This window comes from Anastrepha ludens, chromosome X (genome assembly GCF_028408465.1).
Source record: "Anastrepha ludens isolate Willacy chromosome X, idAnaLude1.1, whole genome shotgun sequence".
Classification (NCBI taxonomy): Eukaryota; Metazoa; Arthropoda; class Insecta; order Diptera; family Tephritidae; genus Anastrepha; species Anastrepha ludens.
In genome coordinates, this window is record NC_071503.1 from 43,032,520 (window position 1) to 43,104,608 (window position 72,089).

General features: G+C 39.0%; 2 protein-coding genes across 2 annotated transcripts; one reads left to right on the top strand and one right to left on the bottom strand.

Annotated features, from left to right (window-relative positions):
- Nucleotides 1–21,392: 21,392 nt before the first annotated feature.
- LOC128869993 (uncharacterized) lies at nucleotides 21,393–22,142 on the bottom strand. Its single transcript, XM_054112586.1, has one exon. The coding sequence runs from the start codon at nucleotides 22,140–22,142 to the stop codon at nucleotides 21,393–21,395; it is 750 nt and encodes a 249-aa protein (XP_053968561.1).
- Nucleotides 22,143–44,739: 22,597 nt separating this feature from the next.
- Nucleotides 44,740–49,914, top strand: LOC128869994 (uncharacterized). The gene has a single exon (XM_054112588.1). It carries the CDS (start codon nucleotides 44,740–44,742, stop codon nucleotides 49,912–49,914), a length of 5,175 nt encoding a protein of 1,724 aa, XP_053968563.1.
- The last annotated feature ends 22,175 nt before the right edge of the window (nucleotides 49,915–72,089 follow it).

Sequence of the window (72,089 nt, forward strand, 5' to 3'; positions counted from 1 at the left end):
AGTCCTTCTATGCTTTGCGGTACCATTGATGGGCATGTTCCTAGGGTAACCCCGATACAATCTACATACTTTTCCCAGTCTGTTTTCCTGATATTTCTACCAGGCTTAGGTTTCGGTAGAGTTTTACTAACCTCGAAAGAGATATATCTATGGTCAAAGAAGGAATGTTCTTCCAAAACTTTCCAGTTCCTAATTCTGTTAATAACGGAATCAAAAGCAAAAGTAGCGTCTAACACTTCCTGTCTATTACTAATGACAAAAGTAGGTTTATTACCTTTATTGCAAATGTGTAGTTTAGTACCTATCAGATAATCAAAGAGACACTCACCTCTAGCGTTGGTATCAGTACTGCCCCATATCTAGTGATGCGCATTTACATCCGCACCAATAATTAGCTTTGCGCCAAGCTTCTGCGCCTGCGCTACCAGATCTTTGAATATTAATCTCGGTAGCTCCTCATGGTCATGTGCGAGGTAGCAGGAAGATAGCCACATCCGTTCATTTCCCGACTCCAGGCTAATGGTCAGTTGATCGGTGTTGCTGTAATTAGAGAGCATGAAAGCACTTATCCCTTTTCTTATTAGTACGCACGCTCTAGGGTTACCTTTGTTGCGAGCATACATCAGTTTATATTTTCGAGTCCTTAGTCCGCACACAAGTCCATGTGATACCCATGGTTCTTGAATCAGGACAATATGATGTCCACCTTTGGCCAGGTGGATTATGAGGTTGGCGGACGCAACCTTTGAGTGGTGAAGGTTAATTTGGAAAACCCGTAACATCATGGTTACTGGGCTTCCTCTCCACTACCGTTTTGTTGGGATCATCTGAGTCTGACGCCAGTAACTCCTCCTCATCAGTGAGAGTAGTATCAAGTACTCTATCTAACAAGGAAGAGATACTGCCGTCAGCAGATGCCTTTCTTAGCGCTGTAGCAGTATTAGGATCGGAGCCAGATTCCGCCGTGGGGGCTATCTCAGCTCCAACCGGGTCCTTTAAATTAGACGTCTTGTCTTTGTTATAGAACCTCAGTGTTATGGACGAAAACCCATAGCTTACCACACCGTCAGATCGCGCCAGTGCGTCCACGGAGTCCTTGCAGACTACGAAAGTAGCGCTTCGGTACTCACCTTTGGGATCGTCCAGCTTTGTGACCTTCCACGACGATGTAGGAAGCTCCGGATTACATACTCGAAGCATTTTAAAGATCCTCTGAGGGTCCGATGGCTTCGCTGGTAACCAGGCCCTAGCTCTTGGTAAACTGGGGATGTCGTCCCTCGAAATTACCTCGAGTTTAGACCCAGGCCATACTTCGCCGATCCTTGAAATCGCTACTTTATATAGATCAGTTGATCTCTGATCGGCACAGGCGATAAGTTTCACGTGGCTCTGATGCCATCCACTATCGCGACAAAAAGGAGCTGGACCAGGATTCTCCTTCAGAATTTGGAAGAAAACGCTTGAGAGCCTGGCTTCCACTTTCTTCCAGTTGTCAGGCGAAATAGTGCCGTCAGGGTTGCTTTTGTCAACCACGGCCCATAGTTGTTGGCCTCTGACAGCTTCACTGTATGTAGTTGTAGAAGTCTTGGTGTTTCGGGGCTTCTTCAACGTGCTGGGGTTGCTGGGTGGGTCGTCCGACAACTGACGTTTTGGGTTCGGTCCAGAATCCCGAGGGGACTCCTCCGTTACCCTTGTCGCCCCGCTAAAAGAGTGCTTCTGCTTGTCAGACCACTCCCCCTCTGGAATCGTTTTTAGGCGCTCCAGTAGCCAGAAGGCAGCACGTCTCTCCTTGTAGCCATGCCGTGCAGGCGCTGCTACTGCGGAGGTATCAGTCGTTTCAGACTCAGTTTTACCACCTTTACCAGGGCTAGTCCCGGTATTGGTGGTACAGGAAGTTGACTTCTTGGCGAGAGGTTTGTCGTAAGTACCGCCACTTCTGCTGTTGCTGGGCTAGCCGTGAAGGGCTTGGATGTACAGACACTTCCACTAGGCTTGAGTATCCCAGCTTCCGCCGTACTAGAAAACATCTGGTTTAATCCAGATTTGGGGGTGGAAGCTATAGCTTCATTTGCATTTAAGGACTGCTTGTCCATAGAGATTTTTGGTTTGAAGGACTCCATCTGTTTCGTACGATCACCGTCCACCGTGGCAGACATGGTGATCTTATTAAGAGGAAGGGGAAACATAATGGTCGACCGTGGCAGCGCCCCATACCACGGCCAGGTCATGGTTATACCCCGAGGTGACCCGGTATCGAGGTAGCACCGTAGAAATACAGTCGGACAGAAAACCCCCTGACTGCAAACCACCCAATAGGCACGGGTCGCATGACACCTTGGTTTAGGGGGGGTCGAGGAGAAGAAATGATGGAATGATGGGAGTTTAGGATTGACAGGGGATCTTCGTTGGTACGGTGATCCTCATATGGTGATTGGATGGCCACCAGTTTTGCCGTAAAGCGGATGGATGGCTAGCCAATCCTCATATGAAGCTTCCCTCTTAGTTCGTGTTGGGTTGGTCCCCATGATATGGAGGTCAAACCACCACTTAAGCCTCATCCCCGCGGCAAGGAGACCAACATGATGAGGAAATTTCGACGTTATTCGACGTTATATAAATACGGAGAGCAAAATTTAGTCATACCTTTTTTTTAGTATTTATAGTCATCGAAAAAATTTGAAACATATATAATATAAATGGATAGCTTATGTTGAAACTTTTTACATGATATATGTGAATAGATGTAGTAAAATTAAATGTGAAATGGTCCTCGACCAAAAAGCGTTTTTTAGACTAATTTGAGGTCGCTGAAACCAAACATGAATTTTATTTTTTTTTCAAAGAACGGTTTCCGATATATTCCCAAAAAAACCGTTTTTTGGGCAATAGTGCAGTTATTACCTACAGTGCGCGCCATTTCTTTGAAGAGCATAAATTTCGAAAGGCACACATATAGCCTACATGGTAATATATAATTGGTGACAATGGAAGTCGTAGTTTTCGCAAAACAGCTGTTGAAAGTAAAAAAACAGGCATTTTTGACGTTTTTTACTAAATTATCAAAGTTTATTAACTTTTTTCTGGAACAAAAAATTTTTTTATGTCGACATAAGATACGTTTTCGGAAAGACAATTTTCTCACCTACATTTGAAGCCTAAGTTGGTTTGAATCGACGAAAAATTGTAGAAGTTATGACCCATAAAGTTAACATGTGTGATTTTGCAGCTTTTGACTTGGCTATGTTTGAGGTCGAAAATACGCTTTTACTCTCAAACTTCTTCTTTTATGTTGCACGGAATCTTCACGAAGTTGCATCCAACAGTAGTCGCTCATCATTCCTTGATCCCAAAAGCCCTCATAACGCTTTTCAATCGTAGCAATATCTTGATGAAATCGCTCGCCTTGTTCATCACTTTCAGCCCCCAAATTCGGAGGAAAAAATCCAAATGACTGTGAAGTAGGTGCATTTTTAATGACATGCGAGCACCTGTTAATAAAAACAAAGTTAGTTGTAAATTTTCCAATAATTTTCCAATCAATTTATATGATAAATATATTTTGGAGTATGTACGTTTTACTATACTAACCAATAGTTTTAAAGTATTTCATCATTGTATGAATCAATTGACGGTCGTTGTTGCTCCTGTTGTTTCCCAAGATCCATGAACAACTTTTTGGAAAGCTTTCCAAGCTTTAGCTTCGGAACTGTCAAGGCATTGTTGAAATTCTGTATCCGTAAACAATTTCTTTATCTGTGGACCGACGAATATACCCGCTTTGATTTTCTCTGTTGACAGTCTTGGGAACTTGGTTTTCAAGTATTTAAGGGGTGTGTTTTCCGGTTTTTTTGCCAAAGCTTTCACAAAATTTTTCATTAGCCCTCTGTCGTCGTGCACAAATTTATACTTGCAGAAATATGGCACCACCGAAAAATATACACAGACGTACAATGGTCATACCTAGCTCTTATTTATATATATATGTGACAAAATTGTCTTTCAGAAAACCTATCTTATGTCGATATAAAAAAATTTTTTGTTCCAGAAAAAAGTTAATAAACTTTGATAATTTAGTAAAAAACGTCAAAAATGCCTTTTTCAACTTTCAACAGCTGTTTTGCGAAAACTACGACTTCCATTGACACGAATTATATAATATATTGCTATGTAGGTTATATGTGTGCCTTTCGAAATTTATGCACTTCAAAGAAATGGCGTGCACGCAATTGCAGGTAATAACTGCACTATTGTCCAAAAAACAGGTTTTTTGGGAATATCTCGGAAACCGTTCTTTGAAAAAAAATAAAATTCAGTTTTGGTTTCAGCGACCTCAAATTACTTATAAAAACGCTGTTTGGTCGAGGACCATTTCTGGTGTAAACTAGTGTAATTAATCCATGACCATCATAATTTCTGAATCAAATTTATAATAGTATTGATTCACAATATATAAGTTTCCAGTTATGTCATCAACTTTTATATCATGATACATATATATAATATCATGATACATATTGTAACATGATGTATCATAATACAGGTAAAATAGTGTGATTAATTTTATCTGCACCTCTTCACTTATGTATCTATTTTAATACATTGTGCAAATCGTCTGCACATATGCTTTCCATTATGATATGTTTGAACTTTTTTCTGACTATAAATACTAAACAAAGGTACGACAAAATTTTGCTCTCCGTATTAATATATAGATGCTGTATTTGCATCAATCCATATGCTACCGAATTATTCTCATAGTTCGCAAAAATGAGCCAGGCAACATGTTTCAGTGCAAAGGTGATGCCAGTTCGGGCACCCCTCATACAAAATGATTTTTGTTCGTGATTGTGACTCTATGTTATTACTTACTCAACGCTTTAATCATTGTGACTATGTTATTACTTACTCAATTCTTTAATCATAACTAATTTTGTATCATGGTATCATGTGGACTCGATATGGCATGTTGTGGTGCAAATACAGCATATGTTTTAGAGATCAGTTGATATGTGTGAGTTCGATATGTGAGTTTAATATATACATAAGTATGTTGAAATTTTTTTGGAACGCCCCTGTTTCTGCAAAGTTTTATTGCTTCATTGAGTTACTCTATGATTGCTTTTACAAGATCCGTAGATGCTTGGCACCAGATTCAAATTCTGACACCGGCATCTTCGTACATTCACTTTTAATTTTATATTTTGACTAGCGGACCCTCTGCCTGCTTCGCTATGCATATCAAAATTAGAAATGAATAATGAACACTGGATTTAAATTCACTCTATGTGTATTTATTCTTTTTTTACAATATAAAACTAATGTTAATTTTAAACTTAAACTAACGCAAAGTCTTTTCGTAAACTACATTTTTTGTTTTGCCCTGAGTTGTGGTATACATAAACAGAATTGATGGCTTTCCTACACGTGAACATGATACATACTCGTATAATTGTCCGTGGGAGAAGCATGGATATTCTAAGTCAATTCCGCATAATTCCAGCGATTGTCCTTGTGCTTTGTTTATTGTGTTTGTTTTAATCTATCTTGCTCAATACGTTGTATACGTTCTTCAGGTGAATGGCCTGAACGTAATCTGGCCATACGTTCCCTTTGATTTTGGTTTTGAATTTCTCGCTCTTCTTGTGATTGATTTTGCCTTTCATTTGATCTATTTTGCGTTCTACGCGACCGACGACCAATATCATTTCTTCGCGGGCGTGGCATTTCTAAAATAAAGCGATGAAAATGTAAGTAATATAATTTTCTTTTTTCTATTGTTGAAATTAAATTTCTAATTCTTTTGGCCGCCTAAGTTGATTTCAAATAAGTTAAAACAAAATAATTGAAAAGTAATGAATTTAATCAAAAAAACATGAAAAACTCACAATGTGCATTAAGCTAAATACACACCAGGCAACCGTTGCAGCAACACGGCCATGTTGAAGCAACCGTTGCCTCGTGTGTAGCTGCAACCGTTGCTTCGTATGTATCATTGTTTACTGCTTTTACTCGTTCAGTTCGTTGAAAACAAGCGAAGAAGAAGGTTCGTGCGGAGTAAAATAAAGTGAAAAAGGAAAAAATGGCAATTGAAAATAATGAAAATTATGTTAATTTTATTAACGAATATAAAAATTTGTGAGAGCTGTGGGATATATGTAAGTAGTGAAAAATATAAAAATGAAAATTTTAGAAAAAAAGCATACGAACAATTAAAAAATGAATACAATAAAATTGATAAAAATGCTACAGTGAATACGGTAAAAAAAAAATCATTTTCCTTCAATTCTTTCAGCAGCCTCTCGTTCGAAAATTCGATTTTTTTAAAAGCCAATTTTTGGACCAAGTTTTCTTTCTCTTCTTTTGTTGCATCTCTTCTTCCTCATTTTCGTACAAAAGTGCGTCAATATAAGAGAAGTAATTTTACGTATTTCGTCGATCATTTAAAAAATTTAATTTTACGTGTCTTCCGCTTGTACCTTTCCTGCACCACAGTTATACACAATACTGAGATTGAAGCAACGGTCGCAACGTGTTTCTTAAACAAAGGCAACACGTTGCCTCGTGTATATCTAGCTTTACAATCGCCAACAACAACAACGAAACCACCGTTTTTTTATTTTCACTGATTATTAAAATTTTACGCACAATATATTTTATTTTATAACTTTTTTCCCAAAAAAAAAAGCAAGAATGAAAAACGCACTTTAAAATTTTTAACCACTCACCAAATGGTTTTGATACAGCTGATTATGTTGACCTCAGTATATCCAGTAAACAAACTGTGGTGAAAGCTTAAATAACAATACAATTGCTAAATAAACAAAAAGATAATGCAGCGCTAGCAACGGAGGCTTTCAGTTGGCTGGTGAAGAATTCCTGGTTTATATATGTACGTCGTAGAAGATCAGAGTCCTTCAGAAATTTATAGATTTTCGAAATGTTGGAATCGGAAGGGTTAATTAATAGCGATAGTGCATCATGACCCTCAAAATTCTGCTGTCTTTGTCTATCTAGTCCAGGGCAAAAGGCTAACAAGTGCAGGATACTGACTGGAGTATTACAAAATGGACACAGGCTTGGTTGCCTCTCTTGCAGTAGATATGCATTGGCGATTACATTGTGACCAATGCGTAGGCGAGTATATGGCGTAGTATAGTTAGATGGGAGGGATGATAGATAAGTTGGTTTAGTACGATTAGGATTAATCCTGGAGTAATGGTGGCTATAGTGAAACCAGTCAGCTACTAGTTTGGTTTGCCTATGCTGTTTTATAAGTCGATAAACATCATTTTTACATAAAAGGTTTGATGTGATCGTAGGAGTAATGCTCATATCCTTGGCAGTATTATCAGCGATTGTATTGCCGTTGATGCATGAATGCCCTGGTACCCACATGATTTTGATATTATGAGGGTAAGAAATCAGGATATTTCTTATGGTTCCAATAATGTGGTTGGAGTTATTATAGTTCTTTTAGGCCTGAAAACAGGACATACTGCATGGCGTAGAGAACTGCTGTTGCTTCTGCGGTGAAAATTGAACAAAACGGAAGTAGTAGTCCATATAGGCTCTCCATTCTCTTTCACGACAGCAAAGGAAGTGTAATTCGCTTTGGAACCATCGGTGAAGATTAGCTGCCAACTAGTGCTTTTAAAGCGAGATGAAATTTCTAAAAAATGTGCGCAATACTCTGCCGATGGCGTAGTAGATTTTTGTATGTAACTTAAGTCGTTTATAAAAGATTATTTTTTTAGCACCCATGGCGGGTGATGGCCATGTGTCGTCGATAATAGTCTTAAGGGCAGTCCATTGTCTTTTGCAAAAGAGGCGCATTTGGAAATTGATGAAGCTATCTTAGGAGTCCGTGCACGCACGGCTGCCGAGTGAAAGCATTTTTGTAGCAAAGCATTAGAAGTGAGAGCAAGCTTAGGATAAAGTGTCCTTATATTGTCCTCCACATTGTCGATTAGTGATGGTAGACGTGATTCTGCCAAGATGTTTTTTATTGGCGAAGTAGGAAATGCACGTAAAGATCGTCGGACAGCAGTATGGTAAGGAGACGCTAGGAGCTTGATGTTATTTTTAGCATGTTGGCCATATATTTCTACGCCATAGTTGATAGAGGATAAGAGGAGCGCCTTTGTAACGTTGACCAGTAATTCAGAGTTGATAAGCGAGCGTTTGCAAGATAAATATTTCACAATGTTTAACTTAAGAAATAGTTTATCTTAAACGTATTTACAGTGATGTTGAAAGGAATACTTAGAATCTAATACTATACCTAGAAACTTATGACTATCTGTACAAGTAATATTTGTATTGTTAAATGTAAACGTAGGTATATTACAGTTTTGTTTCTTACAAATATGTAGTAGTTTAGTTTTATTTGGAGAGATTGAAACGCCTGAAGAAAGGGACCATGAGGAAATGCGGGATAGGATGTCTGTGAAGGTAGCCATAACGACATTTAGGTTAGGAATTTTAGAAAATAGAAGCACATCATCTGCATACATTTGGTGGGAAATGTTAGGGAAATGGGAAAAAATTGTACTAAGCTCATCAAAAGCTATAGTGAAGAGGATAACGGATAGGGGTGAACCTTGCGGGGTGCCATTGTCTAGGGGAAACATAGGGGATCGGACGTTGGATATAAGAACACTAAACTTACGAGAGGATAGGAAAGATTTAATAAAATTGTAGATTCTTGGCCCAACTTTCCACTTGCCGAGCTGCCTTAAAACGACCTGTATACCTATGCGATCAAAAGCCTTGGCAAAATCCAATGAGAGGAGCGAAATATGATTTCTCCTTGACAGAGCTTCGGAAACGAAGTGATCCAGATATAATAGAGCATCAACCGTACCATGTCCCTTCTTGAAGGCAACTTGATTGTGGTGGATGAGCTTATTTGCCTGCACATACCATGATAGTCTAGTAGCAATGATTTTTTCCATTAATTTCCCTAAGCAGGGAAGAAGAGATATAGGACGGTAGCTGTTTACCTCGCATTGTGGTTTGCCAGGCTTTAGGATAGGTACGACGGGACTAGTCTTCCAAAGGATGGGATAATTACCGGTTGAGAAGATGTTGTTGTAATGATTGAGGAGGCGAAATAAAAGAGACAAAGAGAGATGTTTTATAATGGGATAGGATATTTTATCAAATCCAGGGTTTCTACCTTTAACAGCTAAGAGAGCGAAATGGAGTTCCAGTAGAGATAAATCAGCATCCAATTCCTTAGAAGAAGAAGATAATCTTGAAGGAATGGGACGATTAGATTGGAGTTGGGAAAGTTTGCAAGCGGAAAATTCGGGAGGAAAGTTGGAATCAGAAGAGGCATTAGAGAAGTGGACGGCTAACTCTAAGGCTATATCATGGGGATATAGTAGATTGCCTTGGGATGACTTAAGGGAAGTAATAGAAGAGTGGGAGGGAAAACCAGTAAGTTTTTTTATGTCAGCCCATATCCTTTTTGAGTCGGATGAAGAAGAAATACTGCTGGTAAATTTTTGGAAGCAGCGGATCTTAGACTTTTTGGCACTGCGCCGAAAAAGGGCATTGCATTTTTTATACTAGATAAGGTTTGATTGGGTCCGACTGCGCTTGAAATCATGCCAGGCGTTCTGCTTCTTAGTTCTTAATGTTGAAAGATCGCTGTTCCACCACAAAGGAACAGGCTTGATCGGCTTTGTTGTAGAAAGTGGGATGGATTGATTTGCTGAGGAACGGATTATTTTTTAGATGTTAGAAGTTTCTTGGTTGATGTTAGATGAAATAGGAAAAGAACAAGAGAGAGTTTCGCAAGCAGACTCAAATTTGGACCAGTCCGCTCGGTCAGTTTTGAAATAGATTCTGGGTTTGAAAAGGGTTTGGGGGCGGGATAATTGGATTTTAGAGAGGATAGGGAAATGATCACTACCATGAAGATCGTCAATACAAATCCATGATGCTCTGGAAGAGAGTGATGCAGAACAAAGGGTAAGGTCAATATGTGTAAAGGATAAATGAGTAGAAAAGTGGGTGGGAGGTCCATCATTTAGGATAACGACGTTAGAAACTAGAATTGAATCTTCAATTGTTCGACCTTTTGAGTTGGAGGAAACAGACCCCCAGAGAGGGCTCCAAGCATTAAAATCTCCCGCTACAATAAAGGGGTGGGTAGAGGAAGGAATTAAGTTGTTAAAATCTGTTGCGCAAATCGATTGATTAGGAGGGGAATAACCGCACACTAGTGTGATTTTGTTGGAAGTTTGTAGTTCAATGGCTAGAGAAGCAATATTGGATTGGGGGAGAGAGGATAGGTGAGGTAGGTTTCTTTTGACAAGGATGCCAATGCCCTGTTTGTTAGACGTAATATGTGGATGATTATAAAAACGACCAACATAAGCTTTTGGGAAATGAGGAGTGACGTTGTGGGCAAGGTGAGTTTCATTTAATAGGATGACGGAGGGGTTATGATTTTTGATTAAAATTTCCAAGTCAATATAATTATTAAAGTAGCCATTCATATTCCATTGCAGAATAGATAGCATATTGAGACTATAAAAGAAAAAGTGAGTTAATTAATATAAAGGGATTAGATCTTAGAATTAGGGAGGGAGGATCGGTACTTCAGGTTCTGAAAAAAGTGGAGAAAGGGTGGATATACCCATATCTGAAGGGGGATTGGAGGGGAATAATCCAATCTGTGAGAGAGGGGGGAGAGAAGGGGCGAGAGGAGATTCGGGAGGAGATTGAATGGTGAGAGGATACATTTTATTTGGCGTAATAGTTTTATTTTGAGATATAATTGTAGTTTCTTTAATATTGTTATTTGAAGCTTTTGCTACACTTGCAAACGAATTTGGGTTCGGAGTAGGAGGAATTTGATCATTATATTTTTTGATTGCGTCACGCATACTGCATTTATTTATGGTTTTAATTTTAAGTATTTCTTTTGTTTGTTGAAACTTAGGACATAAATTTGAGGAAGAGGGATGATCTGATTGGCAGTTTGCGCACATAACTCTAGTGCATTCGGAAGGACAGTGTGGGGGGAGGTTGCACGTGGCACAAATTGCTGAATTGCGACAATTTTTAGCAGTGTGACCAAGAATCTGACAAACCTTGCAACGCATGGGATTCGGTTAAAACGGACGGACGGATAAAGTTCTCCAAGCGACTTCAATTTTGTCTGGAAGGTTGTATTTATCAAATGTTAGAAGGATGGCGCCAGTGTATTTGCGAACGACCGCGCTGATCTTGGAGAATTTGAATGCTGATTTAACACCATTTTCTTGAAGTCCTTCAACGATCTCTTCTTCGGACAAGTGAGAAATAAAAGGAGCATATATTGTACCTTTGACGCAGTTAAGAGATTCACGTAATTTAACTGTAATATCTGTAACGCCCGGCAATTTGTTGGCAACTAGGAATTTGTCAGCAATTTTCTTATTTTTAACCAGTAACAGCAGAGAACCGTCGCGAAGCTCAGTAATAATGTTGACTTCTTTACTTATTGCTTGTATGCCCTTGTAGACAGCAAAACAGGATAAATTTGTCAGCGGTTTCTTTTCATCCAGGGCTCTGATAACCAGGAACCGGGGGTCATCCGTTTTGGTGATTGGGAGTTCAGGAAATATATTCAGTGGAGAATTTTCAGGTTTTGTGCGTTTGGCTTTAGGCGACGGAGACAACAGGGCGAACCTGTTGTTTCCAAAGTTAGTGGCCCCAGGGGCCATAGTAACAAATCAGTAATTAAATTTTATCAAATTTTCAATTATATGCACTAACTAAACAAAAGAACAAGCGGCCGAAAGTAACAGGAAAAATATAACTGTACAAATGCGGTCGTTGGTTAAACACACTCAAAGAGAATGCTCGAAATATCACGACGGAAAGAAAAAAGCGACTGTACGCTGCGAGAGTTCGTTGGTGACTGTTTTTGTATTATATCCTGAGCATTTGTCTTCAGCGCTATACCAATGCTCGAACACTTGGAGCATGAAATTTACAGAAGTATTGTAACAGAAATCCCTGAGAGCGATATACATATTAGTTATACATGCTTTTAGGCATTTATCTCGTAAACGTACGTTTGCCCATATAAAATTGTCTGCCTAAATGCATGAAAAAAGTGTTAGCATAACTTTTTCGAGTATATACACATATAGGAGGATTTATTTTTTACATTTTGCTCGTCGGCTTTCGCGTTTTCTTTTCTTGGTTTTAGACTTTCACCACAAAAAAATTACGCAAACCCATGAACAAAGTTATACTAATAGAAACCTGGTCTTAATACGCGAGCTACCATCAAATTAACACATTTTATTTTTTAAAAGAACATTTATGGCGACTGTCGATCCATATTGATGGATTTCAAAAAATGTATGGATTCAACCGCTGAATAATTTTGTATATTTTAAATCCATCTAAACTTTTACATTTGCGCATTTATATATATGTATTTAACATTTAATTTAAGTAAACGTTTCAATATTTGTCCAAAAACTTTGAACTTCGAAAAGTACATGCTTATGGTTATTAATGGAATCAAATATATTTAACGAATTTTTATTTTATCTAAATCATAAAACATTCAAATGAAGCTCAAAATATTTTTCCAGTTTAAAAAAAAGCAATGTGCTTTGATGCCGTGTCACGCATGCATAAAAAGGAAAGAAAAGAGAGGATAACTATTGCGTTACGAATAATACAGTCGCATACGTCACTCGACATCGAAACAATGTTATTCATGTCTGTGTATATTCTGTTCATTTGCGTGTATTCTCATTCCGTATACGTAATGTCCGTATAAGGGAAACACGCAAATATTGTATTTTTCACACTTAAACAACGCACGCATACTTTTACCGATTTCTTTAAAACTTCACATAAACCATCTATGGACCAATACCAATGATCTGTGAAAGTTTGATTGAAATCGGTGAATGCGTTTATGCGCGAATCGGCGACTAAGGAACACAAAAAAACGTCTCCATTTTTATATAAGATTTTATTTTTTTTTATAATTATTATTTTTTAAATCTTCATAAAAATTTAAACGTTACTTTTGATTTTGTTATTAAATTATTTATTAAAATATTCTCATTTATGGAGATCACATACATATTCATATATACGTAAGTAAATATTGCTAACTTCACACTATAGAATTGTTCCGAATTTGGCAAATGGTCATATTTTTGCTGCGGGGAGATCGTGTCGGTGGATATATAAGTTAGCGCATTGCACACTTGCAAAGCTAAAACAGAGGTTTGATGATTCCCTTGAATCAGTCCCACGTTACTGGCTGTTTGTAATTAGATCGCACAGCTTACTCCCACGCCTGCTTGGCTTTTGGATTTTGTAAATAAACCTCACAGCGGTCAAGCTGATCGTCAATTAACGTACGTGACTTTGGGCAGCTTGAGGAATGTAACTGAGAATACATTCGTACCAACATACAAACAAAGCTGCCGGCGCATCTATACCAATACAAACTCATCGTTGAATAGCTACACCGCAAGTAGGGATTTAGGGTAGATTGTAAGGACATAGTTTTAGTTGAGATTTGATATTAATAAAGAACAGTCGAAAATAGAAAAGTGGCCCCCAACCGGCGAAGAACCCTTCAATTAATCAACCAAGAATAACTGACAAAGAACTCTTTAATTCATCAACGCAAGGAGAGCTAGAAAAGGACCCTTCAATTCATTAACACAAAGAGAACTGGCAAAAACCTTAAAATCCATCAACACAAGAATAACTGGCAAAGAACCCTTTAATTCATCAACGCAAGGAGAGCTAGAAAAGGACCCTTCAATTCATTAACACAAAGAGAACTGGCAGAAAACCCTAAAATCCATCAACACAGGGACAACTGGCAAAGAACCGTTTAACTTGTTACAATGCTATATTACACTATAATAATACTGTAAGTAATTGCTCGGTTTTTAATGTGTCATCCAGTGCAATTAAAGAAAAGAAATATTTTCCGAGGGTACTAAGGGAGAAAATAATATTTTTTTTTTTTTGGAATTTTTTCTACCGGGTTTACGCAAAGCAAAAAATTTACCAAAATGAGTGTAACTAGGGAACAAGTAATCGAGATTTTGCGACAACAAAATGAGCTAAATAAAAGAGAATTGAATGCCCAGTTGGATGAAGTGATGCAAACACTTCAGCGCTTAGAGCCTCCATCCGCGGAGAGTTATCTTCCCGTGGAAATAAATCCAACTGTGGTCGGGGGCAACACAAATATGGATTTAATAAAATCCTTACAAGAATTTAAGCGGGAAACTGCTTCTTATCCGGCCTGGCGTTCCGCAGCAGAATTCGCCATTGGCTACTGCAAAGAGGTTTCAGAGCAATATTATGTTGCAATGGGGTATTTAGAAACAAGATAGTAGGCCCCGCAAATGCAACGCTCGCTTACTTCTTAAATGTTTTAAATTTTAAAGCTATAATAGCTAGATTGGATAAAGCATACGCGGACAAAAGACCGCTACATGTTTTGGAAACAGAGCTCAGCGTTCTGAGGCAGGGGAGTTTCTCAATCTGCCAATATTATGATACGGTGGACAAGCAATTAACACTCATAACAAATAGAAATATAATGACTCTTTCAAACAATAGGCAGCTTGCCGACGCGCTCAATGATAGAGCTAGGGAAAACGCATTAAGAGTTTTTATTTCTGGCCTAAAGCGGTCATTATGCGTCATTCTATTTTCTGCCAGTCCTAAAGATTTGCCTTCTGCACTGGCTACTGCCCAGGAGTTAGAGAACAACCGCATGCGTTATGATTTCGCCAGAACATTTGCGGTTAACAACGTAGCAACTACCTTTAGCCCAAAATACCACAATAACTATCCTGGCAATCCCCAAACGCTTAAGGACACCCCTACTCCAATGGATGTTGACCGCGGATCCTCCGCATCCTGACGTACAAAACAGTCCAACCAGGCTTATAGAAAGGGAAATGCAGTGGGAGGGCACCCCAAAAGGGATACTAATCAATACGTGAATAAACGGGAGCACAGAAGGGGAGATTCAAAAGAAAATTACTGTGGACCGTGACAGTGATTCGGATGTCGAGATCGCTTCCAATTTCGCGATGGAAGACGAGATTAATTTTTTAGTATAAGGCCGCTCCTACCTTACATTACCAAGAAGGCGTCGGAGGGGCAGGAGCTTAGGTCAGTTTACGGTCAAATTTATAAACGGATGTAATCTCATAGAGAAAAAATGTAAGGTTTTCGTTTTGGGGAAAGTCTCAACTTTCTTCATTCTTCCTAACATAAAGGGCTTCGATGGTATAGTGGGATACGATTTCCTTAAGGAGATAGAATCTAAAATTGATACGACATCGGGATACTTATATTACGAGGGTGGTAAGGAAAAATTAAATAACGTCAAATGTGAGCAAGTTAACTCCATATATTTGGACAAGGACTCGGTCCCAGCTCTTGTGAAAAACGAGTTTGACTCTATGATTAAAAAGAATTTTAAGGCCTTTGCCGAACCTAACCGCGCTTTGCCATTTGATACTAAGGTCAAAGCTAAAATTCGTACCACCCGGTTTCGGCGGCAGGATTCATTAATAAGGAAATAGAAATATTGCTGAAGGAGGGAATTATCAGAAAGTCTAATTCGGCGTATAACTCTCCGGTCCATGTAGTAAATAAAAAAAGCCTGGATGAATATGGTAAACAAAAGCTCCGCATGGTAATCGACTTTCGAAAATTAAACGAAAAAACGATTGCGGATAAATATCCTATACCAGATATTTCTACCATATTGGCAAATCTGGGCAGTTCCAGATTTTTACTACTTTAGATCTAAAGTCTGGATTCCACCAGATAATCCTTGAGGAGAAGGACCGCGAAAAAACAGCCTTCAGCATTAACAATGGCAAATATGAATTTAATAGATTGCCATTCGGGTTAAAGAATGCGCCCAGTATCTTTCAACGGGCTATTGACGATATCTTGAGAGACGACATTGGCCAAAGTTGCCAAGTTTAAATGGATGATATAATCATCTTTTCAAGGGACGAAAAGTCTCATATTCAACATGTCGATCAGCAAAGACTAAATTCTTTAAAGATGAGGTTGAGTTTCTTGGCTTTATTGTCTCTCGAAGGGGGATAAAAACATGTCCAAATAAGGTCAAGGACATAATCGACTATAGGAAGCCGGAAACACTTCGAGCATTACGCTCTTTCTTGGGTCTTTCAGGATACTATAGAAGGTTTATACGGGATTATGCGTCTATCGTCAAACCATTAACAAAGTATCTTCGGGGGGAGAACGGTCATGTGTCATCCCACAAGTCCAAACACACTAAAATAGTCCTTGATGACGAGGCCATTCAAGCATTTAAAAGGGTAAAAAGCATTTTGGCATCGGAAGATGTTTTGCTGTTTTATCCGGATTATGACAAAACATTCGAACTAACAACAGACGCTTCCTCTAGCGCTTTAGGCGCGGTCCTCTCCCAGAATGGTCGGCCCATTACAATGATTTCAAGAACATTATCAAAAACAGAGGAGAATTATGCAACCAACGAGCGCGAGCTCTTGGCTATAGTGTGGGCCCTTAAAAACCTTCGGTATTAAGGACATCGTAATACTCACAGACCACCAGCCTTTAACTTTCGCCATTTCGAACAAAAATCCTAATACAAAAATGAAGCGATGGCGTGCGTTCATAGAAGAATTTTCGCCAAAATTTGTTTATAAACCCGGCAGAGACAACGTCGTAGCAGACGCTCTGTCCCGTCAGTTTTGAATAATATGAGTGATACAGTGAAACACAATTAAAACTATCCAGTAAACCTATTCAAAAGACAATTCATAAAATAATTTTTCAGAAAAAAATTCGTTATACTATAAATTACGACACAATAGTAAATTTGTTGCAGAATCTCAAGAAACTCGTAAACCCTAGCGTTACAAACGCTCTTTGTTGCGATCTCCCGACACTATCAGAGATCCAGGGACGTCTTGTCGAAGCATTCCCGGGGGTTAAATTTATTCATACGGAAAAATTTGTAATCGATCTAACTAATCCGAACGATCAACAGGAAGCAATAGCAACGGAGCATGCCCGTGCCCATCGATCTCTGTCCGAGAAATCGATCTCTGTCCGAGCAAATTCTATCAGAATACTACTTTCCCGACACGAGGAAAATGCTCAGGTCAGCTGTATCAAATTGTAAGATCTGTCTGGAAAATAAATACCAAAGAAAACCACTAAATCCGGAAATTGGGAGAACTCCAATCCCAGAGCGCCCAGGAGAAATTCTCCACTTAGTCATTTTAATTACTGGAAAGCAGCTATTCTTAACTGCTGTTGATAGGTTTTCAAAGTTTGCAATTGTTAAACCTGTTATTCCAAGATGTACCATTGATATAAACGAAGCTTTAAAGAGATTTAGGTACAACAGTACAGATAGAAGGCAGGAAAATTCATAAAAGTAATTTACGATAAAATCAATTTCAGATTGCCGCTTGCCCTAGTCTCCGTCACTAGAGCCAATTTAATTGACTACACCTCCTCACAAGTTATTACCATTCCTCGGGGAAATGTGGCTATTTATAATGAATTCATTTACCTCGTGCACACCACCAACTTAACAGATTATCACCAGATAGTTTACGAAAGCCGATGGTTCACATCAAAATCAAAAAATCAGGTAGTGAACGAAAATATTTTGAAACAACAAGGTGAGGAAATACTACACAGATTTCGCACTTTGGAAATACCTAGGAGAATTGCAAGGTCAATAGATTTTCTGGGGTCCGCCTTAAAATTTATAGCCGGTACCCCGGACCACGAGGATTTTGAACTGCTCTTGACAAAGGAAAGCATGTTAATAGAAAACAACAATAGGCAGATTAGAAATAACTCCGATTTACAAAATAGAATTAACGAAATTACCAACCAAATCAATACACTTCGCGGAAATCAAACGGTTTGGATATTGAAAGACGAGGAAACATTGCTCTGTGAAAATTTGGTAAGAAGAAATAACCATATAATCAGCAAACTAAACAGACTAGCACTCTACATTGTGTTGGCAAAAAGTAATATCATAAATCCACTTGTTTTGGATGACGAAGAGATGGATCAAGCGTTCAATTCCGAACAGTTACCCTTTAGTTTAAGTAATTTACTTTGGTTGGTTGGTTGGTTAGAGTGGTGATTCATCCAGAATCCAGCTAGCGCTTCCGCACCATTTTGTTGCCACATCCTCGTTACCAAATTGTTTAACAGTTATTTGCAGCAGGATTATATCCAGTCTGTGCGGTTTAGGAACCTTATTAGGTCGTTGACGTCTAAGCCAGACAGTTGCTCGAGACTCTCGAGCAGCGGTTTGCCCAGGGTTAACATTCTGTCCTTCCATAGGGCAGGGCATTTACAGAGGAAATGGAAGATTGTTTCTTTTTTCTCCGGTTGTTTACAACTATGCCAGTATGTTTTGTGAGGGATGCCCATTTTAGCGGCTTGTTCTCCGATAGACCAGAAGCCAGTTATGACTGCCGTAAGTCTACAGGTGTCCCGTCGTTTCATGTTTATTAATGTCAACGATTGCTTGAGGTTGTAGGTGGGCCATAACGTTCTGCTGATTTTGCATTTCGCCTGGTCTCTCCATCTACAATCTGCAATTCGAAGGTATTTTAGGGAAATTGCATTCTTGACCGCACCTAGTGGACTGAATATTGGTACTGCAAGAGCGCTATTCATGGCAGATCCCCCTCTTGCCAGTTCATCAGCTTTTCGTTACCTTCTATGTTCCGGTGTCCCGGGGCCCAAATTAAGGTTGCTCTATGGTTTTCACTCAAGTTGGTGAGGCTATTCCTACTTTGCTCCACCACTTTAGAGGTTGTTATAGTCGCGTCCAGCGCCTGGACTGCGGCTTGGCTATTCGAAAGAATAGCGATATTGCCCTTAAAAGAGAAATCTGCGTTTAGTAACCTACAGGCTTCCCCAATTGCTAGTACTTCCGCTTGGAAGACGCTCCTGTTATTAGGGAGACGTACAGATTTTTCAATTCCATGTCTATGAGAATATATCGCACCCTAAATACAAAAGGGTCACAACTCAGAATGTACCTTCTGCTCAAATATGAACGAGGCGTTATCAATAAAACGGTCCACGGATGACATATGGCAAAAATAAATAATTTATTTTTTGGTAGGACTGTTATAAGCTTACATGGCAAATTTCAGCGTGATATGTCACATAGTTTGTTTTCTGTGCTACTGTAAACAAGTCAAGCTCGAGTGTGGAAAATTTTGAGTTGTGACCCTTTTGTATTTAGGGTGCGATATACCAGCTCCAACACCACAATCCATTTGACTGCTATCTGTATAGACTGTGGTATCGAAGTTGTTTAGAGAGAATCCCTTGTTCCATTCTTTTTTAGATGGAAAGTGTGTGGCAAAATTCCTATTGAACGTTACCTTCGGGACGATGTAGTCAGTCCTCACCGAGGTTAACTGAGTTTGTCGCAATAATAGACCAGCGAGACCATAAGTTTTTCCTTTCCAGCGGTCCGCTTCATTTAACCTAAATGCACTCATGGTTGCCGTCTTCTTTATATGTAGGTCTATTGGAATAACGTGTGTCAGTGCATTGAGAGCCTCTCTAGGACATGATCTGATTGCACCGACCGTTATTGCACAGGCTGATCTTTGTATTCTGCCGAGTAATTTGGTATTGTACTCTCTCCCTAGAGCTTTCCACCAAACTACCGAACCATACGATAAAATGGGTCGTATAACTGCCTTATACAGCCATAATGTATGCTTAGGTTGAAGACCCCATCTTCTTCCAAGCATACGTTTGCAGGCATACAAAGCAATTTCTGCTTTCCTTACCCGTTCTTCGACGTTTAACTTCCAGCTAAGTTTGGAGTCCAGAATTACTCCTAAGTACTTTGCACTGGTTGATAGTGACAGAGTTTGTCCGTTGATATTTGGTAGGGTGAAAGTTGGTACCTTGTATCTGGTGGTAAAAAGCATAAGTTCTGTTTTACGCGGGTTTAAACTTAGCCCACATCCTGTGGCCCAAGAGTTAAGCTCGCCTAACGCCCTTTGGATGATCCCACTGATCGTATTTGGACGCAGTCCTGACACCATTAGCACCACATCATCAGCGTACGCCACCACTTTTACCCCACCTCCGTCAAGTTTTGTTAAGATTTTGCTGATCACACATAGCCAAAGAAGTGGAGATAATACTCCCCCTTGTGGGGACTTTTCTGTACAATTCCCAATTACCCGTCGAGTAGCTGAGGTTAAACGTTGATTTAGATTTTTCCCTTAGTTTTAAGAGCTCACTGCTCCACCAAGGAGGGTGAGTTTGTTTGCTAAATAGTATGGGGCAGGACGTTTTGTAGGCCCTACTAAATGCCTTTTTCAGTGTTATGACCCTACTCTCAAGGTTTTTCGTGAGAGTGATTTGAGGGATAGGAGTCTCTCCTATCCTCTTGTTTACTGTATTTTTGAACCTCTTCCAGTTGGTTCTTAAAGGATTTCGATACGGTAGGGGTGGATCTACCTTAAGATCCAAATCGTAGAGGATCCAACTATGATCAGAAAAGGTCCTTTTATTGGATACCCTCCAATTATCTACCCTTACTGAGCTATTTTCAGACAGTAGAGTAACATCAATCACTTCCTCCCATCCTCTGAAGTACTCCGTACTAGGAAAGGTTAAAGTGGGAGTGTTACCCCTGTTACATACCGATAAGTTAGTATTAATAATAAAATTATATAAAGACTCACCTCGGTCGTTTGTCTCAGAGCTTCCCCACAATGCATGCCTCGCGTTAGCATCGCATCCGAGCAGCAGGTTCTTATTTCTGGCTTCACACACAAGCCGACGAGCCTCCTCGGGTGGTGCTGGCCGATCATGTGCCATGTAGATGGAAGCCAGTATGATACCGACACCGTCAGCGGCTTCTACCTCCACAGCTGTCACATCCTGTGAACAATATGATGGGATTAAAAATATGTTCAAATGTTTCTTAGCTACAATACAAGATCTGGGGTTACCTTCAGTCCGTTTGTAAAAAAGGTTGTGGTTGTTCCCAGTAAACCCCTTCACCTCGGTGCTCCGCACCCAGGGCTCCTGGATTAAAGTGATGTCGACGTCCTCCTCCGTCAGGAAAACGGTTAGGTTGTCCGTTGCAGTCCGCGAGTGCTGCAGGTTTATTTGGACAACCTTGAGACCCATGCTGCTGGTCGCTTTACAATTCGACGGCGTCGCCAAGCCGCACTCCGGGGTGCTGCTCATTAGCGCCGTCGTTTTTGGTAGATGCGGCGTCGTCAAGCTGCATGCCTGTCGTCGACCTCGTCCTGTTCATCCTCCGGATTTGCAGATCGAAATATCTTCAGTTGCGTTTACCTAACGCCGAACCGAAGTTTATTGTCCACTTTTCCCAGTGGCGCGATACTCTCCTCCGATATTTGGAGAAGGAACGACACACTGTTCTTTTGCTTTTGCGGAGCCTCCACTTTGATGATGCTCCAGTCATCCATCGGAACAGTGCGGTTGTGTGCCTGCAGGTATGGAATAAGTAGCTTAGCTTCAAATTCCATGTTCGGAATCCAGATGCGAGCCCTCGGCCGTCGAGGGATTTCGCTGGCCGGGATTAGTTTGAGCCTCAAACCTTCCCAGTCGCTCTGGATCTTGCCTACAACTGTTTGCAGGAAGTTAAGGGAGAGTTGATCATCGCACTTGAGCACCCTGTATCCGCGGACCACCTCCATTGAATCAAATCCTGGCACATGACCCTCCGGGTTTGCCATGACGTGATCGACGACAATGCGGGACAGCCGTGCCTCGATTACGGACCACTTATCATATGCAGGTTTACCGCGGTTAGTTATTTCAGCAACCAACGCTATTTGCAGGTGATCCCGTGTCACCTCATTAAATGAGCGTTTGGTTGATTTTGGTATTGAAGCGGTGTGAACCGACACTTTGTGCTTCTTCGTTGGTTTGTCGCTTTCGTCCTGCGAACGATTGCGTTTCGCGGCTTCTGCCTTCTGCCTTCTGGGTGGCCTGGAACGCCAGATACTCAGCGACCATCTTTTGGCACCTTGCCTTGTCGGCCGCGTCCTTTGAATGAGTTTCCCCTTCTGCCTCATTTTTATTTACCGTCTCTGGCTGGAGGCCAAGAGTTCGTCCTCTGAAGTTGGGAACTTCCTCAGTTGGTTGGTGTCGGTCCGTGTTGTCCATTTGTCCATCTGTTGTGTCAATGGGTGCGTCCGTTTATCCGTTCGTTTTGGGTTTGTGTCCGTCCGTTTGTCCGTCGTTTTTGTAGCCTTATCCGAGTTTTTTGTTTGTTTTTGTTGTTTGTTCATTCTGTTTCGTACGGTCACCTGCCCTTCCAAAAGGCTGCACATGTCGCCATGTGCGGTGACCAATGAGGATTTAGGGGAAATAAACGGCCACCGTTACAACCTGAGGCGGCCTGGTGTCAGGAGGGCTCCGTTAAAAGACAGCCTAGTTTTATCCCTCGGCTGCCAAACCCACCCAATAGGCACGGGTCGCGTTACACCTTGGGTTGAGGGAGTTTTTTTAACGAAGTTTACGTCTTCGACCTGTGTGGTTCGTGGGAGACCTACTCTCCTACCTTCCATATCTGGGAGGCGTTCCCCTATCCACCTCCTGGGGACGCGCCCTATAGGGATAACAGGATCCCCCAAGGGAATTCACTTTTAGTATCTAAGGTAAAAGTTTTGCAAAGTTCTGATGTTATTTACTATATTCTTAAGGTTCCTAAGGTTATAAGTTTCTGTCAATTCCTAAAAATCTATCCTGTAGTCCATAATAACAGTATCGTAAAGCTAGAGACCACGCTTGCGGCAAAATGTACCGATACGTTTCAACCACTCGAGAACTGCAATGACACTTTGGTAGCTAAAGTGTGCAAACCGGCTCACTCAGATTGCTTGGGTCAGATGATAAATAATAACACAGCTAATTGTTCATCAGAACCGGCATATCACATACCACCAGTTCAAAAAATAGAAGAGGGCATCCTTATTCTTAACAACGTGCAACCAATGACAATATTTGATCAACGAAAATTGGAAATAAGGGGAACGTATCTGCTTCTTTTTCGTGACTCTATCACCATAAATGATACAACTTACGTGACAAAAATGGAACCGACTTATACCCAACCACATCCTCCAAAAATCGTATCCATTAATTACTTGGAACACCATACGAGTTTGTCCCTACCATATTTGCACCAAATTTATATCGACAACATCTCTCGCATTCACGAATTGAAGGAGGGTATATCTGTCCATCGTAATTTGTTGTGGACGATTTTTTCTTTTTCTCCATTATTATTGATCGCAATAGCAATTTTTTTCATCCACCGCAGAAACAAATTAGCAAGTAACAAAGTAAAAACTCAGACAGTAGAGGAAATTTTGACACGAGTCGAGGACGGCTCGTCTTAAGAGGGGGAGAAGTTAGCGCATTGCGCACTTGCAAAGCTAAAACAGAGGTTTTACGATTCCCTTGAATCACTCCCACTGGCTGTTTGTAATTAGATCGCACAGCTTACTCCTACGCTTGCTTGGCTTTTGGATTTTGTAAATAAACCTCACAGCGGTCAAGTTGATCGTCAATTAACGTACGTGACTTTGGGCAGCTTGAGGAATGCAGCTGAGAATACATTCGTACCAATACAAACTCATCGTTGAATAGCTATACCGCAAGTAGGGATTTGGGGTAGATTGTAGTTTTAGTTGAGATTTGATATTAATAAAGAACAGTCGAAAATAGAAAAGTTATACATACATATCGCACTTGTTACGTTAAAGCGTAACAACTCAAAATCTAAACATTTTCAGTAGAGACGAAAAACTGTTTCCGTAAATATTAATAATATATTACAAGGAAAAAAATATGTAATTGCACGAAAATATCATTAAAAACAATATAACGGTTGTTTCATTCTTATTTGTTTAGTACTTGCGCTAAAATTAAGAATTTTTGAGTTGTTACTCTTTTCCTGAAGTTTTTTTATACACTTAGTTGTGAATAAATGTTAATATTTTAAACAAACCGTTTGGTTGTAAACAGGCACAATTCAAAATGTTACACTTTATGTGACACAAATTTGTTCAAACACTTGGAGACAACTAAAAATGTAACTCTTTAGTTGAGACAAAAGAAGTAATTCTGAAAACAAAGAGAGAGTCATAACGGTTTTTTTAACGAAAGACTAGACAAATCACTGAACGATTATTACAGTGGGTAGAGATGACCACTGTACATTGTTTTCGTGCAAAAAACTAAAATTTGGAAATTTTGAGTTGTTACGCTTTAACGTAACAAGTGCGATATGTTCTCGTATGCTAACTTATATCTGTGTATGGATGAAGGATAACGAAATACTGTCTCATGGAATAGTGTATGCTTTTTTGTATGTGCGTTTGTTTTTCTACGTTCCCATAAGAATGATTATATTTCGTATGCACGTATCTATATGTTTTTATAAGGACAAAATGCGAAATGGTGAAACCTATGAAATTTTTTCAAATCTGAAACAGAAGAACTTGGAATTAAGAGACTGATAATTGATAAATGTGTATTATCTGCAGCTAGTACAACTTTACTGGTGAGTGTAGAGAAAATAGCATTCAATTATTAGACTCTTTCGTCCTAGTGCTACTGAGTAAGAACTGCTCCTGGGTCATTGGAAAAGTATGGTGGACCAAGTAATGTTTTCGTATTGGATCGTATTTAATTCGAATTTCAACTTAATGACTTCAAATATGTGTGTACGGTGTTGTATACTATAAGTCAGTGGTCGCCAACCCGTCGATCGCGAGCTACCGGTAGCTCGCAAAGGCAATTTTGGTAGCTCGCGCTGCTCACGTTGCAAAAAATCCAAAAGTCTGAAAATCATACCAGTATTAGCAAATTTCAGAAATTTTCATAATATATAGATAAACAGCGGCAACACTGCGGTAAGCGATTTCGCGCCGACAAACACGACGCGAAGTCTCGTCTCCGGATTGGCTGGAACCGTTCGAGGATCGGCTGGAACCGATTAGCGTGTTCGAGAATTTTTTGGCTTTATATATACGCAATGCACATCGACATTGTGCTCAGTTTAATACTGAACGGCATTATCAACATTCTGCGCGCAGCGGTTGGGTTAGAGTTCGAAACATTATGGCAAGCAGTAGTAAGAAGGCGAAGACATACCATTTCCATTCGGAATGGGAAGAACAATACTTCTTCACAGAAGTTAAAGGCAAAAGTGTTTGTTTGTTATGTAATACATCTGTGTCAGTTCCTAAAAAAGGAAAAATTGAGAGGCATCATAAAACTGTACATTCGAAAATTGGGAAGGCATTCCCGTTAAATTCTGCCACCAGAAAAGAAAAACTGAAACATTTAAAAATCCAGTTAATTGGACAACAGTCAATAATTTTGAAAACAATCGACAAAAATAAGGCTGCAACTGAAGCATCTTGTCGTGTTTCCCAGATAATTGCACAAAAGAAAAAACCTTATGAAGACGGGGAAATCATAAAACAAGCATTTTTGGAAGCTGCAGATTCTTTATTCGCCAACTTTAGAAATAAAGACGAAATAGTGTCTGCTATAAAATCTATGCAACTTTCTGCTAATACAGTGATGAGGCGAGTAGAAGTAATGAGCAATGATATTTTTTTACAGTTAAGAAGTGACTTAGATAACTGTATTTATTTTTCACTGCAACTGGATGAATCAACAGATGTAGTTGACACCTCACAGATGGCCATATTTGTCAGGATGGCTTTTAGTGATTTTACAATTAAAGAAGATCTTTTGAAGTTTATTCCAATCAAAGGACATACTACTGGGCTAGAGCTGTTTTCTCATTTAAAAAATCTCATCTCTTCTGAGAAAATTCCAATATCAGAAATGGTAGGCCTGACAAATGACGGTGCTCCAGCTATGGTGGGTTGTGATAAGGGGCTCGTGGCGCTATGTCATAAGGATGAAAGTTTTCCACAATTTCTTAGTTACCACTGTATTATACATCAGCAAGCATTATGTGGAAATTTTCTAAACTTGAACATCGTTATGAAACTGGTGGTGAAAATTGTGAACAAGATTAGAGCTCAAGCGTTACAAAGAAGATTATTTAAAACCTTGGCTGATGAAATTGACTGTCACTACGGAGAGCTACTTCTTCACTCTGAAGTGCGATGGTTAAGCAGAGGACGAGCGCTCAAACGTTTCAATGATGTCCTGCCTGCTATACTCCGATTTTTCAAAGAACGCGATGAACCGATTCCTGAACTGGAAAATTCGACTTGGCTGAGAGATTTTGGTTTTCTTGTGGACATTACAGATAAATTAAATGAGCTTAACTTGCAGCTTCAAGGCAGGGATAAAGAATTAGCGGTAATGATTTCTGATATAAATGCATTTATTATGACAGTAAATATCATATGGAAATAGTTTCTAACTTGAAGGAAAATTTTAAAAATCGTTTCAAGGATTTCAGCAAAATTGCTTTAGTGACACAATTTGTTGTTTCACCCTTCATGGACATTGATATACAACAGTTTGCAACTTGTGTTATGAACAACTTTGGCGAAGACATTGCTGTGACAGAAATGGAACTGATTGCTTTTCAAAGTGACTTGACTTTAAAATCTTTAGGTTCAAATACAAAATGTATATGGACTTTAGTTAGTAAAGATAAGTATTGAGTTTTATGTCGTGTTGCGTTGAAAGTGAAAGCGTTCAGTTCAACTAATTTGTGTGAATCTTCTTTTTCCAATATGAAATTTATTAAAAATAAATACCGCAATCGGCTTACAGATATACATTTGGATAACTGTATTCGAATGACTGTATCAAATTATACTGCAAATATTAAAAAAATTATCGATGAGTCAGAATGTCAACCTTCTCATTAAATATGCTCTTTTTATCTGCCCATATTTTATTTATGTAATAATGTACTATTACTGTTTTGTTGTTTTTTTAAGTCGCTTGTGATTTGCCATTATGACTGCAAAAAATTTTGTTACGATTGATAGGTGTGAACATGGATGTAGTTATGCATAAGTATAAGCACTATAAGTCGTAAGTTTATTATATATAGAACGTATATTAGTAAACTTAATACATGTATTGTATGTCGAATATAACTGTGTATTATTTAATTTATGTTGGCTTGTGCAAGTAGCTCGCTGTTTATTTCAAAATCTTGAAAGTAGCTCAACACATTGAAAAGGTTGGCGACCACTGCTATAAGTCAATATTAGGTAACATTTTTTATCTTTTGATATATGTATGTATAATATCCTCTAACTCCTAGTTGGCGCATGGAACGTTTAATGGTAATGTCTAATAAGCATAAAATTATCTTTTTTTATGCGACGTAAATATCTAAATAAAATATTTTACATAAAAATCCTACAAAAATCCAAAATAGGCAAATCAAAATTTTGCCACAGTATCAAATATTATACATTAGTGCGTAAATACAAATATTTGCATGAATATATGTATGCATGTATGTACATACATACGTTTACCGTACGCTTGCTCAGTGCTTAGGCAAAGACAAATCGACGCATCCGCATGTACTTCGAGTCGATTTCTTTTTGTGTACTTGTATACGAGCAAATTATCGTTTATCGCGTCTCGAACTTGTTACAACGGCTCACCCTTCTTCTTCTTTCACACGACCGACCACATCAATATGCCTGTTTGCCAAAAATTTAGTGATTATGGCTCTATCTTATTACTTGCTCAATGATTTAAGTGTGCAAAAACAGTTTATTGATAGTGTCGAAATATTGTGTTATTTGTTTTATTTCTTTAGTTATTGTTCTTCCAAAAAATTTGAGGTTTTTTTTATTAATCTCGCTTAAATGGTGTTATCATCGGAGAGCGACGCAATGAGCGGTTTAAAAAATGTGGGGCCTCCACGGTCGCTCCGATGATATATTTTAGAGGAATATAAAAAAGTACAAAAGCGTGTCAGTGGTCAGTTATTATCATTTATTTTCAGTATATGTCTTAATATGTATATATAAAATGTGTATTGCAATATGTAACAACTAGGTGTTATTTATTGTTAATATAAAATAGAAATATGTGATTTTATTTTACCTCGGGCTGACACGTCCTGATCCTTTCCTTTAACAAATCGCAGTGACAGTTAAAATAAAAATTGAGGCGAAGGGAACCTCGCCGAACAGCGGCGAGGCCTAGCCGCCAGTGTATTGTCGCCCGTCCTTTTATTTTGGCGCATTATGGTTGCTTGCGCACGTGGTCGAAAAGGCCCGGTTTCCAATCCACGTTCACGCCACCGTTCATGCTGCAGCGGGGGTCGGAGAGGCCTCGTCTCTAATCCCCTATCTTCATTGAGGCGGAAAGATCTTGTTTCCGCTCTGCTTGTTTAGGTGGAAAGGCCTAGCTTCCGCTCTAGACTCAGTCCTTTGTTTTGTTTTTTACAAACAAAAGGGTTTTGAATTTAATAGTGGTAGGTGGTGCATTGGCTGGTCAGTGCAGTGCTGATCATAGATGACTAGGTGTGAAACTCTTTTTCTCGTGAGAGCGCTGAAAAATGTGCATTTTTTATAACATTTCCCAATATTGCCACACCGATAGAAACATGCATTGGGTATTTTTTAAACAATAACTGGGAGTTTTTAGTTTCCACACCACCATTGAGGTTAGCATTCAGTGTACGGTTGCCCAATAGCCTTATATCACCCTACATATACTAAAAATAAGCACAATCCGTATGAAATATGTACACAAATAAGCCAAAAATTTAAAAATTTATATGTAAATGAAATTATTTAAAACTGAAATAGAAACAAAATTTATAAATAATAAAGTTATGAACCCGAAAAACATAAGTTATAATTAAAAACATGACTTATTGCGATTTTTTAATATAATACAGAAAGTGAGTAACAAAAAACAAAAATTCTCAAACAACGAACAGAATAAGTTAAAGCAGATTACCTTTAATTTTTGTAAAATATCTCAAACACAAATTCAGTTCCCTTACCTACGCTTTTCAACCATAGAATATTTACGTATATACAAATTTACATAAACCAACACACAGTTTTCAATAAAATTACATTATTTACAAAAGACGAATTAAAAGTAGAAGTCGAAAAAGATATAACGAGCTTTGGATTCTACATACTCACTTCAATTCAAATTATTACATTTCAATTGAATTAATTTTAAGACAAATAATTATAAACATTTCAACACGTCATTTCTCAATTACGCAAAAACGAACTGTTTTCGTCTGTTATTTTTGGCGCGTTTCTTCTGGCAGTCTGCCATTTCGCCTATCAGCTGTTCAAAATCCCACAATGTGTGAGTGCTGCCAAGTTTTTAAACATCCTCATGGGCGCGCTCTCTCTCAAAATGAAGAAGTTTCACAACTTACAGAGAACGTTAATGTATAGAGAAGTCTCAATGACTGAAAAGGCAGCACTTTTCAGGGGTACTCGTTTTGCGCGCGATTTACGTGTTTTGCCGTTAAGTTGCGTAAAAAAAAACTAATTCTGTTTTTGATTATTAAAATTTATTTATTTAATTCAACAAACTACTCCGATGAAAGGGAGGAACCAGACTAACTTTATTATTTTACTTAAGGTAAAATCAAAGCTTACATATGTATATATATTTGCTTACTCGGTACATTACAGTTTTGTTTTCTTACTTGCCAATGTAATTAGGTTTATGAAAAATACTTATTAATATTACATTTTCGTGTGGGAACGGAAATGCTGATTTGACAATATTTATTGTAAGCAGACAGTGAAGTTAGTTAATTTCGGGACGGTTGCAATTCTTGGAATTGCGACCGAAAAATAATTTTGATTTATGAATTTAATCGTAATTTCTGTAAACAAAACGGAAGTAGGTTAAGTATTACACTTTGTCTTTAATTATACTTGCAATGAATTCATCTATAGTGTTAGTGCTTGGTTTTATATATGTAACTCGCGTGGTACACCACAGCCACATTTTTCACCAAAAGTAATGGGCTGAATTATGTAAATTTAGCAGCAGTCGATAAGAATTTGTTGGTAATTAGAAGCAAAGAATGTTAGGTAGCTTTTTAATATGACCTATATATTTGAATTTTTCCAAATCATGCAAAATTATATACATATGTTATGTCTGTCTGTCTGGTGTCTGTAAAACTTTGTTGAATTCCCTTCAATCCTCTATAGAAAACGCTTCATTACCAGGCGCACAGGAAGATGGCATATGCAAATGTAAATTTGTGAATTTATATATATACATTTGCGCATATGTATATGCTGTGTGTATGTATGCTCACCAGCCACAGCTCAAGATAAAACGGTAAAACTTCTCAAGAAATCCAGCGCGCATTCATAGGCGCAGCGCACATTCATTGGCACAGCATTGTATGTACAGTAAGCTTGAAATGTTTACAGGCATCTTCAAATGCTCTGATTTCAGACTAAGTTTCTAACTTTGCAGATATTATATGTATATGCATATGTTTTGTGCACTTTTTATCAATTGAAAAACTACATACGTAAAGTAATCTACTAATTAATTATTTGCCTACTATCAGTTAACATAAAATAATTGTTTCCAAATTTTATCTTAGTATTAAAATGTCCGAATCAGACCTTTTTTTTAACCTACTTGTTTTCTTCTGCAACTTACTGTATGCTCATGCGCGCACTTGACGCACAGCAGCTGCGGCTGTCGAGCATTTAGAAAGACATATTTACATACATATATAGATGCATACATACATATGTACGATGCCGCGGGCACTCGACTTGACAAAAATTGAAGATTTATCAAATATTGGCAAATAATTCTACGCGAAATATTCCAATATTGACTATTTTCGAATTGTCGAGAAAATTGGCATATGGGCGGCTCGTTTTATGAATGAAAGTACTTGCTCTTAGAACTATGAGCTCGAATTTATCAATGAATTTTTTGATGATGAGTTTTTGTTGCACAGTACAATAGTTGAAACTGTTCGGCGCCGCCGCGACTGTTCTGCGCTATGGTAACTAGAATGATGGCCGCTGCACCTGCTATGACTGCATTTTGTTCTTGTAGTCGCTAGGCATATAATTTTAGCTTTGAACGACATACGCATTTTGAGGAATAAAGTGAGTGCCCTGTGTGTGCGGTTGTATGCACATGCATATGTGTATAAATTAATTACATTTATTTTGAGAAATGTAAAAAAATAATTTTTTCGGAGCAAGCTCCTTGTTATTTATTCACTTGTCAAATTAAGTCTTACTGTTACAGAGTTACTTAAAGCTATTTTAACTTATCCATCACCTCATTCACCTGCCGTGCCACGTGATCGTGTTCCCGGAATTTCATGTATTGCCGTTCACACGGTTTGTAGCAAACATAGCGCCAGAAAAAGGTTTTAGAACGGAAGCGCGTGCAGCGAATGAACTTTCAGCGTAAGCGGTGTTAACTCCTCCCTTCTTAAGAACGATTGTCCTCGATCGTCTTATTTAAAAATAGGGTAGGTCATGTAACCGAAGATTTGAATAAGTAATAGTGGCTCCGAGTTGGCTATTGATTGGGTTGATTGGTGCAGCTGGGAGATTCGCTGACGCGCTGGTCTTTAGATCGACTATTGTGAGTGGTTCATTTGGTACTTCTTGAATGATAACCTTTGACTTGGGTTTTATCCAGAATTTAAAGGTTATTACGATTGCTGTTAGGATGATTACTAGTCCTAGCATTGTGCTCTTGTTTACTGCTGAATCTGTTTTTAACAGGTTTATTCTTTTTGTGTTGTTAATTTGCAACTCGTTGAGGGCTTCTAATGACAAAATGCTGATGCGTTCTTTTTCTAACGGTGTTGGCTGTATAATCGCTGGTTCTGCTATTAGTGTTGGCATTTCCATATTGGTGAATGTTTCGTTGTTGATACTTAGTGATGTGTTGTGGAATTTAATTAGGTATGTACCCATAATTGATCTCTGCTCTCTTTCCGTTTTTACTGTTCCATTGAAATCATTTAGTAGAATTATTCCGGGTTGTATCTCTTCTATAGTCGGTATGTGTTGATTGTTGCTTATCGTACAAAGTGAATTTTGACTACTTATTAATTGAGGGATGCAGGTACTATTACTAATGTTAATTACTTTGCTTCATTCACAAATTTTTATTCCATTGTATTTCGTACATTTATCTTTAATACCATATATATCATTTTTATCTTTTAAAATTTCTTCAAAATCAAGTTTGATAATTTCTTTGTTTCTCTTAACTGATCTTATTATAATATTCTTATAAGTAATGTTACTCGTTAGTGGTATTTTTACCAAGTACAAAATTCTTGATTCTTTACTTATTATATTAACTTTTGCATATTCTAATGCTTCTTCAATTGATGCGAATGGCATTCTTTCTTCTTTTAATTTCATAATCGCTATTTCAATTTCTCTTTTATTCAATAATATTGTATTAATGATTCCAATTTTTGCCCATTGAATGGCATACTTTATATTTGTTAATTCTTCTTTGATAATTCTTATTCTACTTTCAAGATTCAATGTTATTTCACTTATTACATAATTATCTTTCCTTATCGAGTTTAGTAACTGATTTCCTAGCTTGGTTAAATTGTTAATTCTTTCGTTAAAAGCTTCATTAATTATTACTTGTTCATTATTGTTTTTCTTAAGTTCATTTAAATCATTATTCAAAATTTCAAAATCCTCGTGGTCTGGAGTACCTGCAATATACTTCCATACCGTTCCTAATGCATTTATTGCTCTCTTAGTTCTAAATTCCTTTTTAGGTCTTATATTTGAAAGTATTTCTAATGATATATCTATTTGAGATTTGAGGATGGGGTAGAAAAGGTTGTTTATGGGAATGTTCTTGTCGAGGTATGTAAGTATGTCCTTTAGGAAATAGTCGTATTGGTCCAAGTCAATAAGATGTATTATCTTAAATGTTCCTTCCTGTATCTTAGCTTGTCCGTCATTAATCGTTATTATGTGATTTTTTGTGTAATCCAATATTTCCGTGTCCGTTAGACTAGTGGTCGTCAAGATAAGTATGATCAACGTTAGTAGTGTGTCCTTGCTATTTACCATGTTGCTTCTATGAAAAGAAAATTATTTTTATTGTATTAATTATGAATTTCTAATTAGTCCTTTATGAACTATTCTACCTGATTCAGTAATGATTGTGCTATTTTTATTTTCTTTTACGATTTCCTCTTTATATCTACTAGAAAGTTTATTTCCTACTCTTTTATTTGTTTTGACATACACGACATCTCCTTGGTTATAATCTTTAAAGACGTCTCTATTTTTGTTATGATGTTTAGGATCTTTCTCCTGTTTATCCTTTAATTTACCAATGTTTTCGTTTCGATTTTCTTCTAATTGTAGTGGATTTGAAGTTACTCTACGTCCGAAAAATACTTCGACTGGTTTTTGATTAGTGGTAGAATGGATTGAATAGTTATATTTGTAAATTGATTTTTCTAGCAAGTCCTGGAATGAGGTATGAGACTTTTCTGCTTTTATACATCTCATAATTTCACTTAAAGTCGAGTGAAATCTTTCTATTTGACCATTAACGGTACTAGTATATGGGGGTGCCTTAAAAACTTCTATGTTAAATTGATCTTGGATTAGATGTGTTATCGGATGTGATCCTAAAGATTTTTCGTTATCGATGACGATTTTTTCTGGGATTCCGTAATTTGTGAAAATTTCTTTCAAGGGCTGAATTATATCTTGAATGGATCTTGAGTTAATTATTTTCGCTTGAGCATACTTAGAAAATTTATCGATTACGGTCAATATTACGTGTTTGTGTGTGTGGTAAATGTCAAGATGAACTATTTGTCCGGAATATTGTGGGATGGGGGTGGCTTGCAATAAGAGTTTTGGGGGATGTCTTTCATATTTTTGTTCTTTGCATATTTTGCATTGTTTAATAATTCTGTCAATTTTAGCCTGCATCTGTGGGAAGTAGAAATTTTTTAGAAGTTGCTGTTTATTTTCGCGTCCATTACGATGAGCGCGTTTGTGTTCTTTTAGAATTTCATTTGTTTGGTCTATTTCTTCAGTTAAATCGGTTACTTTGGTTCGTGTGAATCTAATTCTGTAATTGCTATAATAAATTGGGTATATTGTCTGAATTATTCCTAAAGTATGTTCGTCAGTGTTGAGTCCGTTTATAACAAATGGATTCAGGTATCGTTTCAAAATATTTATCAGATTTTGTTGTGTGAACTGTGGTTCGGCAATAATGTGTCTATGGTAGGTCGGGAATATTATCTTAAATTGGTAAGAGGAAACTTCATCCAAACAAAGGAAGAGTTGGTTTTTGAATACATTTATTGGTTCTTGAACTATGGGTATTAAATGTTGTGAAGAACTAATATCACTATGGATAGTATCGCTTAACGAGCTATTGTCATTTTCAGTAACTGGTAAAAGGTTTATTTGAGGTGGTCTTGATAGTGTGTCAGCTACGACATTTTCTTTTCCGGGTTTATAGGTAAATTCGTAATTGTACTCTTCCAAGATATTCTTCCATCTTTTCATCTTATTGTTGTTGTTTTTGTTACTGAGGGCATAAGTCAAGGGCTGATGATCTGTGAAAATTTGGACTTTTCTTGATCCATAGAGATAACTGCGGAAGTTGTTTAATGACCAAATGATAGCTGATATCTCTTTCTCATTAGTAGCGTAATTTTCTTCTGTTTCGCTAAGAGTACGAGATATAAAAGAGATGGGTCTATTGTTTTGCGACAAGACTGCTCCAATTGCGTATTTAGAAGCGTCTGTAGTTAATTGAAATGGTTTTAAGAAATCAGGGTAGTTTAGAATTACGTCTTCATCAGTTAGGGAGAGTTTGAGTTTATTAAAGGCAGTTCAAGCTTCGTTACTTAATGTTATTGGAATTTTTTTTGATTGGTTCTTGGACACGCGTCCATCCTCCCCTCTTAAAAGGGCTGTCAGGGGTTTTGCGAGTTTCGCATAATCCCTAATGAAGCGGCGATAAAAGCCTGACAGGCCTAGAAATGACCTTAAGTCTTTCAAGGTTCTCGGAACTGGAAAATTTATTATTGTTTCTACTTTCTTAGGGTTTGCTTTAAGACCGTTGTTTGATATTATGAAGCCTAAGAATTCGACTTCAGATTTGAGGAATTCACATTTGTCCAGTTGCACTTTTAGATTGGCTTTTGAAAGGGTATTGAAAATTAATTCAATGTCCTTAAAATGGGTCTCTTGATCTTTACTGAAAATAATTATATCATCGATATAAACGTAGCATCGTATGCCAATATGATCTCTTAGAATGTCATCAAGTGCCCTTTGAAAAATCGAAGGTGCGTTCTTGAGACCGAAAGGAAGACGGGTAAATTCATATTTCCCGTTATTTACAGAGAATGCTGTCTTCTCTATGTCAGATTCTTTTAAGGGAATCTGATGAAAACCGCTCTTAAGATCAAGTACTGAAAAAATTTTATTTTTGCCTAGTTGTGCTAATACTTCATTAATATCCGGAATTGGATATCTGTCGGGTACTGTGTCAAGGTTGAGTTTACGATAGTCTACTACCATCCTATACTTTTTTCGCTTGATGCGTCTAACTTTTTAGGGGCTATCCATACTGGTGAATTATATGGTGATCGAGATGGTCGAATGATGCCATCGCGTAAATATTCTTGAAGTTGTTTTTCAACGTGGTCCTTTAGACACATAGGATAGGGGTAATTTCTTGTATAAACGGGGGTTCCTGATATCGTACGAATTTCTCCTTTTACTGTGGTGATGAAGGTTAGTTTTTCATCTGGATCACAAAACAGAGATTTGAAATTTTCCGTTAACTTTTTAAGATTAGCATTTTGAAGTGGTGTTAGATGGTCTGATCTTATGTTGATTACGTTTACGTCCTGAGATATTTGTTGTTTTAGTTTTATTTTAAGGCAGTTTTTAATCAACATGTAATTATCTTTAGTGTGTATTACTGCGTCTAGTTCCTTTAATGAGTCGTTCCCTATTATAGCATGGAATGATTTCAACGTTGGTAGAATGAAGAATTTTATATTGGATTCCTTTAATCCGAAGATGTTTGCAAAAGTATGGTGTGTGACATCAATATGTCCTCCTACGGAATTAGCTTTAAAGGGAGTTTCGTTTTTAATTGGTTTTTTTGCTAGTCGGGGTTGCACATAGTTCTTATTAGAACCTGTGTCTATCAGAATTTGTATGACCTCACCATCGCCTGTCTTGCTCTCTATGTAGGGCAATGAAGAGGCATTCATTCTAAAAAATGAATATCTGTTAGGTCCATATTTTTAAATTGGTTGTTGAAATCTGAAGGAAAGTCGTCTTCTGTTGTGTTATAGTTTCTAATCGAGTCAAGGTATTCAGGTAATGTTGGTTCGGATTCATGACTAAAGTCCTCATACTGTTCCGTTTCTATGTTGAAGTTGCGTTGACGTTTTTCCTGCGTTTGTGGTTGTGTTATTGGTGGTCTTTTTCCTTGAAATGCCTGGTTTGGTGGTGGCCGATTCATGTAGTTGACTCTCTTTGTCTGCATGGTCTGGTCGATGTCCATTGGTGTAGGTTTTTGCTGTGGTTTCGGTCCGAAAGGTCGCGGTGGTGCAAATTGCGGATTGTAATTATTGTTATCGGTTTGATTAAAATAGGGTGGCTTTTGAAAGCTATAATTTCTGAAAGCATTTGTTATAGGCTGTGGCATGTGGGCCAATTGAGGGTAGAATACGGTAGGTTTCTGAAATGGCTGAGGAGTAAACTTGCGTTGTGGTACCGGTGGTGGTTGATTTTGGAATCTTTTTGTAAAATTTTGATTGTTGAATGCATGATTGGTGCGAAAACTTTGGTTCTCCAGCTTGAGACATAAGTGGAGCGCTTGTGGCAGGTCCACTGGTTCTCTCATAGCTAGTAAGCGTGGTAGATCTCCTCTGAGACCACGTACAAATGTATCCAGGGCTTTGTCCCTGTAGGTTTGAGTTAAAAGATTTGTTGCGTCATTAGATAGTTCCATACACCCTATTTTGTTTAGGATGAGGGACAAATTTTTATATACCATCTGATAGTAATCTTGTACAGTGTGGTGTCCTTGCACTAGAGTCGTCATTTGGTACTCTAGAGTAGGAATATCGCGTTTGTCCGCGTAATGAAGTGTGAGACACTTTGAGATAGATTTCCAATTTAGTGGAGTGTTATAGGACTCCAGTACGGCTTCAGCTTCGCCGATAATTTTGTTTCTGATAACACTGAGGATCCCATAATATTTTGGTGTACCTATTGACTGTTCGTAAATTTTAAGTATACGCTCTACTGATTTCCTCCATGAGTTAAATTCTTCTTGTTTTCCTGAGAATTCTCTAATTGATCTTACTATATCCGGTATTTTATCGAGTTCGCCTAAATTGTTACGGTGTTCCGGATTTATTATTTGATCTGTTCCTACTAAGTCACTGTTCGTATTCCTTATCGCGTTATTCACAATGTTCGTAATTAATTCACTCAGTCCTGGTATCTTGATAGCATTGTTAGGACTAGGAGGGATGGGTGCATTAAGGATAGGAGGTCTAATTAAATTATTTGGGTTACTCATTTTGCTTTTTAATGTAATATAGTTAATATGTAAACTTGAAAAATGTCTTTTATTTTATCTGTTATTTTATTTAGCAAAAGCACTTCTTAAAATTTATTTTCTTCCTTAATTTCTTGTATAATCAAAAATTTCCTTTTAAATCTTTTATTTGCTTTTCATTATTTTCTTTAGATTTTAAAACTTTTCCTTACTGGTTTTAAAATTAGAAGGAATTTTTTCCTTTTTTTTTTTTTTTTTTTTTTTTAAAATTTTTCTTCACTAATATTTTTCACTTTATCTTCCACAATTTCTGGTTTTCTTATTTCTAAATTAATTTCAAATAGTTACCGCCGTTGCCTACACAAAGTCTGTAGGGGGTCCTTTTTGCCTATTTCAGCTACTGGGGGTCTATCAGTACTCCTTCTCGTGAGGTTGTCTGCGAACTGGTCTACAGACGTGGTTGTAACTTGTCCTTTTGCAGGAGTTCTTCGTGGTGTTCAGGGCTTCGGGTTGTCCTTGTGCGGCGGGCTTCTTTAGGCCGACTTAAGCACTGGTGACGACGGGATTTTTACTTTTTATGCTGCGGGCTACTTTAGGCCGACTTAGGCATCGGTGAATACTCGATTTTATTTTGCGTGTGGCGGGCTAATTAGGCCGACTTAAACACTGTTATTAACTTTTGACCAAAATCACAAAAAAAAAAAAACCCGTTATCCTTTTGCCCTTACCACGTTGGGCGCCAATTAATTACATTTATTTTGAGAAATGTAAAAAAATAATTTTTTCGGAGCAAGCTCCTTGTTATTTATTCACTTGTCAAATTAAGTCTAACTGTTACAGAGTTACTTAAAGCTATTTTAACTTATCCATCACCTCATTCACCTGCCGTGCCACGTGATCGTGTTCCCGGAATTTCATGTATTGCCGTTCACACGGTTTGTAGCAAACATAGCGTCAGCAAAAAGGTTTTAGAACGGAAGCGCGTGCAGCGAATGAACTTTCAGCGTAAGCGGTGTTAACTTATATTAATAAGCATTGTTTTGCTTGAATTCAATTCACATATTTATATTTGCATATGCCATCTTCCTGTGTGCCTGGTAATGAATCGTTTTGTATACAGAATGTTTTGATTTGTTTGAAGGGATATATATGGGCACCAAGTGTACAATACGCACATACAAATATGTACATGAATATTCAAAAGAAATTTGTTTTAGCATTTGTGAGGCAGGAATTTGATCATTAGGTTATTTACATGAAATGTAAGGCGATGCTCGTGAGGTAGGTCATGTTGCTTCAGTGCACACATAAAGATGCAATTGAACTTAGTTGTCCCATATATGCAAATACGTTTCTTTGAAGCTTTCCTCTATTTATTTTAAAGTTTTATACTATCTAGAAAATGCACACATACAAATGTATGTATATTATTGTATTATTCCATGTAATAAAATGTAAATTGAAAAAAATTTGGTTTGCCAAAGGAAGAAATAAATGCATATTCAAATGTAAATACATATGTATGTCGATATACCAAAACACTTGTATGCTATGAATTAATTTCGACTCAAAAAATTAGTAAAAATTTTCATCAAATTTGTTTATTTTTAAATTTACTAAAACGCGCATACCAAAATGTGAGAGGTCATTTTATAATGTATTTTTTTAAATTAAATCAAAATATTAAAGTTACTTTCATTTGAAATGTTAGCGCATATAATTCAATCATTTTTCTTCATCATCTTTGTTTGAAAATACAAATTGAATAAATTTTCGTTCATCAAGGGAACATAAAAATGCACAAGCAAATACTTTGCAAAATGCCGTCAGCTATTCGTCAATCTGATTTCCTACAGAAGCCAAAAATTGTGCAGGGCCAATATGCTAAAGGAGAAATCGCTGTAAAACATCTCTGTTAAAAGTTTCACCACACCCCGGCGGCGGTTAGACTTCATTTTTGACAATTCACACTATTCGTAGCTCGTGAGAATTCTCTATATTTAACGTTCTCTGCATCTTATTATCTATGGTGCTGATCACAGCGAAGGAAAAGAAAAAAATAAAATAATATATATGTATATATATTTTTTGTTAACTAAATATGCACTAGGCATTTTAGTTTTTTTTTGTTATTATTTGGCTATGAGGAATTTTCATAGCCCTATGAGATACCCTGCCACCCAAAAAAAATAAAAATGTACCTAATTGGATACAATTGGATATTAATGTGATTTTAATATGTTCACCGCGAGGGGGTGGGTACATACCATTGTTTTTTGCAATATTCGGCGCATAGGATTATCGTGTCTTGGCTATGTGTGGATCGTAACCAAGTACAAGGTGTCCTGCCGTGATGTACGTGGTATATATATTTTTTTCTTTGTTCTTATTATATTTCGGCTATAATAAGAACAAAAGGATAAGCAAAAGAAAAAAAAATATACAATATATATATATATTGTAAATATTATATAATTTTTCGTAGCATTTGCATACATAAGACTAATAGTTTGCGTTACTTTACGCAAACTATTCCTGGAATGTGGAACCCATTTATATCATTCCTAAGGGTATTTTTGTTTTTGTTCTTAAAAACCTAATTTCCTTAATGGCTGACTTCGACCCATTTCCTTTTGACATGTGTAGACGGCGGGTCGGGTCCTTTTCTTTTGTGTTTTCGACAAGACGTGTGTAAAAAAGTTAAACGAGTGCTGGTGCAAATTGTGTAAAATTTAGCAATTTAAGGAAAAGGAGTGAAAAATATGCTGTGTAACAATCTGTACTCCAACTAGTGAGCCGAAAGAATAGGCTAAATGAAAAGTGCGTAGAAAAGTCCACATGTACGCGTTACCAGTGACGGCAATTTAGTGAATGGGCCACCCACAAGTAAGCCTTGGCGCACTGTTAAGAAGAGCGCCATCAGAAGTTGCGTAAAGTTCTCGCATTTGGATCATCATTGAACGAGGGCGAAATATAATATTTTAATTAAATTTTTATTTATATTAAAGGTGAGTTTATTATAAAGTGTGAATTTTTAACTTTGTACTAGTAATGTAGATATGAATATTGAACATTTGTGATTTAAAAAAGTCGAAAAAGAATTAAATTCTTAAAAAATATATACGTATATGTTCAGTTCAGCAAAAATTATCAATTGTGCAATTTCAACACCAACAATAAAAAGATATATAATTCAACCTCCCAATAATATTTGGCAGAATAAGCGCCGCCCTCAAGTAGTGATCTTAGTGTAAATAAAGCATTATGACCTGAATATTCCTAAGCATGCAGCTCTGCTTTTCGAACATTTCGCATAATATTCTACCAGCAACAAGTGGACAAATTACACGCGAAAATACAAAGGTAAGATTATTAAATATATAATTATATATAATTAGTACAATTTTACGATTATTGAATTTCATAACTAATTCTGTGTATTATAGGCATCATCAACGAATGTGCACAATTTGAATGCTGCCAAAAGCAGTTTGCTGAAGCACAGAAAAACTGATGTGACTACGACCATCCCATGTTGAAGCTATCTGGGATATCGCCAACTGGAAGGATATCGTTAATCACCTCGTTGCCGCTGCTAAGAGGTAAATATGTTAATGCGGGAATGTGAATGTGAAAGTAAAAATGTGCCTTTTTAGATGTTTGTGTCATCTAAGCTTTAAGTGACCTAGAGAAGCCTACCTATAAAATATGTGCAAGACAGTCATTTGCAGCTGTTCGAATTTGTGGGATGAATGCTGGGCAAAGCGGTGTATGAAGGCATTGTTTCGCTACGTTCTTTCTCTCACAGCTTTTGGGCCAGATACATCAAGCGCTGTACTCCTGTATGGATGAGCTGCTATCATTGGACAACGAGCTCTATCGCAGCCTCACATTCATTAAGCATTACAAACAAGATGTGTCTGACTTGAATTTAACTTTTTCGACGGATCAGGATGTCATGGGGAAAATTGTGACGCACGAATTGCATCCCGGTAGGAAAGCTCGCGCGGTTACCGACCACAACAAACTAGTGTATCCACTACATGGCTTGGCTGGAATTTAGAACAATGTATATTGGGCAATTTTTGGCAAACTATAATGGCCCTTATTATGAGCAACATTCGATCTTCGACTATACTCGAAAGTGCTGATCGAACGAATTTTCATTTGGTATTATGGTGTTCATTCGTTGAAGAATAGGACTATTGTGAATTTCGATCGCTCGACGCATTTACAATAGATAATTTTTTCTCAGCTGATACAGCAAATCAAAGTAAAAGAAAAACCGATTGTGTTGAAATTCTTTGCTAACAATATTTTTAAAAGTTAAAAGAAGTATTTTTGTGAAAATGAGTACAACGGAGTTGTGGTTCGACGATTCATCAGACGATGAAAGATTAGTGGAACTAGCTAGAAGTAGAAAACAGCTGAGGGGCGCATTCAACCTCCTAGAAATGGCTTCCACTGAGCAAGTTTAGTATTTTTAAAATGTGTTGACGTACTTAATATTACAGAAATTTCCTTACAGTTTTTTAAAGAACTTTAGATTATCTAAAGAGGCGTTTATGAACCTACTGTCCAGTACAGAAAACCAGTTGCAGCAGTGCACCCGTGCCAAGAGCTCTTCACTATTCTCCAAAAAAAGCAACACAAATTATTAATTTGTGTGCAGCTTTGCACAACATTTGCTTGTTTTATAATGTTCAACTTCCGGATGAAGAGTTATCCAATGTGACCCTCAACGATGAAGCTGAAGATATTGATTTTTGTTCCTCTACGTATTTCAGCCCATACCTGCCAAGGGAAAATAAAAATGTATTTCTATAAAGATCACAAAAAAAAACCATTATTAACCTTAATCCATTTTGCTGCCGTTCTAACTGGTGGTCCCAAGCAATTCAGCTTCGTTGAAAATTCCTCCCATTTTGTTGCTGCTTGAACTTTGGCGCAAATCCCTGTTGCGAATTGTGGATTCTCTTCCATTAATGCAACTAGCCTTTCCAAGTGCTGTTTGGTACTCACGACTTTCGACCTGCATAAAATTAACAAAACTAGTATATATTTATTATTTGGTTACTATAAGACAATAAATAATCGCAAACAACTTACATTTTAACAACTTTTCCCACAATACGCTACACAATCGAAAGCAAAATTGCATTCGACTCTAAATTCGGTATGCAACGAAATTTTCGACAAGGTTGCACCGCTCATAATACCAAATTGACATTCGATCTTCGACAACCAACGAATATCGAAGATCGAATCCAACTCATAATAGGGGCCAATGTTTTTATTAATGAAACTTGGGGGAGATGTTAGTGAGATGTTAAGGAACACTCTTTATAACTCCAAATTATTCGGGAAATAATAATTTTGTAATTATTTGCCTTCAAAATGCCCTCGGGAACTTCACTATAATTTACCACATTACACTATATATTTTTTAACACTTCTCTAAAAGTCACCAAATATACACTCACACGCGTGTTTTTACTGATTTTTATGCTTATATTCGAATTGCTTTTATTAAAATTAAAGGCAAATTCATTTGTCCATGCAATCACTTTCCAATTTTAAACGCGAATAAGAAGAAGATTGGAATGACAATGGTATGGTGTTGCCGGATGCCTGCAAATGAAACAAAAATATGACAAAAAATTAAGTATGTAAGTTTAGTGTTATTGGCCCTTATTATGATCAACATTCGATCTTCGACTGTAGTCGAAAGTGCTGATCGAACGAATTTTCATTTGGTATTATGGTGCCCATTCGTTGAAGAATAGGACTATTGTGAATTTCGATCGCTCGACGCATTTACAATAGATAATTTTTTCTCAGCTGATACAGCAAATCAAAGTAAAAGAACAACCGATTGTGTTGAATTTCTTTGCTAACAACATTTTTAAAAGTATTTTTTGTGAAAATGAGTACAACGGAGTTGTGGTTCGACGATTCATCGGACGATGAAAGATTAGTGGAACTAGCTAGAAGTAGAAAACAGCTGAGGGGTGCATCCAACCCCCTAGAAATGGCTTCCACTGAGTAAGTTTAGAATTTTTAAAATGTGTTGACGTACTTAATTACAGAAATTTCCTTACAGATTTTTATATAACTTTAGATTATCTGAAGAGGCGTTTATGAACCTACTGTCCAGTACAGAAAACCAGTTGCAGCAGTGCACCCGAGCCAAATCCATTCCAAATATGTTAAAGCTAGCCACAGTTCTGCGATTTTGTGCTCAGGGATCGTACCAATTGAGTATTGGTAATGAAGGTATGCTAGGACTTGCTCAACCCACTGTGTGTCAAATAACGGAGAAGTAGAAAACATAAGAAATGAAATTTGAGAGTATTATTGAAAATTCTAAAAAGTATTAAATAGAAACCTGTACGCCACAGTTTCTGTTTTATTTTTGTTATAAATTTTCTTTATTCGTCATTCGAAAAAAATATGTATTTCAGTTCCTCTACGTATTTAAGCGCATACCTACTGTTGCGATTATCGATTAATTTATAATCTTTTACATTCACGCTTGTTGCGAAAAGTGCGATGGCAACCCATCGCACTCATCTGTTTGTCATTTCCTCATTCCTTCATACAAACGTCAAATTCATTCTTTTGATTTCTACATTGTTCGAGCGCACAGGCGCCGCAAGCGAACAAAATGTAAGTTTTATACATTTTTATAATTAAACTTAAAATAATTGTAAAAATAAAGATTTCAGCCTACAACTACCAGGACTTGAATATTGTTTAATTTGCGGGCCGCCAAGTGCCGGGACAACATTCTGAAATATTTTGTTTCGGAAACAAATATTTTTCTTTGGATTCTGAAGTTCCCTTGGCCATCGAAGTTCGGAAATGGAAGACTCCGAACATATTAGCGTACTTATGGAAGGCAGTGAAATACCACCGGCGGCGACCATTGGTGAGGCTGACAAACCTAGCAACGACACAGCAACTGGAATTGGATCGACATTCACAGCTGGTAGTGCACCGTATTGTCACGCATCAACGCCCACTACTCACCCTTCCACATTTACAGTACCGGGCGTGAACAACGCATTCATGATAACATCAGTTCATGGAACTCAACCGCACTACATGGTATATAGCACCAGTGCACCGCTATTTCAAACCGCGGCAGTCAATGCATTTACAAGCACGTGTGGGCCCGGCATTGCTAATGGTGCCATACCTAACCTCACTTCGGCTGTCATGCCTTGTAGCGCGCTAACCTATCCAACGTTCGGCAATACATTTCGGCCATTTTGTTCACAGACGAATATGCATAGCCGCGTGGCACCACCACCGAATACTTCTGTTTTCATGCAGCCGAACATTATGTCATCGTGTAACCAAACGCGTGACCCCTCTTATAATGTTTTCAGCCAATATAGCACATCCGACGTCAATTTAACACCAACGCAGATTTCCAGCAGGCAAGTAATAATCAAGGATTTACCGACCTTTTCCGGCAGGCCTGAGGACTGGCCCCTATTCATCACGAATTACGAGCAGTCTACCGAGCGATGTGGCTTCACTGATCAAGAAAATCTGATCAGACTACAAAAGTGCTTAAAGGGACCAGCTCTCGAAGCGGTGCGTGGTAGGTTAATGATGCCAGCAACAGTAGGTCTGGCAATCAACACATTGAGAATGCTTTATGGTAGGCCTGACATTATTCATCAAACAATGCAGATGAAATTGAGACAAGAGCCAGCAGTTAGGGCCGATAAATTGGAAACGCTCATAGCATTTTCACTTGCAGTGCAAAACTATCGCGCTACAATCCAGGCGGTAGGCCTGGCCGATTATTTAAACGATCCTGTGCTGCTTAATGACTTGGTAGCCAAATTGCCAAGCGATCAAAGGCTCAATTGGGGCGGCTATCGTATGTCGCTCAGTCGCGTCGACATTGCTGTGTTTGACGATTGGCTTTTTGGGCTTGCTACATGCGCGAGTCAAGTAACAAGATGTGAACCACCCACAACCACAGCTGCCTTTGAAAATATTGAAGTAAAGAAAGGCCGCAATTCCCACAAGGCAAGAATTTTAGTTCATGAAGTTATGGCAAAAAATGTAGAGGTAAACGCGAAGGTGACTATGTGCCCAAAGTGTGGTGCCAATCATAAGCTGTCAGACTGTGCAGAATTTACTGCGCTCTCGCGAAGTGATCGATGGCTGTTTGTACGAGAGAAAAAACTTTGCTTACGCTGTTTCAATTCTCACTACGTTCGCCGATGCAATCTGAAGAATAGGTGTGGGGTTGACGGCTGCCAGATGGCACACAACGCTCTTCTGCATACACCTGTTCCCGTTAAGAGCAACGTCGGTCATGAGCAAACAGCGCTATACCACGAACGTCATTCAGGCTCACCAAAGGAGAAGCAGAACTCGCTATTCAGGTACGTCGCCGTTACTGTTCGTAACGCATCCAAATCTGTTGACACATATGCACTCATCGACGAAGGCGCGTCTTGTACTTTAATTGAAAACGAGCTTGCAGATTACCTTGAATTGGACGGGCCGTCTGAGGCGTTGTGTCTGCGATGGACTAACGAAATTACTCAAAGCGAAAATAACTTCAAGTTTGTAAGTTTTGAGATCGCATCGACACAGTTGGGCTCTCCAAACTACTTGTTAAGAGGCGTACGCACTATTGCACGTTTAGGCCTGCCTGTTCAAACATTGGACCGCGATACCATGGAGAAGCATGCCCATCTCAAAGGTCTACCTATACTACCATATAACGGTGCTAGGGCTCGGATTCTTATTGGAGTCGACAACGCGAAAGTCTGTGTGCCAATTGAAGTTAAGGAGAGTAGCACCTCCAACCTGATTGCTGCTAGATGCCGGCTGGGATGGACCGTTTATGGTCGAGACAGACCTGAACACGCAGTGATGCCCCGCGTGCTCCACATCTGCAGCTGTGATCCTACGAGCAGGGACCGAATGGACGAACAGATGAAGGCGTATTTTGCTATCGACGCTATCGGTGTCTATGCGCCAGCTAAGCCGCTTCGGTCAAAGGATGATGAACGTGCTTTACAATTGATGGAAAAATTCACCAAGTTTCTGCCAACAGAGAAGAGATGGGAAACAAGATTGCTATGGAAACAAGACGTCGTCGATTTACCCGATTCACTTCCTATGGCGCGCCGTCGACTAATGTGCTTGGAAGCCAAGATGAAGCGGGATCCTGAACTCCACCGTTTTATCGTCGACAAAATTGACGATTACAAGAAAAAGGGTTACATACGCAAATTGGAGTCACTTGAAACATCGATAGGTGGCAGATCGTGGTACCTTCCCATATTCACGGTGCTCAACGTTAACAAAAACAAAACTAGATTGGTATGGGACGCTGCAGCCAAATCTGGAAATACTGCACTTAACAACATGCTGTTAAAAGGACCTGATCAGCTAAACTCGATGATGGGTATTCTTCTTCGATTCCGCGAAAGGCCCTTTGCAATATGCGGAGATTTACGCGAGATGTTTCACCAAATTAAGGTAGCCAAAGAGGACCAAGTAGCGCAGAAGTTTTTATGGCGCGACGGTGAGTCTAATCGGCAGCCAGATGTATATGCCATGTGTGTGTTGACTTTTGGCGCTTCGTGCTCTCCTTCGCTAGCGAACTACGTAAAAAACCAAAATGCACAACGTTTTTCCGAAAATTACCCCGAAGCTGTACAAGCCATTATAAATAACACTTTCGTCGATGATTGGCTTCAGAGTGCAGACAATGAGGAAGAGTTATCGCGTTTGGCTACTGTTGTTCGCTGGATCCATAACGAAGGAGGTTTCGAGATGCGAAACTGGGTATCCAATTCCAAGAAAACTTTGACTGCACTCTCTGCTAACGGCACGCTGCTATCGAGATGTTTTGAGGAGCCTGAAGCTACTATCGAAAAGGTGCTTGGAATGTGGTGGCTACCAGCGTCGGATGAGCTTACATTTGTGGAAAAGTTTCCTAAAGAAGTTTTTGATGAGTACACATTTCCATCGAAGCGACAAGTTTTGCGTACAATCATGAAAATATTCGATCCCCTTGGACTGCTCGGGTATGTCATCATACAAGCAAAAATCATCCTACAGGACATTTGGCGTTCAGGTGTTAATTGGGACGAGCCTATCAGAGAGGATGATCGCAGTAACTGGTGGAACTGGTTGAAAAGAATTTCTTCGATAAACAACGTCAAAATTCCTCGGTGCTACTTACTTTCCAGCTGTAGCCAGAGTAACCAGTTGCACATTTTCGTGGATGCAAGTATCAACGCTTATGCTGCTGTGGCGTATTTGCGTGCTGAAGTTGGTAACGCGGTGAACTGTTCATTGCTGGCTTCGAAGACAAGGGTCACACCATTGAAGCCCATTTCAATACCGAGGTTGGAGTTAATGGCAGCAGTTCTGGGTCTGCGGTTGGCAATTTTTATAGGCAAGCAACTTTCTGTTCAGGTAAGCCGTAGAATTTTTTGGACAGATTCGAAAAACGTGATGTGCTGGGTGCGTTCAGATGCAAGAAAGTTCCATCAATTTGTTGCGTTACGTGTCGGCGAAATTCTTGAGGGTTCCAGCGCTAAAGAGTGGAGGTGGTTTCCATCTTCTGAAAACATCGCTGATGAGGGCACGAAATGGTCCGACGTTCGCCATTTTGACGACAATGCACGCTGGTTTCGAGGGCCAAAGTTCTTAGCCCAGCCCGAATCTAGTTGGCCTGTAGGGGAGCTAGTAGTCACTACAGCAGAGCTGCATCACATAAGTACAAGTACACCATTGTCCCCTACCCTGTCAGTAATTTCTCCAGACGTACGAAGGTTTAGCACATGGGAGAGACTGCTTTCCACACAACAAATTGTTCTGCGTTTCCTGCGCCGGATCTTGAAGTTTAAGCCACGTTCGCTACTAAAACTTTTCGAATTGCGCGATATTGAAGCAGCAGAGCAAATTCTTATTGCCGTAAGCCAAGAAAATGCGTTTAGCGAAGAAGTCAAAAGCCTACAACACGGTCAAAATATTCAACGGCAGTCTGCTATATATAAATGGTCGCCGTATCTGGACGAGGTTGGGATTCTTCGCGTGAAAGGTCGAATCGACTTCTTAGAAGGAGTAGCAGTCGATGTGAAGCGACCTGTAATACTGCCGAAAAATCATACAGTAACGCGTTTGATAATTGATTTTTACCATAGAAAATTTCACCACCATCATAATGAGATTATTGTCAATGAGATGCGCCAGCGATACTGCGTCGGTGCTTTGCGATCGATGGTAAAAGAGTGCGCCAAAAGATGCCAAATGTGTCGCAATCGTAAAGCTAAGCCGCAACCACCTCAAATGGGAAGTCTACCTGTAGAACGACTGTCACCATTTACAAGGCCATTCACGTTTACAGGAGTGGACTATTTTGGCCCTATCGACGTAGCTGTTGGCCGGCGGCGTGAAAAACGTTGGGGCGTGTTATTTACGTGCCTGACGAGTCGTGCCGTTCACATCGAGATCGTAGCGTCGTTGTCGACGGAGACATTCCTGCTAATGTTGAAATTGTTCGTGTGCCGCAGAGGAGTCCCGAAGCGCATTGTGTCAGACAACGGCACAAATTTTCGTGGTGCCAGCCGAGCACTTATCAGCGAGATAGAAAGGGTGTCATCCGATGACCTAGAGAGAAGACATCCCCAAATCGAGTGGTCCTTCATTCCGCCCTCGGCTCCTCACATGGGTGGGGCATGGGAGCGAATGATACAGTCAACAAAATCAATTTTAATGGATATTACGCACGAAGCAATACTACGTGAAGAAGTTCTAAGGGCCACTTTAGCGGACATTGAAAATATTCTTAATTCAAGACCTCTGACATATGTGCCCTTGGAGACTGCAGACGACGACGCACTTACGCCCAATCACTTTTTGTTAGGAAACTCAAGCGGAATTCGCGAATCAGGTTGTGATGACGACAGTGGGCCAGCTCTCCGTCGATGTTTTCGAATTTCAAACCAGCTAGCTAACCAATTCTGGAAGCGTTGGATCCAAGAATATCTTCCGTGCCTTACTAGACGTTCTAAGTGGTTCCACCCACCGATTCGACCTATCGAAATAAACGACGTTGTGGTCATCGTTGACAACAATGCGAAAAGGAACTCGTGGCCGAAAGGAATAGTTATAGATCTCCACCGTGGAAAGGACGGAGAGGCTCGTAGCGCTGTGGTGAAACTAGCAAACGGTCTGTGCACCCGACCCGTAATTAAATTAGCAAAACTCGATGTTACTAGTCACAATTGAATTGGTAAATTTCATACTAGAATTCGTAGGAAATTTACGAGAGGGGGTATGTTGCGATTATCGATTAATTTATAATCTTTTACATTCACGCTTGTTGCGAAAAGTGCGATGGCAACCCATCGCACTCATCTGTTTGTCATTTCCTCATTCCTTCATACAAACGTCAAATTCATTCTTTTGATTTCTACATTGTTCGAGCGCACAGGCGCCGCAAGCGAACAAAATGTAAGTTTTATACATTTTTATAATTAAACTTAAAATAATTGTAAAAATAAAGATTTCAGCCTACAACTACCAGGACTTGAATATTGTTTTAATTTGCGGGCCGCCAATTGACGGAACAACACCTACCAAGGGAAAATAAAAATGTATTTCTATAAACATCACAAAAAAAAACACCATTATTAAGCTTAATCCATTTTGCTGCCATTCTCACTGGTGGTCCCAAGCAATTCAGCTCCGTTGTAAATTCCTCCCATTTTTTTGCTGCTTGAACTTTGGTGCAAATCCCTTTTGCGAATTGTGGATTCGCCTTTCTAATTGTTGTTTGGTACTCACGACTTTCGACCTGCATAAAATTAACAAAATAATTATATATTTATTATTTGGTTACTATAAAACCATAAATAATCGCAAACAACTTACACTTTAACAAGTTTTCCCACAATACGCTACACAATCGAAAGCAAAATTGCATTCGACTCAAAATTCGGTAAACAACGAAAATTTGGATAGGGTTGCACCGCTCATAATACCAAATTGACATTCGATTTTCGATCTTCGACAACCAGCGAATATCGAATGTAACTCATAATAGGGGCCAATGATGGGGATGAGGGTTATTGTGCGTCCTTACTACATACACGCAAATGATGTTTTAATTTGGGTTCAATGGTTTTAACACGGAGAGGAGTTCTACGCAAAAATACTGTGGATTGCGTAGCCGGAGTTGGACTGATGAGGGTTATTTTTTTGAGGCGCGGCCGAAGGCCACCCACGCGAAAAGGAGTACTACGCAAAAATACTGTGGATTGCGTAGCCGGAGTTGGACTGATGAGGGTTATTTTTTTGAGGCGCTGCCGAAGGCCACCCACGCGAAAAGGAGTACTACGCAAAAATACTGTGGATTGCGTACCCGGAGTTGGACTGATGAGGGTTATTTTTTTGAGGCGCGGCCGAAGGCCACCCACGCGATAAGGAATTCTATGCAAACAGACTGTGTTAATTAATTTAATTTTATTTTAATTACTTTATTATTTTTTGTGATACGGTTAATATCATTGTTTTTAAATTTAAATGAGTTGTATGTTTTTATTTTCAAAAATATTTCTCATCTTAAAATTACAGCGAAAAATACTGCAGTTTTACAATGAACCTTCCACTGAACATCCCTGCATAGGAACTTCGTTTTTATTTCAGGTGTATGGCAACACCAACTTTTCGCTAAATTAGAGAACTTTAACATTAAATGACTTAAAAACTATAAGCCTCCGGCAGGTTCGGTTTTCAGTTTTAAGATGGGATACACCCCTAAATCCCCCCCGTTCAACCTTTTTTTTCAAAGCGATATACATTATACTAAAGTTTTCCCCAATCGTTCTCTCGTTGACTTTCAATTTTCGTAGTGACATTTCCACGTGTGCTATTTTTTCTTATTTTACTTCGCATAAGTAAGTTTACTTTTCTCTTTTATTTTTGGATATTTGAAGTTTACAAAAACAAAAGTGTAGTGAGTATTTTAAATGGGGAAAACTTCTCCGATCCCTTCGGGGAATCGATATAGTATACCGTCCGACTATATACCTAAGCCCCCCAAAGCTAAACGCAAAAAACCCACAATCTATGAAGACTCTTTCCCGGTATTACCGGAACCAGTGAAAACAATCAACGCAAATGATCCGAAATTTATTTTAATTAAATCAACTGATACCTCCAACCCTATTCCTAAATATAGCGAGTTTGCTAAAAAGAAGGCCCTGGATAGTATTAGTATATAATATAGCTCAGTGAGCATAATTCGCGATGGGAGCCTACTCGTATTAACTAAATCAAATATAGTGGCTGAAAAATTTCTAAAATGCAAAAATTTTGGTGGTTTATGTCCAGTTTCAATTGACTTACACGCATCATTAAATGCATGCAAAGGTATTATTTTTGATCGAAATTTTGCAAGCACAGAAGAACAACAGATTCTTGAAGATCTTAAATCCCAGGATGTTGTTGCTGTATATAAATTTACACAAATTTGTAACGGAGAAAAAGTCCCAACAGGCCGAATCGTTTTGACATTTAACCTTTACAAGGTCCCACATGACATTGATATCGCTTGGTACTCAGTAAGAGTAAAAGAATATTTCCAATGCGATTGCCAACTGCTCGGCCACACTATAAAAAGATGCAGCAACAACCCCACTTGTGAGAATTGCAATATGCCCCCACACAACCCCGAATCATGTCAAAGTAACATGTGTGCAAATTGTCTTGGCTCTCATTCAGCTTCTGACAAACACTGCCCTGTATATTTGCAACAAAAAGAAATACTGAGAATAAAAACACAGAGCAAGAGTAACTATAAAGAAGCTAAACGCCTGTATAAAATCCATAATCCCACACCCGTTAATTCAAAGCAATCTTACGCATCGGTTGCTAGCTCCACACAACCGCACACAAGTATACTCAACTATAACTCCATCTCTTTCTAACTGTTCAAACAGCTCTGACGACCCATCGATTCCATCACAAACCAATCATAACTCTTACTCTAACGGATCCAATAAATCATTCGATTTGATAAAAAATACCAATAACAACTACAGCACCACAGATCTGCAAGCTCTCTTCACTTCCTTCATTACTTCACACAACTCTCTTCCTCTTACTACTTACGACTCTAATGCAAATTTAAATCTCTCATCTCTTTCCACTCAACAAAATGTAGTTACTACGCACACGGTAACCCCCAATCTCTTTCGATACGTAACTCTATCAATTCAACACCCAACTTTTCTTTGCTCAATAACGAACATAACATTGCTGCTACATGCTCTTCAAAAAACGCCACATCTTTTTCATCCAACCTAAATCCAACAGAAAAACAATCTCTTATGAGCACTTGGAATGCGTAGATTCAAATCTAAGCAACACAGTGACTACAGAAATTTATACAGACACGTCCACGAAGAACCCGTACTAAAGGTTATTTTACTCTGAAATAAACTGAATAGTACAATATGTAACCATTATAAATTTCTTTAATGATTCTTAATATTCTTCAATGGAATATGAAGGGATATTTTTACAACTACAAAGAATTAGAAACTTTGATTCAAGACCGTAGCCCCCACTTAATTTGTATCCAAGAAACACACTTGAGACATAACTCTACACCATACCCTCCTAAACAATACACAGCTTATTTTCACAACTTCTCCCACTTCAATCAAGCTAAGCAACTTTAACTTTTTTTTCTCTATATATCCATCCAGCCCAGACCTTTTCAGATTCAGATTTAATTCAGTTATTATCTAACATTACCACTCCTGTCATTCTCTGTGGAGATTTAAATAGCTGGAGTCCACTATAGGGCCCCCCAATGGCCAATCGCAGAGGCACTATAGTCGAAGACTTCATACTTCATTCCAATTTGGCAATTCTAAACAACAATAGCCCACCTCACTTTTCTACGCACAAATCCTTTACGCACATAGATCTAACAATATGTTCCCCGCCACTACTTCCTCTCGCCCCATGGTTCACCTTAGATGATCTGCACATTTCCCCATAATATGCTTTATCACTCTAAGCCCCACAAACTTCCCTTGCTGCAACAAAACCAAAAAATAATACACCTCAAAGGCCAACTGGAATGAGTTTCAAGAAATTTTGCTTCCGAAGCGCCTACCAGCATTTGATGCCCAAAATATCAACAAAGAAGCAGCCACGATTCACGATTGCACGAAGCAGCAAACTCTTATATTCCATTAGCTCTGTGAACCGAAAAAGTTTCGGCCTGGAGAACATACAAAAAGTCACCCTTTACTTTCACACTTGTAACATATAAAAAATGTAATGCCAGATTCAACAAAGAAAAACGACATGCTAAACGGAAGTGTTTTGAAGAATTCACAAAAAACTTAAACCCAAATTCTTCAACCGGAAGCATTTGGAAAAGAATAAAGACGCTTACAGGTACATATACACCGAAAATACCTAAGTTTATAACTTCCAATAGTCAGATTTTTTCCGACCCATCGGACATCTCCATAGAATTCGCCAGGTAAATTTCCGAGGCAACGCTCACATCGAACTTTCCTTCACAATTCATTGACCAATCTAAAAATACTTCGCACGCGCGCCCTGCCGACTGCATAGACAGTGCGGCTATTCACCTTGAACATGATACTACCTTCTATGAATTAGAATCAGTTCTTAAACCAATGAAAGGAACAACACCAGGACTTGATGATATAAATTACCAAATGCTGCGTTTCACTCCTGTGATTTTAAAAGAACATTTCATTAAATTTTACAACGCTATATTGAGTTCTAGCATTTTTCCCCAAAGCTTTAAAACAGCTGTCGTTGTTCCAATAGCAAAGCCTAATAAAGATCCTGGCTCAATTGCTAACTACAGGCCGATTTCCCATATTTCGTGTGTCAATAAAACTATGGAAAAGATAATATCGACAAGGCTTATGTGGTTTCTGAAGGAAAAACGTGAAATATCTCCATTTCAAACAGGATTTAAACCTGGTATAAGCACTCTAGATGTCTTACACTTCCTCGACCACCACATATCGAAGAATATATCCACGAGAACCCACACTTCTATTCTTTCCATTGATTTCTCTAAACTTTCCACAAAATTGGTTATCACGTTGTACTAAAAAAGTTACAAGAATGGAAGCTTGGCCCGAAAATATTTAACTTCATTAAGTCCTTCCTCAGAAAATTCCGGTGTAAAATTAATAATACTTTATCACCAATATTTCCGTTAGAGAATGGTATCCCCCAGGGGTCACCTCTCTCAGTTACACTATTTCTGAAAGTAAGTCGATTGATTAGCCAACAACATAACGTAAAGCATTGCCGATATGCCGATGACTTACACATATTTTGCAGTAACAAAAACACAACAAAAATCCAAGATACTTTCAATAACGTTCTAAATGCCATTGAAAGTTGGAGTGAATATTACGGTGCTGGCATTTCACCTACATATTTGCACATAACATAGCTGTAAGACCATTTATATAAGCTGCATAAATTGAAAAATTCCAAATGTAACTACTCTAAACATACTCGGAGTTATATTTGACAACAAACATAGTTTTAAGGTCCACTGTACTAATTTAAGATATGTACTAGCTACCAGGCTTAATATCATTAAATATCTACGCTCAAACAAAAGCTTCGCTCACGCAAATACTCTTCTTAGTGTCACCAGGCTAACGTTACATAGCAAAATCGATTACGGAATCCAAAAATATGGTATATGCAGGTAAATGCACAAGATCAAGGCGCCTTTTAACATGGCAGTAAGGCGAAGCCTTAGAGCGTTCAGGTCGACACCAGTAAAAACCCTTCTAGCTGAAGGTGGCTTTCTATCAATTAAAGACCGCATACAATATCTACGCAGTCGCATTGTTTACAAACTATTTTGCACCAGTGTCCATATTCTACATCAAGAAATTCAGCTTCTTAAACAAAGGAAAACTTGCATGTCACATAAGTCAGCACTATGCGAAATAAAAGAATTAGGGTCTGATTTGAATATGGACGCACACCCAATGAAGATCCCCGCCACCAAATATCCACCAAGGACGCTTAAAAGAAACGTGTTTGTGAATGAATGCGTAAAGAAATAACAAATAACTCTACTTACCAGACACATTTTTATAGTGTAGCAAATCTATTGCAAGAGAATGGCTGGAATTTCATATACACATATGGCCCGAAACAAGATGATGGAGTCTCATTTGCTGTAACAAACCGTAATGGCGACACTGTCACCTGTGTACTCCTCCCGAACTATGCAACCATATTTGCTTTTCACAGCTTTGTCTGTGACTAAAGACATCAATAAAAAAAACTGTAATATGCACTGACAGTCTATCTGTCTTTACAGCTGCAAAAAGACTTCGTATATTACTGTCGATCCTCTATACCGTTTACAGCAACTACTAATTAGTCTGTCACCAAAAGTAAAACTCATGTGGGTGCCTAGCCATGCAGGTATTACAGGTAACGAAAATGCCGACAAGGCAACAAAACGTGCTTTAAAATTGTGTCTCCACTACCACATGCCATTCGGACAAAAATCCATCAAAAATATATTTTCTTCATTCTGTTCACGGCAAGAATGTAATTGGTCCAATTATAAATACCAATACAAAGAAGTGAATCTTCATGGGAACGGGATCATCTTGCCAACAAACCCATCAACCTGGATGAATAAATGTTTTATACGCCTAAGGTTAGGCCACTGCCTTCGAACACATGAATACCTTTTGAAGAATTCTTAACCACCTTCATGTACTTTCTGCAACAAATATGATCTAAGTGTACGTGTATATTTTGCTAAGTTGTACCGCTATCTCCCATCTACGCACGCAATATGTTGCAAATAAAAACCCAATTGAAACTCTCTTCAATACAACAGAAACCAACGTAAAACTCATTTTCAACTTTTTAAAACATTTGAACATGGCGCATCTAATTTAAGATATTATCTATATATATTATATAAAAATGAAATGATGTTCGTTCGTACGCATTTTTTTGGGCCGATACGAGGCCAATTTTATTCGTTCTTTTTTCATATTATAGGGATCCACTAGGGGAAGGTTTTCAGCAAAAAAAATTTGTTTTTAAATATTTTCTTCATATAAAAAAAAGAAAAAATCAAAATATTGTACAAATTGTGTTTTTAGTGAAATTTTATGTGTACAACTTTTTTTGAATAAATATACGAATTTTTCGTTATTGTGAAACGGTTTGTGTCGTGTTGCTAAGTTGAAAATTTTTTTCGACGGAGAGTAAACATAAACACAAAGGTTTGTACGCTCTTTATGAAGAGAAATGCTTTAGTACACATAGTGCAGTTCATTTGTGAGAGAAACAAGTGTGTTGATCAAGGATAATAGATTTACCAATGATTACATTGCCTAACAATTTCTGCACTTTTGCACAGTCTAAAGAGGCATTGATACAGAGTGTATTTCCAAACATAGTTCAAAAACCATGATTGGCTCAGCGAAAGAGCAATTTTACCTGGGGAAAATAAGGGCGTCAATGATATAAATGTAGCTATTTTGGATCAAATACCTGGTGACATAGTTGCATATAAGTAAGTCAATGGACACTATTACTGATCAAGATGATGTCGTAAATTATCCAACTGAAGCCTTAAACTCACTCGATTTGCTAGGCCTACCACCTCATAATTTACGATTAAAAATTGGAGCACCGATTATTATGCTGCGCACATTAATGTGCCACGACTTTGCAACGGTACCAGACTCGCTGTGAAGAAGCTAATGGGTAACGTTATCGAAGCAACAATTTTGAAAGGGAAGTACAAAGGAGAAGACGTTTTGATACCCAGAATTCCACTGATTCCGACGGATTTACCATTCGATTTCAAACGTTTGCAGTTCCCTATTCGCCTTGCCTTCGCTATAACAAATAATAAGGCGCAAAGACAGTCTCTACAAATGTGCGGTATTAATTTAGAATACCCAATTTTTTCTCATGGACGATTGTATGTATGTAGCTTGCTCACGAGTAGGCAAACCATCGTCATTATTCATTTACGCGAAAGATGAAAAAACCAAAAACGTGGTCTAATTTTATTTTCTTGGTATTAATTTTATTTTCTTTCAGCAAATCATTGAATTTATCGCCTAGCGAAGCGGGCGAGGGTACGCTAGTAATATATAAGTGTAGTACTTACATAAATATAAGTGTATAATATAGAATAAGTAATACTAATTATTTCACGTAATGACATAGCCGTTAGCCCTGGTAGCTAGTGCTGTAAATATCTTACTTTATAATTTTGATTATAACTTAACAAATAAATAATAATAATAATAATAAAAATAAGTAGCAACAAAAATTTCGTTAATATTAAATTTCTTCTTCTCTTAATTGGCGCTATAACCGCTTACGCGATTTTGGCCGAGTTTAACAAAGCGCGCCAGTCGTTTCTTTCTCGTGCTAACCGGCGCCAGTTGGACACACCAAGTGAAGCCAAGTCCTTCTCCACCTGATCTTTCCAACGCAGAGGAGGCCTTCTTCTTCCTCTGCTACCACCAGCTGGTACCGCATCGAATACTTTCAGAGCCGGAGCGTTTGTATCCATTCGGACAACATGACCCAGCCAGCGTAGCCGCTGGATCTTAATTCGCTGCGCTATGTCTATGTCTTCGTAAAGCTCATACAGCTCATCGTTCCATCGTCTGCGATAATCGCCGTTGCCAACGTGCAAAGGTCCAAAAATCTTACGCAGAATCTTTCTCTCGAACACTCCAAGCGTCGCTTCATCGGATGTTTTCATCGTCCAAGCTTCTGCGCCATACGTTAGGACGGGCATGATGAGAGTCTTGTAGAGTGTTAGTTTTGTTCGTCGAGAGAGGACTTTACTACTCAGTTGCCTACTTACGCGAATGTGCCGACTGTTTGTTTGAAGACAGGAGGTACTTCGTTTTGTCCTCGTTCACCACCAGACCCATTCGCTTTGCCTCTTTATCCAGTTTGGAGAAGGCAGAACTAACAGCGCGGTTGTTAAGGCCGATAATGTCAATATCATCGGCATACGCCAACAATTGTACGCTCTTATAACCTGTGCCTGAGCGATTCAGTTCTGCGGCTCGTACGATGCTCTCCAACATCAGGTTAAAGAAATCACATGACAGCGAGTCACCCTGTCTGAAACCTCGTTTGGTATCAAACGGCTCGGAGAGGTCCTTCCCAATTCTGACGGCGCTGCTGGTGTTGAGCAACGTCATCTTACATAGCCGTATTAGTTTTGCGTGGATACCAAATTCAGACATCGCGGCATACAGGTAACTCCTTTCCGTACTGTCGAATGCAGGCTTGAAGTCGACGAAAGGATGGTGTGTGTCGATTCTCCTTTCATGGGTCTTTTCCAAGATTTGGCATACTGTGAATATTTCGTCAATGGTAGACTATCCAGGTCTGAAGCCACACTGACAAGGTCCAATCAGTTGGTTGACGGTGGGCTTCAGCCTTTCACGCAATACGCTCGCTAGAACCTTATAGGCGATATTTAGAAGACTAATCCCGCGGTAATTTGCACAAATTGCAGAATCGCCGTTCTTATGGATTGGGCAGAGCACACTTAAATTCCAATCGGCAGGCATGCTTTCATCCGACCATATTTTGCATAGGAGCTGATGCATGCACCTTACCAGCTCCTCGCCGCCATGTTTGAATAGCTCAGCCGGCAGTCCGTCGGCGCCCGCGGCTTTGTTGTTCTTTAGCCTCGTTATCGCTATTCTCACCTCGTTATGATCGGGTAGCGGAACGACAATTCCGTCGTCAACGATTGGGGTATCGGGATCTTCACATTCTCGGTGCGCAGCTGTCACTGTTTAATAGGTTCGAGAAGTGTTCCCTCCATAATTTAAGATTGTTCTGTACGTCAGTCACCAGATCGCCGTCTGTATTCTTACAGGAAAACGCCTTGGTCTTAAAACCTTCTGTAAGCCGCCGAACTTTCTGGTAGAATTTTCGGGCGTTGTTCCTATTGGCCAGCATCTCAAGCTCCTCGCACTCACGTATTTCGGCCTCTCGTTTCTTCTGTCGGATAATACGTCTCTCTTCCTTTTTCAGCTCTCTGTAGCGATCCCACATGGCTCGCGTTGCGCCCGATCGCAGCGTGGCTCTATAGGCGGCATCCTTTCTTTCTGCGGCAGCATGACATTCCTCGTCGTACCAATTGTTTTTTCGGGTTCGCCGGAATCCGATTTCTTCTTCGGCGGCGGTACGTAGGGAACGAGAAATGTTGCTCCATTGCTCGCGCATGCCGGTTTGTTGGGCAGTGCTCTCCGAGAGCAGGAGTGAGAGTCGAGTGGCGAATCTTCTGGCTGTCTGTTGTGATTGCAGCTTTTCGATGTCGAACACTCTTTGCGTAGGTAGATGTACGTTTTTTGTTGCACAGAGCCGTGTGCGCAGTTTGGCTGCAACAAGGTAGTGATCCGAGTCGATGTTGGGTCCTCGGATTGTACGTACATCTAATACACTAGAAGCGTGTCTTCCATCTATCACAACATGATCGATCTGGTTTCGTGTTTTTCGATCAGGAGACAGCCAGGTGGCTTGGTGAATCATCTTATGGTGGAATCTGGTGCTGCAGACTACTATGTTTCGGGCCCCGGCGAAGTCGATCAGCCTCTGTCCGTTACCGGATGTTTCGTTGTGCAGGCTGAAATGTATGACCAAAAATTCGACTGTATGACCAAAAATTTCCTTCTTGCCCACCCTGGCGTTGAAGTCGCCAAGCACGATTTTTATGTCGTGGCGGGGGCAGCGCTCATAGGAACGTTCCAAGCGCTCATAGAAGGAATCTTTGGTCGCATCGACCTTCTCTTCCGTCGGGGCGTGGGCGCAAATCAGCGATATGTTGAAAAAAACGGGCTTTGATGCGGATTGTTGCGAGACGCTCGTCCACCGGAGTGAACGACAGTACTTGGCGACGAAGTCTCTCTCCCACAACAAATCCAACACCGAATTTGCGCTCCTTTACATGACAACTGTAGTAAACGTCACAAGGTCCTACTCCTTTCTTGCCTTGTCCCGTCCATCGCATCTCTTGAATGGCAGTGATGTCAGCCTTTACTCTCACGGGGACATCAACCAGCCGGGCAGTGGCACCTTCCCCATTGAGGGACCGGACATTCGAGGTGCATGCCCTCAAATCGAAATCCTTATTTCGTTTGCAGTGGTCGTCATCAGTATAGGGAGGTCTCACCCGAGGCTTTTTAAACATTTCATTGGGGGGGGGATTTTTAAGTGGAGGGTCCCAAACCCAACGCACAACCAGCTATCCTGGATTGTTTCGCCTTCTCACGTTAGCTCACTCCCGAACGGGTGTTCGGGAGCTACCCAGAGGATACGGGGCTAATCCCGGCCGTTGTGAGCTGCTTGAACCATATGCAGAAGAATGGTCCTGGCCATTCCCAAGTGAATGGCGATCAGTAACTTTCCCCACTTGCGTGGACTTCTACACATGGAACCATCCTCCCATCCTCCATCCTATTAAATTTCACGCTAAAGAAAAACAATTATTTTTAAAAAATACATATAAAAAATTGACAATAAATAAGAATAAGCAACATTTCATTTCATTAAAAAAAATTTATTAATAAACTTAATTTCTCGATTAAACTAAACTTTATTATAAAAAGAGACAATTATTTAAGAATAAGCTAAATTTCATTTCACTAAAAAAAGATTTATTCATAAATAATAATGAGCTTATTTTGTTGATTGAGATAAAAAAAATTTATTATAAGAGGAGATAAATATTCTTCAATAAATCAGTGTGAATCTCAATGTTAACCAAACCTGTGTTTTATTTAGTTTGCATCTGAATCTTAAACGTAACCTGTGCTTTCTTATCAAAATAAACCTGTGTTTTCCTAGTGTTAACAAACCAGTGTTTTTTTTTGTACGACGGCTTGACGCGCAACATAACTTACATGCCTCGCTATGTACGCATATAGGCACGATCAAGTGTTAGGACTAACAACTTAGTACTAAACTTAACGTGAGGAATATACATCGCTAACCCAACCTAGACCACTCAGTAACGACAGTAATGACTTTAAAGCAAAGAATATTTTTTTTTTGCCAAAACACGACTACAGTGACTGAAGCGGTATACAGGCAGGCCTTATAAGTAGTATATGCTACTTTTCCTACCGGGATGTCGTGCACCATTCCTACTGGGTTACTCGGACAACAGCTCGTCATTGTATGTAAACAAATTGACGTATGTACGTGTGGGTGGACAAGGCAAACAAATTATAAAATAATTGAAGTGTTCTTTGGTTCTTATGCTGTTTGAGAGCGATCAAAGAGATTAAACATAGAATAATGCCAAGAATTATAGACACAAGATTGCGCCCGTCAGAGAGTACGTGACGTCACGATTGCCCAGTTGTGCAGTGTTGCCAGCCATTTGCTCTTCACAATAAATTCAGTGCTTTTTTATTGTTTTGTTTTATTTGTTTCTTTTTATTTTTAATTTTAAACTACCGAAATTGTAAGTTAATAAAAATGGATTATTAAACAAAAGAAGGTTAAAAAAGATCACCCAGAGAAGATTTTAGTGCTAATGAAAATTTCGTGATTTTTATAAAGTTTGATATTTTGAAAGTGCGAATTCAATTTTTTGCTCCTTTTAAGTTAATGGAAGAATATTAAATGTCCTTCTCTGAACCCTTCTTAACATTCCAAACCTTTTTACACATATAAAAAAAACGTTTGAATTTACTGAATGCGAAATAAAACCATAGAGGTGTAATCGTGGGGCATCAAGAGGTGTATTCACAGTAAAAATAACCAGAAAATACTGGAAAAACCATACCGACATTTCTACAAAAAGAGTACCTTATCTTGTTACATAACCTGGAATACAGCAAAAAATTCGTTCTCTTATCAAAAAACTCATAAATTAAATTGTTAATAATCATAATACATTTATTTAAAAAAACGCACATTTTAAAGACAATTTGTCACGCATACAAAGTTCTTTCAGTAATTCAATAAAACTTGGTATTTTAATTTCTTTAAATGGGCATTATAGTGCTTTTTTATATCCAAAGCTAGGCAACACTGCAATATCGAGAGAGATATTTGACTGCTGAAAGCAGTAGAACACCAACAACAACTGCAGTAGCGGTCAATGCAACCAGATGTTAAAAAAAAGTAAATTTAAATAAATTGAGTGAATTATTGAACTAATTTTAGAAAATATATATTTTGCAAAATTCTGAACATTACTTTTAATTAGAATAGGCTAGAAAAATGTCATGATAAAAGAACTAAAACTCCGAGACTAAATAACAAAAAAAAAAAGCTAAATGAAGTTACGAAAATGGTAATCTGGCCATACTGGTGCTAAAACCACGTAACTCATTGTCAAATTCGCTGAGAGCAAAGTAACGGTATCACGATAGGCGCCACCTCATTATTCTTTCCATCACGCAATCAAGGAAGAACAGCCTAATGCACCATTGACCGAGGTATCATAGTCTCTTACCGCAGCCCGTAGAGAGCAACTGCATTCTTTCAACAACAACTGTGTTCTTTTAGTTACATATTTACACAATACATCGGTGCGTTTGTGTTTGGTTTTATCAACACACTGTTGTCATTAATATTTTTGCATACCCAGGTTTTCACACATCCGCGTTATCATATACAATTTTTCACTGTATAATATGCCAATGTCAAAAACTACCGAATACAAATAGTTCGTTTATCTATAATTAACATTATTCAACATTGTGTTTACGTTATTTTAATAAAAATTAAATTTTTTCTAAGTTTATTTTGTAAATGATCTCGAAATGTACTGTTTGGTAACACTGTATGGCGAGAGAGTAATCAGCTGACACTATTCTACGGAATTTTCAAAAATTCTATGATAAAATCTGCGATACTACGGAAGGGAAGTGTGGTAATTTTTCATTTACATGGGGCTGTCATTAGTTTCATCGTAACAGCTGACATGATCTTGCGTTTACGTCGAAGAGTCTGCGCAGCATAAACTTAAACGTGTGGAATTGACATTACAAACACAACATTGACTACTAAGTAACAACAATAGTAACATATTGACCACTCAATAACAACAATAATGACGTTGATGCAAGTAATGACAAATTTTGCTACTGCCCGGTTCAGCAAAAGGAGTGATTTCAGTAGGAGATGCGAACGCTTGAATTTTTTTTTTTGTTTGTCGCCTTATTTTTATTTCCCTCCGTTATACATGGTAGGTAGGTAGGTAGGGTGGTTGTCATAACGACACACTTATACCTTTCGCAGGTCCATTGTGATACCACTGGAGCTTATCCCTACAATACGTGTTCCTTTTCAAACCATCCCCTAACTTTAATAAACGAGCAGAGCTTCGTTAGTTTTAGATGGGCTATGTCCGCTACATCGGTATCAAGAGTGCGCAGCCTTCTCATAGCTAAGCTTTCACACTCATATAAAAGATCTCTGACTGTTTCCTCTTCTTCTGTATTAAAACAGATTCTACAGAAATCGAAGTACGGTAGTCCTAACCTTCTAGCGTGGCTGCCTATTAAACAATGACCAGTTAATACGCCTGTCATTTTTCTTATAGCTTCTCTCTCTCTATAGTGTTCCAGTTCGCCCATGTCTGTCTGCTTAGTTCGCGTGTTGTGAGGTTTTGCCAGCTTGTATTTACTTGCCAGCTTGTATTTACTTGCCAGCTTGTATTTTCATGGTTTCCTTGTCTATAAGTAATTTACAAGTGGCTATAGGGTATCAGCGCCTTATCCGGTTTGAGATCAAGCGTTGTACCGGTTCGAGCAAGTTCATCCGCCTTGCAGTTTCCTGCTATATTCCTGTGGCCTGGCACCCAGATAAGGTGCACTTTGTAGCACTTAGATACGTCATTTAATAGTTTAAAACATTCTTAAATTGTTTTTGACGAGTGTGTTTTAGATTCAAGCGCTTTTATTGCCGCTTGACTGTCCGAGTAAATGAAGACGTCATTTGTGGATAATACTCTCGTTTTTATTACCGTAAGTCCTACTTTTATGGCAGTGACTTCCGCCTGAAATACACTGCAAGGATCAGGTAGGCGAAATGATTGGCATACTCCGAAACACTGTGACAAAGGATTTATTTAAGTTGATGTCCTTGGTCTTACAGAAATCCGTTGGGCCAGGAAAGCAGGGGTATTTTTCTAAAATTGAAGAGTGTACTCTTTGGTTCGTTCTGAGTAGGCCGATTTCTCTTAGTCTGAGAGCTGCTTTGGTAGCGGTTTGCTTTCCGAATTGCTCTATTGGTAAAAGGTTAAACATAATATTTAGTGCATCTGTGGGTGTGGTCCTAAGGGCCCCGCAGATGCAAGGACTGGCCATTCTTTGTACATGTACCATGGTTCTTTTAATGTATAACTTATCTAAAGCCGGCCACCATACTAGTATGCCGTATGTTAGGATTGGTCTGACAATTGCTGTGTAAAGCCAATATACGATAGATGGAGAGAGACCCAATTTAGTCCTATCAGCTGTTTACAAGAGTATAGTGCTATTGTAGCCTTTTTTACTATATCTTCGACATTTGCCTTCCAACTTAGTTTTCTGCCTAGTATTAAACCTAAGTAGGCTAAATGACAGTGCCGTTCCACCTAGAGTCGGGGGAGCTATATGTGGAATTTTATGTTTTCTGGTAAATAGAATGAGTTCAGTTCTATTGTGGCTGACGCTTAGCCCATTTGCTTTTGACCAGTTTTCAACCATGTTAATAAATCTTGCATGACTTCTCTAATGTAGTGGGAAATTTCCCTCTTACTACCATTGCAACATCGTCCGCATATGCTACGACGTGTTGTCCTCTCTCCTCTAGGCTCTTTAGCAAGGAGTTTAATGCCAGCACCCATAGGAGAGGGGACAGTACATCGCTTTGAGGTGTTCCTCTGCTAACTTTTTTCTTGATCTTTGAGGTCCCTAGGGTTGCGATCACAAATCTGCTCAAGAGCATGTTTTTGATGAACTCAACCAGAGCGCCAGAGATCCCGAAATCCGACAGTCCGTTTATTATGGTATTCGGTAGGATGTTGTTGAACGCGCCCTCGATATCAAGGAAGGCTACCAGTGTGAATTCTTTATTATAAATTGACTTCTCGATTTCTGTAACAAGTGAGTTAAGTGCTGTTTCAGTAGATTTCCCTTTACAGCACGCATGTTGTGAGATACTAAGCTTATTAGGGCTGATGTTAGCCTTAATATGCTCTTCTATTATTCTTTCTAATGTTTTTGGGCAAAAAAGAGGATAGGCTAATTATTGAAGTGAAAAATAGAACGACCCTTTACACTCTTAAATGCAACCCTGCTCATACAATGTATCTATAACCAGAGAACGTAAATTGATAGAGAAGGCTCAGGAACGAATGGGCAGGTTAAATGTCAAATCACATCAAAACAAGGGTAATAAAGTTAACAGAAGAGAGTTAACAAAGCGGAACCAGAGGACGTTAATGTATAGAGAAGTCTCAATGACCGGAACGTATGGAATTTTCAGGGGTACTCGTTTTGCGCGCGTGGTACACCACAGCCACATTTTGCACCAAAACTTAACAGCAAGGGGCTGAATTATGTAAATTTAGCGTCAGTCGATAAGAATTTGTTGGTGATTAGAAGCAAAGAATGTTAGGTAGCTTTTTAATATGAGCTATATATAATATAGGTTGGCCTAAAAGTCTTGCGGTATTTCCGCAAGCTTGTCTTTGCAAGCGCGTAGTTCTAGTTGTATTCCTCGCATCGTATCACGCTACAGCTTTTTGGAAAGCTCTTTTCACGTGCTAACACGTGTTTGATTAATTGTTGTTTGCTTTTAGTCGTTCGTGAGTTATAGCGTCGCAAACATGGAGCAAAATAAAGAGAAATTTCGGCATATTTTACAGTACTACTACGATAAAGGCAAAAATGCATCTCATGCTGCCAATAAAATTTGTGCAGTTTATGGACCCGATACAGTTTCCATTTCCACCGCACAACGATGGTTTCAACGTTTTCGTTCTGGTGCAGAGGTGATCGAAGATGCGCCACGGTCCGGAAGGCCTGTCGTCGAAAATTGGGATAAAATCGCTGAATTGATCGAAAGAGACCGGCATAGTAGCAGCCGTAGCATCGGCCAAGAGCTGGGCATGAGTCATCAAACCGTTATAAACCATTTGAAGAAGCTCGATGTATGGGTGCCACACGACTTGACGCAAAAAAACATTTTTGCCCGTATGGATGCATGCGAATCGCTTCTGAATCGCAACAAAATCGACCCGTTTTTGAAGCGGATGGTGACTGGCGATGAAAAGTGGGTCACTTACGACAACGTAAAGTGCAAACGGTCGTGGTCGAAAAGCGGCGAAGCTTCCCACACGGTGGCAAGCCTAGATTGGCGGTCAGGAAGGTTCTTCTGTGTGTTTGGTGGGATTGGCAGTGAATCATGGCCAAACGCTCAATTCGGACCTGTACTGCTAACAACTGGACCGCTTGAATGCAGCACTCATGCAGAAGAGGCCATCTTTGATCAACAGAGGCCGAATTGTCTTCCATCAGGACAACGCCAGGCCACACACATTTTGGTGACGCGCCAGAAGCTCCGGGAGCTCGGATGGGAGGTTCTTTTGCATCCACCGTATAGTCCGGATCTCGCAACAAGTGATTACCACCTATTTCTGCCCATGGCGAACGAGCTTGGTAGTCGGAAGTTGTCCTCAAGAGAGTCCTGTGAAAATTGGCTCTCCGAGTTTTTTGACAATAGGGAAGCGAGCTTCTATAAGAGGGGCATTATGAAGTTGGCATCTCGTTGGGAACTCGTCATCGAACAAAACGGCGCATATTTGACTTAAATCGCATTATTATAACCAATTTTATGAACAATTGAAAATTCAATAAAAATATCGCAAGACTTTTTGGCCAACCTATATTATATATAGCTCATATTAAAAAGCTACCTGACATTCTTTGCTTCTAATCACCAACAAATTCTTATCGACTGACGCTAAATTTACATAATTCAGCCCCTTACTGTTAATTTTTGGTGAAAAATGTGGCTGTGGTGTACCACGCGCGCAAAACGAGCCCCTGAAAATTCCATACGTTCCTGTCATTGAGACTTCTCTATACGTTAACGTTCTCTGTTGAAGGCTTTACAATAATATTTGCTTTCACAAATTGGCACACGGCACTTCATTCTCATTAGTTTGATTAGTTTAAATCTCAGAAATCACAGTACTACAATTCACTGAATTTTCACAAACATACATATAATTTCTCCTACTTTCTCGTCAAATAAATATAATATCATTCTTAGAGAAACAGAAGTCGACAACGCACTCCGTTCGTTCTGTGCTCGCCTCTACAGCTCAAAAATGATAGAGAAATATATTGCCTTTTCCGAATTCGCTGTATCGTAGGGGTCAAGTATAAGCAAACAAAAGGAAAGGTAATTATTTGTTTGTGAATAAGAAGAATAGGCTAAAGTAATAGAAACAATCAAACACAAGAAATAATACGCACACACACACACTTTCTAGCCATGGCGTCTTGCGCATAAAAACGCAATCAAACTGCATTTGGAGGCCTTATATTATCATAATTTGTGGTTTCACAATTTAACACAAGGCACTTCGTTTTCATTAGTTTGAATAGTTTAAATTTCACAAATCACACTTCTACCAAGTAATTCACTGAATTTTCACAAACATGTAATTTCTCCTACTTTTTTATATTGGGAAGGGAGCTGACGTCAGACTTGTCAAAATCGCGTAAAATAAAGTAACTGGCTTTTAATGGTGCTACCTAAGGTATTCAATTCGCTATGACTAGAGGTGTTCTTCTTTCCTCTTCTTTTCACCCGACCGATCGCATATATAAGCCCGTATGCCAAAATTTTAGTGATTGTGGCACACTGTGAGTCATAAGTAAAACATAAGGTAATCGCGCACGACAAAATAAATCAAACAAGACAAGGGACAGAGAGCGTTTATGATATAGAAAGGTTCACGGGCAACGAATAGTGTCAATTGTCAAAAATGAAGTCTAGCCGCGGGTGCGATGTGGTGAAACTTTTAATAGAGCTCATTGCAGTGAATTCTTTCTTAAGTATATCGACTCTGCACAGTTTTTTGCTTTTGTAGGAAATCAAATTGACAATTGACCGACTGCTGGCTGAAGGCATGTGTTTATTTCTATGTTTCTGAATTTAACGTTTGACAAACGAATTCGTGTGAGTTCTGGTAAACTTAAAACCGTATACCAATTCAGATACATTCAAAACAAACTCAGGCGTCAAGCAGCGATGGTTATTGTCGCCAATACTACATATTTGCTCTTTACATAAACGACTTACATGAAAGCTTAGAAGGAGGTTTATCATAGAAGGGAAAAATATTAGACTACTTACGTATGCAGATGGCATCATTTTGTTAGCGGATCACCCAGGCAAACTACAAGAGATGATTCCCATTGGCAGCCGGTTCTACGTTACCGGAATGACTCGGGTTTTTCCCGACCAAGTCCTGCCGCCCCAATAAACTACCCCTGTCTAGTGAACAGTGTATCACCCCACCCCTAGCGTCACAGGAGCAACTCCTCCAGCAACCTTACTCCAAATACTTCTCCTCAGAGCTGATATTGAGTCCAACCCTAGGCCAGAGGTATTCTACTGCTGCGTATGCCATTAACGGCTCCACCCGAATTCCACCTCGGTTAGATGCAATAAGTACAACGGGTGGAGACAGCTTAAGACTTGTTCAGGCCTTAAGACACATAGGGAGAGGTCCCACGGTATGTGACCGCGCACTGCTCCCGCCAGCAGGCGTCTGATGCCTCAACGGCTACTACGCCCCTACCAGGGTAGTGGATAATTGCAGCACCTCGCTTGACATAACAATAGCTAGACCTATGCCATCGCTAGCATCAGACTACTTGCCCATTAGCGTCCCGATTGGGAGACCTGCCGACTTCTTTTCCGCGAACCACCGGTCCTATTTTAACTTTAAAAAAGCTAATTGGGCCGGTTTCGCGGAATTCACTGAAGACACCTTCGCCGCTCTTCCCATTCCCACCGATGTGCGCGCAGGCGAACGCGCATTCCGCAAGGCGCTCACAGCTGCTGCAGCTCGCTTCATCCCTGCTGGAATGCTCAAGGACATTCGTCGTAATTTCCCAGCCGAAGCAGCCAGCTTAGCAAACGAGAGTGACCACCTACGCCAGGTCGATCCCGGGGATCCCCGCACAAGGGATCTCAATTCAGAGATCCGGCAACTGGTAGATAAACATAAGCGGACCAACTGGGCTCAGCATCTGAAGACCTGCAACCTCTCACTGGAGTGAGTAAGCTCTGGTCCACCGTTAGGTCCCTGTCCGACCCGACGCCGATTTTTTACACTGCATCCTCCGGTCGAGAGAACCAAGCGTCGTGCCACCAGAAGGCTGCACAAACTGACGAACAACAATGCAGCACTTACTTTTCCAGTTATGAGGCTCAGGGGGCAACTAACACATCAAAATCTTCAAAAGCCATTGACCCTGAAGGACTGAACGCGCTGATGTTGAAGCACCTGAGGCCAGAGGGAGTAGAATATCTCACAATGGTCTTCAATCAGTCCTTGACCACTCTTATCATCTCTGATAAGTGGAAAGCAGGGAGAGTGGTTCCACTACTGAAACCCACCAGTCAAGGGGAATTTTATCTTCCGATAACTCTCCTTTCCCCAGTAGAGAAGACACTTGAAGCCCTTCTACTCCTACTCTTCACGAAACACCTGGCCCCAGCCCCACATCAGCATGCTTTCGGACGAGTGCATAGCGCACCACTGCACTCACCGCCATAAACGGCCAGATAAACCGCTGGCTTAACCAAACCCACCCCTGCGGGAGAACTGTCCTAGTAGCGTTGGACCTGAAGAAGACTTTCGACACAGTCAGACATTCCACGCTACTAGATGATATTTATTAGCCGACACTCCCGCCAGGTCTGAAGAGGTGGTCCCTCAACTACCTGAGCGGTCGTCGTTCGTCACTGATTTTTCGAGATCAAACATCAAATCTAAGGAAGATAAATCCAGGTGTACCGCAATGTGGTGTCCTTTTCCCCTCGCTGTTCAACCTCTACATATCGAAACTCCCCCAATCACCAGAGGGAGTTTCCCTGGTCTCATACGCTGACGACTGCACGATAATGGCGTCGGGCAGTGACCTTGATGGCCTGTGCTCCAAAGTGAACGACTACCTCACCGACCTTTTTCGCTTTTTCACTGCGAGGAATCTCCAACTTTCCCCCACTAAGCCCACGGCGACACTCTTTGCCACCTGGACAAAGGAGCTCAAACTGCCCCTCAAGGTAAAAGTCGATGACACACCAATCCCGACATTAAACAATAGGGTGTCCCAGGCTACAAGGGGGAATTTTTTTTTTCGGATTTTCAATACGCATACCCTTTATTTTTTTCCATTTGACTCTAAAAACTTAAATATAAAATATTATTGAGATCGGATGTCATTAACCCGTGCCGACTTGATGTCAAACTTTAAGTTTAAAAGTTAGTATGAAAGCTATAGGCTCACAATAGAGAAAAGTTTAATTGAATTTTTAGATTAATTAAATACATAAAAATAAAACACATATTTCGTATTTATTTTCTTTTTATTATAAAAGGACATTAATCATCGAATTTTCTTTTCAAAGTTTGCTTTTTACAGTAGGGATATACCTGTCTGTGTTCTTGTACGCAACGTAATAAAAATTGTTTTTGCTCCTCTTGAACAGTGATCAAACCATGGAAGTCTTGCATTAACTTAACCGCTCTTTCTGCGGTATCATTAACTGCTTTCAGTCCTAGCAGCTTCTTTTTAGCCTGTAGAAAAGAATCATCATTTGACCACGAAGAGGGGCACTTGTTCAGAAAACTGTCGTCAATCTGGAGTCGATTAAACAAGAACTTGCTTTTGACAGAGACGAAGTCATCAATGCTTCTTTCTGAAATTAAAACAGATAGATCAGTTATCAATTATACCTATTAGCAAACTTAGTCATAGAACAAAATCAAAGCTTAATTAACGTACCAAAAAGTGGGCCACAGAGTTCTTCTTTGGATGCAATGTAACGTTTATTGTGGGCTGTTGGGTTTTCTCTAGTTAAGTTAGCAATCATTTTTACTTTAGTTTCTAGATCGACATCATCATCAAATAAAGCCAGAATAGATACTTCATCTGTCAAATACCACAAATGCTGGCAAAACTTCTGCAAAGCATTTTGAAATGTTTCGTAATTTTTCATGGCCTTCAAAAAACACAAATCCTGATACGGCGCCTTTACTGCTAAAATACATTGGAGCCAGGTTTACGTAGGATGTCACGATGAACAGATATACGTCCAACAGA

What these genes read in the sequence shown, in the direction of transcription:
- LOC128869993 (XM_054112586.1), bottom strand. Translation starts at nt 22,142, where the DNA reads ATGAGGCAGAAGGGGAAACTCATTCAAAGGACGCGGCCGACAAGGCAA.
- LOC128869994 (XM_054112588.1), top strand. Translation starts at nt 44,740, where the DNA reads ATGGTATATAGCACCAGTGCACCGCTATTTCAAACCGCGGCAGTCAAT.